Genomic DNA, 62,921 nt, shown 5'->3' with positions numbered 1-62,921 from the left:
CACACTCCCAACCCCCACACCACCTCCACACCCCCACCCCGTGCCCCCAAATGCCACCACTGGAAGAAGGAAGAAAGGAGGCCAAATTAAAGGGGTCTCTCACTGCTTCATCCACGCAGCAGACATTGGTCTCACAGGTGTGGGAGAGGGGCAGTCCCATGCAGAACATCTCCTTTTTGGTGGACATTTACTGCCCCCCTTCATCCACTCATCTGAGCCGCCCAACGCTCCCCGGAGCCTTGTGCCTTGCCCAGCCAGGCTTAGTGGAAACCTGGGAGATCCTGGGCTACCAGGGGTGGTGGTTTCTTACAGCAGAGGCCAGTACAAGTGGGTCCAAATTTTGCAAGACCTGAAGCCATACAATTTTTACAAGGCAAAGCACATCCAAAATCATAAATACAAATCAGGTCCAGGGTCTTGAAAGAGGGCCCGCAAGTAAAGGGCCCTGAAGCTTGGGTCTCCTCACATCCTGATGAAACTGCATCTGGGGTAGGTGCACGAACCCTCTTCTCAAGTTTCAGCTTCCTGAAAAGGGGCCAAGTACATCTGACCCAAAACCCAAGTGGGTGCGAGGGAACCACTCACAGGAGTCAGGAGGAACCACCCGGAGTCTCTTTCTTCTTTATTTTGCTTCCTCCCTCCCACTTAGAAGCTGCACAAATGGATGAGGATAGCTGTTGAGTCCCAGGGGAGGGTTACCGTCCTAGGAGAGGTGGTGATGAGTCCACACTGCCCGGCTGGCCCATGGACCCAGCCTGCTGATGAGCTCCCGGCTGGGCGAGGCCGCTTCGAATGGAGCCATCCGCCCACCCGGGCACTGGACAGCACGTATCCAGTGTCCACTGCATGCGCTACTCTGAACTAGGAGCTATTAGAGGAGAGGGAAAGCAGAAGTAAAAGAAGTAGTCAGCTCTCTCCTCCACGTGGGAGCAAAATCTCTTGGCCCGGACACCGTGGACGCTTGCAACCCTAGGTCCCTCCACATCATGCTGGGCTAATTCAGAGAAAAGGGCGTGGTTAGGCCAAAAGTGATGTTAGGGCCTAGTGTTGGAACGAACTGTGTGATGTGGGCAAGGTGGAAGGTCGTCCCGGGCCTCAGTGTCTTCATCTGTGAAATGGAGCTGCAGAAATCCATGTGTCCGAGGTCCCCGCTCATCCTGTGAAGCGACACGATTTCCATCTGGAGATTGGCTGTACTTATCTGAGCCATCACACTGCTCAGACAGTCCCCAAGGAGGCCTGGAGCTCACTTGCTCAAGCTTTCCAGGTTCCTGCTGCCCTGTGACCCCTCCGGCCCCAAGCAAGACTTCTATCTGATCACATGGCGAACAAACAATTTTCTGATGAAATGAAAGAAACAGCTTCTGGTCTACCATTTTTCAAAAGGTCATATGGAGACATGATGGAGAGCCAGGGATGAAGGAACGCGTGAGAAAAAACGCTCACGAGTCCAGGTCTTTTAAGGAACGGTCTTGGTGGCGTGATGATGGCTATGTAAAAAAAAAAAAAAAAAAAAAAAATGAAAACAAAGGAGCCAACACCCAAAGAGGCCAGTGCCAGGGGAGGGAGGATGTGCCCAAGGCCTTCTCAAGGAGGGATAACTTTCACCAAACCAGAGGAGTGGGGTCCTGGGTAACAAACTTGCCAAGGGAAATCATCCAGGACAGAGTTGGCCTCGGCCGGCCTCTTTCCTCCAAAATGCAGTGAACGCAGGCTGCTCCCAAGTGCCTATGGCAAGTCCCTGACTGCGCCCGTCCTTCACCCTGTCCCTAAATCACAGAGGGGGAAGGAGGGCTCCAGTTCATGCTTGCCCTAAGACTGCTACAGTCAGCCTCTCCCCAGCAAGCCTCCTCCTATCATGAGCTCCTTCCCCCTCCTGCCCTTTGTTTCAGAACGATCCTTCCATTAAAGGACCCCGGGGGGAATCTTCCTTTCCCACAGCCAGGACGGGATAAAACTATCCTGCCCGTTTCTCCTCTCGGAGATTCTTGGATGTCTTGGCTCCATTCTCTGACTCTCTTTCCCCTCCCTCCCACCTATCCGCCTCCAATAAGGCAACTCCTTGCAGAGGAGGTCTCTTCTCCCGGGTGTTTAATAAACAATATAGGTCATGACCCGAGACTCCTCATGAGTGAGTTTTATGCAAATCTGATTTCAGGGGCCAGGATTAGGTTGAACCCTAGGAAATTGTTATGATTCGACCGTGTGGACACCCAGAAAGAATGGCAGTTTCATGAACTTGTAGCCAATCAAGGATCCTGACATTCAAATATTAAAAACGTGCTATCTGTCTTCCTACCTGTTCTCTTCCTAAACAGTAGGGATCAATTTGGAGGCTGAGGTTGGTGGGGGAGGGGCAGTGTTTATTGTTCTCCATAAAATGCCGGGCTTCTCAACTGGGGGCATTTTTGCCCCATCAGAAGGCATTTGGCAACATCCGGAGATTTTTTTTTTTTTTGGTTGCCGCATGGCCTGGGATGCTCCTGGCATCTAGGGAGTGGAGAGCACCAATGCTGCTGAACGTCTCGCCATGCACAGCACAGCCCCCGCAACCAAGAATTCTCCAGCCCCAATGTCAATAGCAACACGCAGGTTGAGAAACCGTGGCACCGAGCATTCCTGGGGACCCAGAGCCTCAGCCTGTGGCTCAGCACCGGCACTGAGAATACCACCCTCTGAGTAGAGAAGAGGGTAGTGAGTTGGCCTCCTCTGCTGGGAGGCAAGTCAGAGCTGCAGCTTCTGGCTCCCCGTGGCCCAGCCCTGATCTCCACCCAGCCACCTCTCAGAAAGTTCTTCCTCCAGTTCCCCCCAGTAGTCCGACGTGCTGGGCATTTTCGGAGTAGCCCCAGAACCCCCACCCCAACCCTGGTGTTGGAAATTGGACTTGGTTCCCTGAGCTCAGAGATGTCCCCAAGAGGGCCAGTCAGGCCACCCATCTTCCCGCCCGCCTCGGCCAGCAGCATGCAATGCTCACCGCAAGGCTAGTGCAGCCAGGCTGCTCAAACCACAGCACAGCCCTCCAGACCAGAAGAAAAAGCTGCCCTGGCCAGCCATGGGGGGATCGCCTCCTTTCCTGGAAGAGACCGCATGTCCCTGTCGGCGATGGGGAAGGGAATTGCAGAGGCTCTTGAGCGCCTGCCGTATCCCTTACCTCCCCTGGCTGCTGCCCTCTGCTAGGCAAGGAGCTAGGGTGGAAAGAGGTTGAGTAAATACAGCTTGTTTTCCCTGCACATGAGCTCTCTTTGCCCTTCATCTGCAACCACCTCAGTGCCGCCCAGCTCCGTCTGCTGGCAAAGAGTCCGCACGAGGCTGAGGCTCGCTCCCATTTATTTATGAACTTGAACCCAAGGTACAGCCGCAAAAGTCACCCGCTCCAAGAAATGGAAGGAATGCCGAGAGTCATCTAAACAAGGCTAAATCGGAATTTCCAAAAATAACACAGTCGGAATAGTTTGCTCCAGAAGATTCCTAATAAAAGAGATCCCTCCTTCGCCTTGGAAAACCTGTCCGGGGTAAGACACGAACCTCAGGGGCAGGGTCACCTTCGTGCTACCCCCGCCTCTCTCCTTCCAGCTGCAACTCAACACTCAGCAATAAAATGGGGGATATTTTTGAAAATAAAAACAGGAGACATATGATCCGCGTCCAATACTTAGCCGGTTCTCTGCTGCTCGGAACTTAAAACCTGCCTGCTGTTCACCAAATGACATGGAGTGCTGGCGGATGCAGCCAAGAGACAGTGCTGAACGTATTTTAATGGGACCATTAGGATTATGTCAAAAGGTGAGAAAAAGGCATGGGCCAGCCAAGAAAATAAGCATGAACCTACAAGAAATACAACGTAGTCCGTCTCTCTTCCCTCTAGTCTCTTTTTGGCTTTCTTCGAGAATCTGAATCGGCAGCAGAGTCCCTAGTCCACACACGACAGACAAGTGCGTGTTTTCTTAAGCCAAGCATTGCAGGTGGAAATATATGAAAGCAGAAAGAGGATAGCCTGCTGATAGGAGTTAAGCCAAACGGGATCAGTGCAAATTTCAGACTAAGGCAGATTACAATGTTATGACCTTACTTTTGACAAACCAACCAACTATCCATACCTTCCATGCTGGCGTTCATAAATCTTTGTTTTATGCTTCAGGATACCAGCAATTAAGCCTTGGGACTACCTCTAAGAGCTCAGAGCAGAACAGAGATCTTCATTGGAACCAAAAACGTTCTGATTACTTTCTCAGACCCTGCTCAACACCACAGGGGAAGGGCAGGACTTACATTTGGTCCTTTAATGTAATAATAGGTACCGATGATTTGGTTATACACTCCAAGAAAGAGACAGTTCCCCACATTCTTTGCCTCTATCGGGGACTTGTGGTCACAGCAGCAAAAGCAGCTGCCCTTCGTGTGGCTTTTTACCGCTTGCAAGACAATTTCACACGTGTTTTCTCAGGAGTTCCTCAAGGGGAGAAGAAAACCTGTAATTTAAGTGAGCTTACTATCCCCATTTTACAGATAAGGAAAGAATGCAAGAAATTATGAGAAGAGCCTGTTTCTGACTTGCTGGGCTGCCACGAGTCATCAGAGCAATGCTGTGCGGCCACCAAGCCACCGTGCAGGCATTATTCTACTCCTTCCAGGGTCCAGAGTCGGGGAGCTGTGGCTAGAACCCGGACATCTGCCTCTGCTGACAACATTCTTCAATTCCAAGCATCTGCGTTTGGCTCAGGTCATGATCCCATGGTCCTAGGATCGAGACCTCAGTCCCCAACTGAGCAGGGAGCCTGTTTCTCCCTCTGCCCCTCCCCCTGCTCATGCTCTCTCCCTCTCTCTCACATGCTTTCTCTCTCTCAAATAAATAAATAAAATCTTTTTTTTTAAGATTTATTTATTTATTTATTTGACAGAGATAGAGACAGCCAGCGAGAGAGGGAACACAAGCAGGGGGAGTGGGAGAGGAAGAAGCAGGCTCCCAGCAGAGGAGCCTGATGTGGGGCTCGATCCCAGAATGGTTAACAACTGAGCCACCCAGGCGCCCCAAATAAATAAAATCGAAAGAAAGAAAGAAAAAAGAAAATACACACCAGAGCATGTGCTATTAGCATGAACGATTAAATTTTGTCTTTCTTTTGGTGTCGCGTTTAGTGTAGAATATACTGGTCCAGAGAAAAATTGCTTCAGGTACTACCACCAGGCATGAATAAGGCATAAAAATCTGGTGAGCCCTAATCTTCATATCTTAGAAGCAGCATGGTGGCTCTGCTTTGGCTTGCATCCCTCTAATCACTGTGCAGGGGCCACACACACACACGCACCTGACCCCAAACAGGCAATTGTCACTTCAGCGTGAACCTATGATGTGAGAGGTTTGTCCGTGTTCCTGAGCACTGACAGCACCGCTTGACCCACCTTTGGGAACTTGCTAATAAATATTTGGTCTGAGACCTGGCTTTCAACCTGGTGATGAGGCTGATGGGGACAAGCTGTCTAAACCTCCACCTGTTGCTAATTACCAGAGGCTGCCAATATTGGCCAAAGAAAGCTGCCAGTTGCTGAAATGCCACACAGAGCGGTTTGCCTCTACTATTAGGGACCTCCCACGTGCCGATGTCGGCCCAGGCTCTGTGCAAGATGCAGGGATGAGTAAAACGGGTCCAAACCTGTAAGGCCTGGCTCACCAGAATAAAGATACGATGGGAGGCCAGCAAATCACGCACAGAGTAGAAAGTGACCAAGGTCCAAGGGAGAGAGAGCATGCTTGTCCCCACAGACATTCCTATCCCTGTTACCCAGCCTAGCACTCCACAGCAACCTACAGGAGGAAAGGGCACTGGCTGCAAAAGCAAGAAAGAGGAACTTTTCCATAAGAAAGGAATCTTCCAGCAGCAGAAACTGATGGTGGAAGAGAAACTCATGAAATCAAGCTGGTAGCCATGAAAAATAATCCCCTCAGGAATAGGTGCTCAGAGACAAGAGGATATAATTGGAAAAGAATAGGACGGGCGCCTGGGTGGTGCAGCCGTTAAGCGTCTGCCTTTGGCTCAGGTCCTGATTGAGCCCCGTGTCGGGTTCCCTGCTTAGCGGGAAGCCTGCTTCTCCCTCTCCTGCTCCCCTTGTTTGTGTTCCCTCTTTCACTGTCTCTCTCTGTCAAATAAATAAATAAAATCTTAAAAAAAAAAAAAGAAAGAAAGAAAGAAAGAAAGGAAAACCTAAGCCACTGTTTCCCATTCACATTTTCTCTCAAATATGATGTCAAATAAAAACGTTGACACTAGCAATGAATTGAAAACCAGTACCACGTGCCATAAACAGAAGAGACCATGATAAAGAAATATCGTGATTGCAATGTGAAGGATTCCAGCAGGATCCTGAAGGTTGGGGGCCTTGGGTTTGCTACCTCTTTGGTTACCAAGACAAATGAGAATGAGAATGAAGAAGAGAAAAAGAAAACTGAGAGAAAGTAAGAATGGGTGGTAGAGACGTATTCAAGACACTTCAGAACCAAATGGAGACTTTTTGAATTAATCGATGGGCATAAACTGGAACTGCAAGGCCATGCTTCCTGCTTAGCAAACTGATACATTATTGGATGCCACGTGTGAGTGCTGCCTGCAGCCATCTCCCCCTCCTTAGGAAACGCCTAGCTTCCCCAGTGCTGTCCCAGGCAGAAAGACCCCAAAATGTCCTCAGAGGAAGGACAGTCCACACCCAACACTCAGAGAAGGAGGGTACACCATCACCCACAATAACCACTGTAAAGTTTCGTTTTCTGATGAAATGCAACGACTATTTAGAAATGATGACATTTATCCCTTAAAGTAAGTATTAAGTCACTTTTTGCCCCAGAAATCTCCCTTTAAGATGATCTCAAACCCTTGTAGCTGTTAATTCTTGGATAGTATATCAACTGACTCAACGTCAATGTGGGCAGGACAGGGGAAGCCCCCATTAAATTCCCATTTTTGAAAATATCTGAAAGCAGGCATTTTCAAGGAGTTGACACTAGCAGGCAGGTAAACAGAACGAATCTATGAGGAAAAAAGTTGGCAGAATGAGGACTAAAACTTACTTTGTGCGCATGGCCAGTGGCAGAACCAATCATAGATCAGGCCTCACCTCCCAGAGGTAACTGTCCACAGAAACTTAGTGCTTGTGACGGCTTCAAAGCCTGACAAGTCCGTGGTGCCCAATACTTGATAAGGAAAAGGTCCAGTCACCTTCTGGTCCGCCCATAGAGTGCTCGGCCAAGGAGCACGAGGGTAGAGGAAACATCTAGAATCACAAAGTAAGGTGCGGCTCAGATAAATTGCTAACACACTGAACAGGCACACAATCTGCACCACACCCCACAACTCAAGACCGGAGACTCAACCCTTCTCTCCAAAACGCCCCCTACCCTCTGCAAAACCCCATCATCCCGTGTACGGAGCTCAGCTGAAGCCCTCACACAACGGACACACACATTACTTAGGAACACTTGTATTTAAACACTACTGCCCAGAGTTCCAGATCCCTGTCTGTTCACATCTTTTTGGCAGGACTACTAAGAGGTAGGGGCTGTGTTTGGGGCTGGCTGGTGTCCTCAAAGACGTCCCAAGCTGTAGGTCTTGGGAAAGAGACAGGTGAAGGGGCCACAGAATAAGCCAGTGTCATAAAAATTATTTTGAGCTGAAGCCATTTGCGTTCCTGAAATCCCTCATCCACCTAAAAGCAGGGCCTCCCAAAAGAACTCCATTGTCATAAATCCCCTCCCTGGGAACAACTGGAATCTTCTCTTTTTGCAGATGAGAAGTCGGCAGCCAGACAGATGTTGTCATGAACTCTCAAATCTCCCATCTATTCCCCTCGGCGTTCATTTATCTTTCCAAAAAGTTGCTTGTTTTATCATGAGTGACCTTCCACCCTTCCCCCTTCCAAGAAGTCATTTGTTCTCACAGAAATGCCTCTCTGCCCTTGTCTATCCTCTCTGCCCAGGTGACCTGTAAGCCCCAAATTCCAACCACTCCTTGAGCCACCTTCGTGAATGCCCATGCTTACCTAGGTCATTAAATCTGGGTTCTTTCCTCTTGCTGATCTGTCTTCTGTCAGGTTTACTTGCAAACCTCCAAACACTAAACAGAAAAGGGTAGAAGGAAGGTTTTAATCCCCCGACACAGGCAGTCACAGCACAGGGAGGTTGGTATCAGGAAGGCCAGACCCTCCCCCAGGCACTGTGCTTGGGAGGTTGTAGCTGGTCACAGCACCTTCTAGTAACTTCAGGCCCACGGAGGCCTCCGGGACACACAACCTCAGCTCAACGCAGGCAGTGGAGGATGGAGGTAACAGAGGCAAATGGCTCCTCTTGAACTCAACAGAGGGAATGTTGGGACACCCCCCCTCCCCCAGAGAGGTGGTACCATCCATTCATCTCAGAGGCACATCCCACCGAGTGGCCCAGTGGGACACTTGTCCAGGGCTACACAGAGAATTTCCGCTCTCAGCCTGTCAGGCCAACACCTTTGCCAGCATGAGTTTAATAGACTTTAACAAAAAACAAAAACAAAAACAAAACAAAACAAAAAAAAAACGGAAGAGGCCACATGCATGCCCTCCCACCCAGCGTAGGAGAAGTGGAAACCCTTTATTCTCCTTATGCCAAAATTTGTTTTGCTGGGAGAAGCTTCTTTTCACCAAGCCTCCAGGCTCTTTACCCGCCAGGGTCAAACAAAGAAGCTTAGAGAACCACAGAACAAATAAACCAAAACAGCCCACAGAGAACAAGGACAGGAAAGGCCCCCAGTGGCAAATGGAGCCAACTTCCACCCAGCCTGGGTGCCCCAGCCCAGCCCGGCACAGCCCTGATGACGCCTGTGAAGACAGCTCTGTCTTCTATTAGCCTCCGTCTCTGCGTCCGCCAGTGTCACGCTAAAGCCATCCAGGGAACTTGTCTCTTTCCCGCCCCCCTCCTTCTTAAAATTATTAACATCCACTTAAAAGGAAGGGGCGGGAGGGGGTGTAGCGCTTGCCCTCTTTTCAAATCGCTCGTGAAGGGAATATAGCTTATCACAACAGGTGCACCAGCCACTTAAAAAAACAGAGTCAGTGTGGAGCTGAAAGGCTAGGAAATTGCTTGTTCTCTTTGTCAGCTGCTCCTACGGCCCTGCAAAGCCTGCTTAGGAGAGAGATATTGTGTCCCTGCTTTAAAAAAAAAAAAAAAAAAAAAGTGGGGGGCAGGCAGGGGAAAGGTTTAAGGTTGCCAAGGGCTAAGAGAAGGAGAGAGCAGTGTTGGGGGCTGGAATGGCAAGATGGGGGAGGGTGTGGTGTTCTGTGGTGGTTTTGGAAAGGCAATGGGGCCTGGTGGCTGGATGAGAAAGCTCTTTCCCAAACTTTCTGGAAAGCTCTGGCAGCATATCCTCGCCCCCACAGCAGGATGGGGGAGAAGAAAAAAAAGGAAAAAAATTACACCCAGGCTGGCTAAAACACACCGGGGGATCCAGAGAACAGCCAAATGTGTAGACAGTGTATACTATATTACCATATATTACGTATATGAAATCAAATGAAAGAGGTCTTGTTCAGAAACTACCTTGTATGGCAGGCAGGACAAAGCTGATTTAGTCACCCCTTAGGAAAGACAATGTCTTCCAAGCTATCCTCTTCAGCTGCATGATTTACTTGTAAATTGGGGAGCCGCCTGTGTGGTATTGGCCCAATGACCTCCAGCTTCCGAGTTTCAGACTCTTGTAGTGTCCTTGTCCTGTGCTCCCCAAACCAAGCCATTGGAGGGGCCCAGGCAGCGAAGGGGCAGCTCTCCCCCACAGCCAAGGCCATGCTGATCTCAGATCTGTAAGATATGGATGAATTGAACTTTCTTCCCCTTGGGAAAGCTGTCCTTATCATCTGAAGGAAGATTATTTGTTTTGCTTAAAAATACAGATAAGACAGTGGTGGAGATCAGGGCCAAAGAATCTGCCGCATTGCCCCGAGTAAGTGAACAGAAGACAGAGCCACAGGCCGCGAAGCCATTGGGTTTTACAGTCGTGCAATGATTCTGCCATTAAAAGAAATTATGCAGATCTGAAGGTAGGACTTCAGAAAGGCAGCCGCGGTAGATCATCGAGTTAAAAGGGACAGCAGCAGCAGAGTGGTGAGCGTGAATCCCATTTTTGTTGCAATATATGGACCTTTTCTTTTTTTAATCATGCCAGAAATCTGAGAACCAAAACCATCTACCCCTACACACAGCTTTAGACACTGAGGTCTAAAACTACCACCCATACACACTCAGCGACCCCTGTCGAACATCCGATACTAACACTAGTCCACTAGTCCATTGTCTCCATACCTTGACTTCATTATTCCAGAACATTCCAGTCAGAAACCTCCTCAGAAGCCCATGAACTTTTCAATGGAAAACAGATTGTGTAAGCCCGAAAATTTTGAACCCCACACCTCAAAATCCTCACCTGCTGTTTTCTACCGACCCCGGACTGCGGCATCGTGATCCTTACCCCATCTTTGATCAAGCACTGTGCTTGAAAGACATGCCTTAAATGAGACTTCCAAATCTCCATCTGTTTCAACCTTGTCATTCCCTCTGGAGACACTGGCAGGGCTCTAAATGGTGTTTCCCTTACCACGGGAAACACAAGCCTGTGTTTGCCTGAAGGAATCCAGAATATAGCCCTGGAAAGAGGGGTTTGGAGCTTCTCTTCCCTCCTCCCTTCCTTCCTTCCTTCTTTCTTTCCTTCCTTCCTTCCTTCCTTCCTTCCTTCCTTCCTTCCTTCTTTTTCTTTCCCCTGTTCTTTTCCCCCTGAATTCCCCTTATCTGCCTCACAAAAATCCCCTCCTCAGGACTTTTGCAAGCAGCAAAAATGGACTCCTATCCCTGGAGACAAGAAGCCTGGCGCTGGGATAAGGAATTACCTAAATAGACATCGCAAAGCTATCCTATCTCCCATCTCTTCTCTTAAGGGCCCTTTATCTTTCCTAAAAGTCATTTGTTGTCACATTAGTACCTTCCTCCTATTCAGATGGTACATAAGCCCCAAATTGTAACTGCCATCTTGAATCACATTCTTCTGCGAAGGCCCACTTCTGTGTGTGTGAATAAAAAATCTGTGTTTTTGCTCGTTGTTCTGTCTTTTGTCAATTTAATTTGCAGGCCCTCAAATAAAGAAACTAAAAGGATCAAGGAAAAGTTTTTTTTCTCCATGACATGACAAATCAAAGAAAAGACATAGGCAGAAAACGCCACCATCCATGATGAAAGTTAATAGGTTACTAGTACATATCGACTTGCTAAAGTCAAAGTTAAGGAAATTCACTGGAAACAGTAAACCTTGATATCCAAACAGGATATATCCCCAGATCTTCATGAATCCCCAGTCATAATTCTCCATGAAACTCCTATCTGCTTAAGAACCATATTCTTTTGACCTCTTCACTCCTCAGTACCATGAGCAGGTGCATGTCTTTCCAGAGAATTTTTAAAAAGTTAATAGACTTTATTTTTTAGGACAGTTTTAGATTTATAGAAAAATTGAACAAATGGTCCAAAGAGTTCCATAAAAGCCCCATGCTCACCCCCTACGTAGTCGCCCTTATTATTAATACCGTGCATTACTATGGTTCATTTGCTACCATTAGTGAACCAAGATTGAGACATTCTTATTAACTAAAGTCCATACTTTTTCCAGATTTCCTTAGTTTTCACCGAATGCCCTTTTCTCTGTTGCAGGATCCCATCCAGCAAACTACATATGTCTAGTTGTCACGTCTCCTTAGGCTCTTCTTGGCTGTGACAATTTCCCAGACTTATCTTGTTTTTGATGAGCTTGATAGTTTTGAAGAGGACTGGCCAGGTACTTTGTAAGACATTCTTTCATTGGAATCTGTCCGTTTTTCTCAAGATTAGACTAGAATTATGAGTTCTGAAGAGGAAGATCACAGAGGTGAGGCGCCATTTTCATCACACCGTATCATGTACGTACTCTCGACGGGACTTACCACTATATGTGTTAACCTCGATCACCTAGCTAAGGTGATGGTTGTCAGGTTTCTCCATTTTATTTTTTTTCTTATAGACTTTATTCATCTGAGAGAGGGAGAGAGAGCACAAGCAGGGAGAAGGGGCAGAGAGAGAGGGAGAAGCCAACTCTGCACAGAGCAGGGAGCCCGACGTGGGGCTTGATCCCAGGACACTGAGATCATGACCTGAGCCAAAGACAGATGCCCAACTGACTGAGCCACCCAGGCATCCCCAGGCTTCTCCACTTTAAAGTTATTCTTTGTTTCCCCTTTTCTGTACTGCGTTCTTTGGAAGGAAGTCACTATGTCCAGCCATGTACAGAAGTAAGGAGGTAAACAACTCTTCCTCGAGGGCAGAATACTTGTAAGAATTATTTGGAATTTTCTGTACAGGAGATCTGTCCCTTCGCCCCCGTTCGTTGATTTATTTAATCCCTTATTTATATCCATATGGACTCATGGATATTTATTTTATACTTTGGATTTTAATCCAGTATGACTTCATTTTGTGACTCAAACTGTTGCTGCTTTGGCCATGGGACCTCTTTCAGCTGGCTCCTGTGTCCCTTTGACACACACTTGCCATTGTTGTGGGGGGTTGGGGCTTGGTTTGGTTTTGCACTTCCTTACATATTGATGCCTCAAGATGCTCCCGATTCATTTTGCATGTTTCCTGCCCTGGCCCGAGGGTCAGCCATTTCCCCAAGCTGCTCAGGGCCATCTTTCACAAAGAAATCCAGTTTCCATCACAAGACATTCGAGGGTAGACAAGACTAGCAGAGAGCAGAGTCTAATGGAGAGGCAGATGAAAGCAGGGTGGCCGACCTTCTGGGCACCCTCCTTAGGACTACTTCTTGCTGCCCCTTCCCCCTCCCACCCCCAGGCTAATGACCAGTATGAGTCAAGTTCATGCCTCCATTTTTTTTTTAAGATTTTTTTTTTTAATTTATTCAACAGAGAGAGAGACAGCCAGTGAGAGAGGGAACACGAGCAGGGGGAGTGGGAGAGGAAGAAGCAGGCCTACAGCAAAAGAACCCAATGTGGGGCTTGATCCCAGAAAGCCGGGATCACGCCCTGAGCCGAAGGCAGACCCTTAACCGTTGTGCCACCCAGGCACCCCCATGCCTCCATTTTTATCTTAAAATATTTTATCATTCTTCTGATTCATGCACTTACACAGAATTATTTCTGAATTTCGTGCCCCAGTAAAATGTTGATATGTGACATGTCATCATCCTTCTAGAATTGTTTGGTCATAGTGAAAACCAGTTCATTGCGGAGAGATACAGAACACATCGTGGGATCCCAGCCATTCCAACCTGCTTCTGTCTTCTATATCCTGCTGTGAGTCAATATTTTTGGCCTTGAGGGCAGCCCGGTGTCACGTGTCACGCCTATAACCAGCTGTTCAGGTTATTTCCCTTTACTCATCTATCCATCCCCAAGTTCAAAGCCACTTTCCCAATTGGTGGGTTTTTAGCTTTTTTAGTAGAGAGCGCTTTTCTCCTATGAGATCACCATACAGAGAATTGTAACACACGGAAGTGGTAAAAAGTGGTATTTTATTAATAGACACGTCTTACAAACTCAAATTAACAATATTTACCTGGAATAAAACCAGTAAGAACAACGGTGCTTAGGTGCCCATAAAATTTTTAAGTGCGGAGCCACGGAAAACAGTGGTCAACTTCCATCAACCTTATCATCCAGTTTACTTCCGCATTTTGTTGTAGCACAAAACGTCAAGAAAATTGAGGTTAACAAACATTTGTTTAAAAACAGACACCATTTGCAACTACTTTGCCACAGTTCATCTCACAGTCTCAAGAGAGTCTCCAATTAAGCAGAAGACGCAGAAGCAGCCATATTATAAAGTCTACGCAAAAATGCATTCATTTCATAGCAAACGGTAACGTCTTGGGAATCGTCAGTTTTCTAAGATTTAGCATCGTGTATGTTGTTTTACAGCAGGTATTTTTAATAGCTTAGACTATTTTTTAAATGAAATGTTATAAACATTTATGGAAACTCTTAAGTGCCGTCCCCGAGTCTAAAGTTTGTGAGGGGCGCCTGGCTGGCTCAGTCGGTGACGTGTGCGGCTCTTGATCTCAGGGTTGTGAGTTTGAGCCCTGCTCTGGGCGTAGAGAGTATTTAAAAAAAAAAAAAAATGTTTGCAAAACACTTGCTAGCCCTTGGGCAGTTGTATTTTCTGGAAGTCCCTCCCCTCCGGAGAAGTGACTTATTTAACTATACTATTATTAATTCTCTTGACCTGGCATGATAGGGCCCATTTCCTCTGAACAGAATTTGGAAACAGGGAGCGCCTGGGTGGCACAGCGATGAAGCGTTTGCCTTCGGCTCAGGGCGTGATCCCGGCGTTATAGGATCGAGCCCCACATCAGGCTCCTATGCTATGAGCCTGCTTCTTCCTCTCCCACTCCCCCTGCTTGTGTTCCCTCTCTCGCTGGCTGTCTCTATCTCTGTTGAATAAATAAATAAAATCTTTAAAAAAAAAAAAAGAATTTGGAAACAGGATTCTTGCTGAAGACTTACTGGCTGATATCCACACTTGGCTTTCTAATTGTGTACATATTAAAGGCCCTTGAATTTTTTTTTTAAAGATTTTATTTATTTATTTGAGAGAGAGAGAGAAAGAGAGAGAGAGCACATGAGCATGGAGGAGGGGCAGTGGGAGAGGGAGAAGCAGACTTCCCGCTGAGCAGGGCGCCTGATGCAGGGCTCGATCTCAGGATCCTGAGATCATGACCTAAGCCAAAGGCAGATGTTCAACCAACGGAGCCACGCAGATGCCCCTGCCCTTGAATTTTTAAAGAAAGCCTAATGGAAGAATTTTAGACCGGGGGGCATGTAGCGGGAGACATTTTTCAGAAGACAGGCTTTTTCCTCTTTTGAGAGTATACAAAGCCAGTCATATTATAATAACACAAATCATCCAGAAACACAGTGCTTACCATGATAGGGGCTGTACCCTAGACAGTTAGTGTTTGCGCGTACGAACTCAATCGAGTCATTATCACCAACCTATGAGATAGGTAGCACTCTCTCTCCATTACACAGATTAGAAATTCAGGCCCAGAAAGCTTTTAAAAAACTTTCCCCAGGTTTCACAGCTTATAACTTGCAAAGCTAGGATGTAAACCTAGCCACTCTGGCTCCAAAATCCGGGATCTTAAACAACATACTGCCCCTGGATACCATAATTTCTGTAGTTGGTGGACCCGCATCGTACTTCTTATTAATTTATTCTAGAAACACGCCTGTTTATAGAGTGCCTGTTTGCAGCCGCATTCGGCCTCAGATGCAGAGAAGTGCATTATTGCTACAAACACTCTCAAAGCCTCTGCCACGCCTCTTCTGCAACCTTTCGCCCCTGTCTGCAGCTCACACACATCGGCTGCTCACACACCATCAGCCACAGGAGCCCACGGGCCGCTCACACCACACTCCTCGGCTCTCCTGCCTCTAGGTGTTTACTGAAGCTGCTACTAACAAGCCCTTCCTCTCCTAAGACTCCGTGAACTCCTTCTTCTAAAAGCCCCAGGCCCCATCCTATCTTCTCCATAAAGCTTCCAGAGCCCCCGAATGAAATCTCTCTCTCCTTTCCTTGTATTTAAGCAGACTCTCTCTGGGCTTCTCTTCTAGCAGCTCGCACGGATGGGAAGATTCTTAAGAAAACCTAAAGTATATCTTTTCATTTTCTATGTCCCCAGAACTAATAATTAATACAGCGTTTATAGACTCTGTTTATTATTATATTCATATATTGTATTCATGCATTTGTAAAATATAACACTCGAATATAATGAGGTCTCTAAAAATGTCTGTTGAAATGCATACACAGCAAATAGTGGATGCCAACTGGATCACTGAGGAAATGCAGCTCCTGTTTTCTGGGAGCTTACGGTCTAATTGTAGAGATGCCAGACAAGAGAGCAACCACAAGTGATGCTGATGGGCAGGTTGTGAAATGGGGTGGAAAGCGCAACGAGTCATCCGAAGAGCCGAAATGTAGTCCGTGGCCACGACACCACCTATGTGAGCTTGGACAAGTAGTTTTTCTCTTCAGTAAAAGGAGGCTCGACGGTATTAACATTCCTTCAGTGAGTCCGTGAGAGGACTGGTGATCGCCAAGAATGCTCTCTGAAGGACTGCATCCTGCCAAGGAGAAGGGACACAGCAGAACTCGTGGAATGAGAGGGCCTCTCTCTGTACCATCAAGAAGCAATCAACCACAATAAATACCAAAATCAATAAAATTCAGAAGAGGACTCTTGGGAAAGCATCAAAGTTACACAGAGTGTGGTCATGACAGATCAAGTCAAGAGAGGAAGTTCTGAATGGAGCCCAGAAGGGGAGCTGGGAAGGAAGGGATGGTTAGGGCTTACCCAACCATGAATCTGGCCACAGCCACACCGTCATTACAATGACACGCTCCAGCACTGCGGGGAGAGAGCCAGGCCTGCCCCTCACTTAGACTGAAATCTCCCAGAGCCATCCAACAATTTTCTCTGTGATTCCCTGAATACTGAGCAACCTTCTAATGACTAGTTTTGCTCTCCAGCTTCTGGTGTAATGAGACAGAGGAAATTTTCCTCCTTTAGCAGCCAGAATGAGACTTCCTCTCGGGGACAGTCCTAGATTTACCAGGAAGAAATCCGTTGATTAACCACCTGGGCTGAGGAATAAAATCCCAAGCAATAAATAATAATGCTGATCTGCTTTCTATGGAGCCTAGGTCCTGACCCCTTAGGGTCCTTTATTTTGTGAGCCTTACGATGAGTTTAGGTCTATAAACTTGACGATGACTTTGGTCACAATCGAATCGCTCCATATGATGAAAACGGAAAGAATTTGCAAATTACAGGAAAACCAGGGTGGAAGGGTGGGGAGAGTGGCCGGAGATGTCAGGCACTTGGTTGGGTAAAGAGACCTCGGGGAGGGGTCCCTGGCTGGCTCAGTTGGTAGAGCGTGCCACACTCGATCTTGGGGCTGTGCGTGTGAGCCCCACATTTGGTATAGAGATTACTTTTAAAAAATTAAAAGTCTTTAAAAAAAAAAGAGAGAGAGAGTCTTCGGTGAGAACAGACTATTTAATGGGCATCTTAAGCTGTTGGCGGGGGAGTGCGTGGTTAGCCTCCTCACCTCCCATTCAAGAATGGCGTTGCTGCTGTTTTGAAGAACCCTGAGAAGGTTCTTCAAAGAACAGAGATGCCATGTGGAGCCCGACCATTCAGAGCAGCGGGGCCCCAGTGGCCTGTTTCACCAGGAGGAGGCAGAGGCAGGAAGCCCTGGGTGGTCTCCGTAAGTGTGGGCTCATCGTAATATCACCCCTGCTTTCTGGGACGTAAGCCACCTTGCTGGGCATTCGATTAGATTGCATCAGCCCCTCAGGGAATGGTCACCTCTGGTGAAATTGTGACACAAAGTTTCTGAACTCACCCAGCTGGGGAACAGGGACAGTCAATGGCTTTACCATCCTCCATGCCATGCAGCATGACTCACTATCACCTGAAAGACTCCAGCGACCTAAAAACTTGTCCACAAGTATGATGACATACTCAGCCCTCCTCAATCGCCACCTCGGTAAACCGAACCACAGGCTGCTGGGAGATTGGGACGGACGTCCATGACACCCAATTCCAAGCTTTTGTGTTCCAGGGCGCCTGGTGGCTCAGTTGGTTAAGCGTCTGACTCTTGATTTTGGCTCAGGTCATTTTCTCAGGGTTGTGGGATCCAGCCCCATCCATGTTGGGCTCCACACTGGGTGTGGAACCTGCTTGGGATTCTCCCTCTGCCTCTCCCCACCTGCTCTCTCCCTCTCTCTCTCTCAAAAAAAAAAGAAAAAAAAAACTTATTTCATCTTATTCAGAGCAAGCAACCACCTGTGGCTTTCTAATGGGCACTAAACGGATTGGCTCAAGCATTGAACCACTGGCATAATGAGCAGCAAAAGGAGAGGGAGCGTTCCAGAAAAAACGGGTGACTTGTCCCCAGAAGTCACCTCAGAATCCAGGGGTCTGCTCTCTTATTCTGCACATAGACGAGAACATCAAAGAAAGGCAGGCAGAGGAAGAGATGTGAGCTGGAAAACTCCCACCTGCACACAGCCACATCCTGTCCTGCCTCAATCACAACTTACTTTAAGAGATTCAACAACATGGCACCCAGGAGGGAGAGAAGGCCTAGAGAAGACCCGAGACCCTGGATGCCGCAGAAGATTTCCACATCTGGCTTTGTGTGTCCCTTTGGTGAAAGGCAAGAGGGCACCGGCTCAGGGTGACGGCAGCAGCCACTGTGAAGAGAGCAGCCAAGTTCAAGGAAATGCGACGGGAAAGAGAACAGGAACACATCCATCAAGCAATCCCCAGTGAGGATCTGAGACTGCTTTCCTGACCAGGCGCACATCCCCTGCCCAAATGCCAGCAACTCATCTTAAATGCAAGTCACAATAATGTGGACCAGGTGTTTCAACTTCCTACCATGATGGCTGGCAAGACCATCAGTGGAGAGTCATAATGGCAACAACATCTGAAGTACAGCTGTGTTGAAACACAGAACAGGCAAGCTTTTCTTTCTTCTCCAAGTAGGTGTCTGTTCTGCATTTCCATGGTGATAGCATCACAGAGACTTGGGACCGCGAGCCTTTTTGGAACAGCTCTCCCAGCCTTGAGAGTAACACTGGTGTTTTCTTTTTGCGGTTGTTGTTTGTTTTAAAGAAAAGGACCCCCTGATGATGGGAGATGTCGCTTCAGCGAGGCAACTGGCATTTTCAGGGTGGGAGCTGTGGATGCCAGGGGTGGTCCCCACACAAACGTAGGAACTAGGAACTTAGGAAGCACCAAAAATCATCTGTCCCTGGTCCATCCTCTTGGGCTGCCCCCTTCCATAAAGAGGGCCCCTTACAAACGTCCTCAGGATCACAGGCAACATTTTTCAAAGTTAAGACCTCGGAATTGAAGACAGATCCATTCCCTTTTTGAGCAGTGTCTCCAATCAGCCGAGGTGAGGTTGTCCTAAGAATTCAGTGGCGATTCACAGCCATGCACGTAATTCAGCTAAGGTACCGCTGGGCCTCCCGGGGACCCGAACTAGGAACTGGAAAGTAGGGCCACACTTTCTCAGCTGATCTCGGTCTCTTTCTAGTTCTCTGTCTTTCCATTTCTGCTCTCCTGTTTTCTTTCTTTTCTTCTCTCTCTTTTTAATTTATGTATTTATTTAAGTAATCTCTACTCCCATCATGGGGCTCCAACTCACACTGGAGGTCAAGAGTCGTGTGCTCTTCCAACTGAGCCAGCCAGGCGCCCCTGCTCTCCTGTTTTCTCTCTCAACAACTCTTCTCCACTTGCTCCTCAGGGTTCTAATCCAGAATGCCGACCCCAGCCTGCATCTCTACAACCTCCCAGATCTTGGGCCCATGGCCAACTGGAAGAGCCCAGCACCAAGTTCCAGGAAATGACCTGACTATGGCTTAGCTCATTTGTTTGGACCAAACTATACAAGTCACAGGTGGCGGGCCAGGTCCTCTGGTCAGGTGTCTTCACTGGATGCAATTCACCAAGGCCTCCTGCACCCACACGGTCCCAGGTAGGGAGGGCCTCCTAGGAGGAGGAAAGCAATTACACTGAGCAAGCCCCTTGTTTTTATTTACTTCCCCACTTCCTTATGTATAAAATCAGGGTGATGATACCTTGTCATCAGTTTCCAGCCCCACTGGAAGGACCACAGAACATAGGGCTGGGTTGGGTTGGGTTTTTGAAGGAGAGCCTTTGTCATTTCAAGGCCCAGGACACAAACCTGAGACCCAGAGCCCAAGCTCACCTGGCAAAGCGCAGGGACACTTTCAGCAAGAGGAGGAATCTCCCATTTCCTGAGCGTGCCCACAAAGCAGAGACCACTTCTGGGTAGAAGGCCAAACTGCTACGGGGAACTGAAAAGCCTCGAGTGTCCCACAGCCCAGAGAGGCACAGAGAAGCCTTTCTCAGTAGGGGTGCTACTGGCACGGGTGGGGGTGGGGGGGCAGACCAACCCGTTGTGGGATGGGACTGCGCCTGTGGTGTTCGCTGTTCCAGCCTCAGCGTCGGGCATTCCCGAGGTGCCCCAGACGCTGTGACTATGACAACAACAGTAATGACCACATATCAGAACCATCCTCCACATACGGCTGAATGCCCTCTTGGGGACGACCACCCCTGGGAGAAAGCTGGGACCAGATGCCACCAGAGCAAGCTCTGGGGACAGCTGTGCTCTGGGGGAAAAAAAGAGAAGGAATAGCTGTAAGTATGCCCGAAAGAATTTAGGTCTCACCTAGCAGAAACCTTTTGGGAGGGACGCCTGGGTGGCTCAGTTGGTTAAGTGTCTGCCTTTGGCTCAGGTCATGATCCCAGGATCCTGGGATCAAGTCCCATGTCAGGCTCCTTGCTCAGCGAGGAGGCTGCTTGTCCTTCTGCCTGCTGTTCCCCTTGTTTGTGCCCTCTCTCTCCCTCTGACAAATAAATAAAATTCTTAAAAAAAAAAAAAAGACAAGAAAGAAAGAAAAAAAAAAGAAAGAAAGAAAGAAAGAAAGAAAGAAAGAAAGAAAGAAAGACACTTTTGGAAGTCATAGTAAAACAGCATAACAAATTGCCAAAGAATGGCTATAGACTCTTTGGAGGTCGGAGGGCGGGTGTGTGTGTGTGTGTGTCCTGAATAAAGAAGATAACCATCTTCTTGAAACAGTGAAGTCCATCCCCACACAGATGTAAGAGAAAAGTTGAATTGACTGCTTGGGCTTTCGGATGGTACCTGGAAAAGCGGTGGTGAGGAGTCTGAGGGACTAGAATTAATGTCCCATATTCTGTTAAAAGACACGTAGTAATATCACTACTGACAGACACAATTACACACTCTAATGAGGCACTGTCACCTGTTAATAGTAGTTATGGTCATTTTCAAATAATTAACAGTAATACAGAGACAATACATCACGACAGCACACAAATACGTCGCTACCATGTGCATGGGCATGTAAGGTCGCTAACATCTTGCTGATAGGGATCTCACACGCAGAGCCAGCTTCACCCACAACGTTCCTCAGCCTTCTGTTGATTTCCTTCCATGGATGCCAAGGCACAATTCCCCCTTCCATGAGAATAACCGGTAGCCTTCTAAATTTCCCCAGAAACCCGATCAGTCAGACTTTCCACAGCCACGAGGAGGAATTAATACAGGAACCAAATAGGTCTTGCTTTGTCGGCTTACCCACTCCATCCTGACCGGCCACTAATCAACTCCTCGTGTTTGAAAATAAAATCGATTTTATCAGGAAAGAGAAGCTACCCAGGGCTCCGTGGCCACTCAGAACAGAAACGCCAGGGCCTGCCTCATTTTTCCAGAGTCTAGTTCTAGTGTGTACTGTTTACTCCTTATTCCCAGTCCCCAGAAATGTGGGGTAGCCTTAAGTGCCTGGGTGCTAGCCAGGTGGGTTTTCTTCCTAATTCCTTCATGGCCAGTTTGTGCTTTGGGGTAAGCATTTCACTTTCCCAAGGATTCCACGAGGCAGGAAAATGGGCATGACAAAAACCTTCCTCACCTACTTTGTGAAGGTGTGAGGGGAAGGTCAGTGGACCTCTGGATGAGAATATGAAACCGTGCCCCTGGGGCCACCCCGAAGGTGAGGCTGCTTCCCGGGTTTGAGGAAGTTTGGGATCTTTGGGGCAATACGGCGATGCTAACCGAAATCCTGCCATACTTACCGAGGACTGACTGCATGCGCTCGGTCAGGGCCGGGGGAACACAGCAGTGATGGCGAATGCGCTGAGGGGCACCAGAACATGCCACCCCACAATATGCCAAAATCTCTCTCTCTTTGGCATACGGATTATTTTGACTTAAAGGTCTTTGAGAACTAACAGCTTGGGGAAAGTTCTAAAACCAGGGCACAGTTTTCCATTTGTAAAGGAGTTCATGTTCATAAAGGAAAGGAAGGAGGATTGGACATCAGTGGTGAAAGAAGGCAAGGAGTTAACTCTTCACAACCTGGCGAAGTTGGTGGCACATGTGACGCTTGATCTCGGGGTTGTGAGTTCAAGCTCCACTTTGGGCCTAGAGCTGACTTTAAAAAATAAATAATATAAATAAATGTTACAACAAATCTTACTAAACAACCTTTGTTTACCCATACTTTTCCTGGGCACCTTCCTGTAACTTGACTCTCCCACGCAAAAGCCCCAAACCACCATCTTTATCTTAGCCCCGGATGGTACAGGAACCCATGTTCTCTTCACCCATTGGGGTTACTCATCTCCGGCTGCCCCCATGTGTACACACGGCATGCACATGTTCATAAACTTCTGTTTTTCTCTTGTGAATCTGTCTTTGGCCCCAGCTGGAGAATTTCTAGAAACTTCTAACCTGAAGGACTCCACCTGATGCGGTTTGGGGTGTTTAGTCTGATCATTCAAGGAATCCCAGAAAATCCTAACACTTGCCACCTCCGGGATATGAGTCCTTCTGAGTCATTCATCTGGATGCACACTGCTGGGACGAGAAAAAGAATGCAGATTTCTCATTTTAGAGATAATAAAACTGAAGCCCAGATTAGTGAAGACTCTCATTCCTCTCCTACGAAAGCTTTCTTCTAAAAATTACCTCCTTTATAAATCCTCAAATGAATACGTGATATTAGAGTGCTGAACGATACCACGAGACAGATGAGCGTTGATTTAAATGCTGCGATCTGACAGATCCGGCCATCAATCATAACCGGACGTCTCAGGAGAGCCATCCTTTAGACATGGACTTGGGGATAGCATGAGCAGAATTTACAGCTGAACCAACTCTGCATTAGAACTGTCCTTCCCCAGCTGGCTAGGGTGCCAGGGCTCCAATTGGAGCCCACAATAGTATTTCCAGTATCACCCCAAGGGTTTGCTGAGCCCACCCCAGCGTTTCTAACAGAGTAGGTCTGAGTGGGAAGCGAGAAATTGTCCTTCTAACAACAGTTCATGCTGACGTTAATGCTGAGGCCACAGGTTATAGGGGAGACAGTGCTGTACTTTGAGAAGTTGGTGCTGAAACAAAGATGGCCCCTACATATTTATTTAATTTATATATATATGTTTATATTTATATATTTAATTTATTTAATTTATACAATTATATATTTATATATTTTTATTTAATTTATACAAATTTTAAGAAAACTGATAATTACTTCCTTTTTTTTTTTAAGCTTTTATTTATTTTGTTTGCCAGAGAGAGAGCAAGCACGAGCAGGGGGAATGGCAGGCAGAGGGAGAAACCGGCTCCCTGCTGAGCAAGGAGTCTCATGTGGGACTCGATCCCAGGACTGTGGGATCATGACCTGAGCTGAAGGCAGATGCTTAACCAACTGAGCCACCCAGGCATCCCTGGTAATGTACTTTCATAAGCCTTCTAAATGGTGCTATGGGCTGAATTGTACCCCAACCCCCAAAATTTATACGTTGAAGTTTTAATCCCCAGTCCCTTAGAATGTGACCCTATTTGGAGATAAGGTTTTTAAAGAGGTGATTAAATTAAAATGAGGTCTTTTGGGTATGACTGGTGTCCTTATAAGAGAAGGAGGTTAAGACACAGATACACACAGAAGAAAGACCACATGAAGACACAGGGAAAAGACATCCGTCTACAAGCCAAGGAGAGCGGGCAGAAGAAACCAACCCTACTAACACCTTGTTCTCAGACTCCTAGTTTCCAGGATTGTGAGAAATAACTTTGTGTTGTGTAAGCCAGTCAGGCTGTGTATTTGGTTATGGCAGCCCCAGCCAACTAATACATGCGGAGAGGTAGGACGGCACGAAGGATTATACTAGGAACCAAGGGCTATGCCTTCTAGCATCAGTGCTGCCTATGGGCAGACAAAATTCTTCCTCTAGAGTCGCCAGACCTCCCACCTCAACTAGTCAGCACTCTTCTGTCAAATGGGAGTAGCAACCTACCCTCTTTCCACCACGTGCGGTTTTTGCGAAGCTCAAAACTGGGAACTTACGAGAAAGTGTTTTTTGAATTACAAAGTTCTCTGCCCTGGCTCTGAACAATGAGAAATCCAAATCATCATCATCATCACCTGTCTGAAGACACTGGAAAGCTGTGGAACTCTCCAGAAGTGCCGGACCCAGACAGAATGGAAGCTCACTGAGGTGAGCTGGACCACTTGCTGGTTTTTTAAGCACTTTTGAGCTGGAGGCTGAGAATCCATGCAGAGTTTGTGACTGTAGAGAGGACTAGGGAACAGGACAATAAATCAGTAGAAAACACCTACACTCAAGTTGAGGGAGCAAAATGGGTGAAAAACACAGAAGAAAGGAAGGATAAGAGACACAGGGGCCTATGTCCCATGAAAAGATTTAGCCATCCAAATTTAAGAGAGATGTAACTGGAGTCCCAGAAAGGAGGAGAATGGAGGCAGAAGCAATTGTTGGAGAATTCTCCAAAATTACCGATAGCCATCCAGGCACAGAATCCAAAAAGCAACAAATAGAAATAGTACTGGGGGCGCCTGACTGGCTTAGTTGGTGGACCGTGTGACTCCTGATCTTGGGGTTGTGAGTTTAAACCCCACATTGGGTATAGAGATAACTTAAAAATAAATCTTGGGACACCTGCGTGTCTGCCTTCAGCTCAGGTCATGATCTCAGGGTCCTGGGATCCAGCCCCGTGTTGGGCTCTCTGCTCAGCGGGGAGTCTGCTTCTCCCTCTCCCTCTGCCCCTCCCCCCCAACTCATTCTCTCTCGCGCGCGCGCGCTCGCTCTGTGTCTCTCTCTCTCAAATAAATAAATAAGATCTTTTAAAAAAAAAACTTCAAAAAAATAAAATTAAATAAATAAAAAGTAGAAATGTTACAAACCCCAACCAGAATAAATACAAAGAAAATAGTGAAAAGCTTTCAAGTATTAAGTAACGTTATGTCCTAATTACACATACAGACTGGTGAAAAAGGAAGTGTTGAGATTGTTTGTTGACTCCAAAGGGCCAAAAAGAGCCAGGAAGAGTGACAGCCCCCAAGGAAAAAGGTAATATGCTAATACTGAGAAACATGCTAACACTGTGTTAATCTTTGTAAATATTAATTCCCTTTTATTGATAAATAGTTGTAAATACTGTTTTGTATTGCTGACATGTTTGGAATAGTACCTAGCACACAGTAAGAGGTATACAAGTCTTCTTTTAAAAATACATAGAATAAATAAATATTGAATGTAGAGGCATTTTTAGGCAACAGGCTTGAACAATAGAAACTTGATGGAGGTGAAAGGGCCCATAGGGACCCCGGAGCTGAATGCAAACAGACTCATTAAGGACCCACCTCTAAATAGCCACAAGCCCTAACCAATGGGCTTCTTACAACCAGCCCCAGGTACCAAAAAAGGGAAAATTCCATACTTCGCTATACCCTCACTCTGCCCTGTGGCCCCTCACCACTGCATCCTGGCAGACAGTCTCTCCTTTGCTGTCCTGCCCACAGCTCCCCTGCAGTGTGTTCAGTAAACGTCTATCTCTCTTGTTCTGCCCTGGGTGAATTCTTTCACTGTCCATGCCACCAGCCACCCGATTGGAGCACCCCATATTTGGTGGCTCCCCATCAGATCAGCGCACCCCACACTGAATATGATGTATGTTTAGGGTACACTGCTTCGAACCTCGATTCCAGAAATACCAAGAGAGGTTATTTTATCAAAACAAGGATTTAAAAACTGTGATGAAAGAATCTGCAATTTTCTAAATCAACAGCTCTTAACCTGCGGTCCCTGGACCCCTCAAGGAGTCCATAGATAGAATTTGAGGATTCGAAAATCGGGGGGGAGGGGGTGGATTTTATTCTTATTTTCACCAGCTTCCAACTGAAATTTAGCATTTCTCTTCTATTCTGAATGTAAGCAATAGACCACAGTTGTAGGAGTAGGAACTATGACTTTGTCACCAATAAAAACCACATATCACATACCACTGTTCTAGATATCACAAAATGCCACTTATACATACTAGTATTTTTAAACTATTTCTTTAATTTTAATTCCACTTAGTTAACATCCAGTGATACTAGTTCAGCTGTATGACACAGTGAGTTCACAACTCCATACATCACCTGGCACTCATCACAAGTGCCCACCTTAACCCCATCACCTGGGGCGCCTGGCTGGTTCAGTCAGAAGAGCGTGCGACTCTTGATCTCGCAGTCATGAGTTCGAGCCCCATGTTGGGTGTAGAGATTACTAAAAAGGATGAATAAATAAACTTAATCCCCATCACCTATTTCACCCATCCCCCCACCACCTCCCCACTACTAGATCCTGGTGCTTGATGCACTAATAGAAAAGCACATATATTACTATACCGTAAGTTTGGTGTTTCAAAGCAATTTTATAAATGTACTTTAATATAATTGGTTTCCTCTGCCATTCCATATATTTTATTTTGTGCACTTAAAGACATGATTGTGAGAAGGGGTGCAAATCTTTCATTCACTTGAAAAGGGTCCATAATATGTATTTTTTTAACGTGAAGAACCCCTGACCTAAAACAGCATTGGTCAGTGTCTCAAATCCTTAAAACCAATTTCTCAAAGTAATTTTACTCTCTTCCATGTGAATAAGGAGACTTTAAAGCAAATACCATAGAAGTCAGAGGGTCAAAAGCTCAAAAATAATTAGGAATGATCGCACTGATCAATTAGCTTCAAGGATCAAGCTAAGATAAATGTAAAATACCCTTTTGTTTTTAGGCTCCTAATTTCTGAATAAATCGTTAAATGGGTCCCTTGATTTAGACTGTTAATGCTATTTCCTTCTCTCATTTCCCCTTTCCTGCTCCTTGGCGGGCCTCGTGTGGAAAGCACCTCTTTCACCCAGCCACGGAGACAAGCTTCCGCAATCAAAACGCATTCTCAACTAGGAAAAGCACAGCATCGGGAATGTAGTCAGTAATATTTTAATAACTTTGCAGGGTGACAGAAGGTAGCTGAGCATTTCATACAGCATACATTGTCAATGTATGTTGCACCCCATAGGCCATACTATGTTGCACCCCTAGCCCATATACTGTTATATACGTCAACTATACTTCAATTAAAAACGGAAACAGAGGGGGCGCCTGGGTGGCACAGCGGTTAAGCGTCTGCCTTCGGCTCAGGGCGTGATCCCGGCGTTATGGGATCGAGCCCCACGTCAGGCTCCTCTGCTATGAGCCTGCTTCTTCCTCTCCCACTCCCCCTGCTTGTGTTCCCTTTCTCGCTGGCTGTCTCTATCTCTGTCAAATAAATAAATAACATCTTTAAAAAAAAAAAAAACGGAAACAGATAAACAGTTCTCAACCTACCTTATCTGGGGACTATCCCGTTGAAGACATTATCTAACCAGTAAGACCCAGGGCTGGACGTACACTGGGCTCTTCCCACCACCTCTCCAGTTCAGGATAATCGCTCGACCAATTCAAAATAAAGAGCTCATCCACTTTATAACTGAGGTCTCTCTGCTTTGTCCACCTTGAACTGGTTTTAGCTTGAGCTCTAAAATATACATGCGTGTGTAATTTCCGGTCAGAAAAAAATTCAACTGATCAAAATAATGTATAAGAAATAGAAAGAAAGCAATAGCTTTTCACCACTGTCCCTTTAGGTCAGTTTCCGAATAAGAACGTTGTCTTAAAATTACATTTTTCCTCCTAAACAAAGATAGGCTTTTTTGCATTCGATAAGACACTAATTCCTAATTCTCAAGTGTGTAGACATTGGCAGCTATATTTAAAGTATCTATAGGAAAAGATTGAACTGTGACATAAATAAGAAAATATAATAGAAAAGTAGTATTCATTTGAGTTGAAGATTCTATTGTGTGTGTTATTGTTTGGGGAAGGGGAAGGAACTGACCTTTATGAGCACTTAACACAAGGCCAAGCAGACAGCCCAGAGCACACTGAATTATAGGGAATGCCAGCCAAAAAGCATTCTCCAAGACATATCCACCCATTCTTCCCTGGTGGTGCTCTCAAAATTGTCCCCTCTTCATTCCCTCACCATCCCCTTGGTGTGCACCCCATCACCTCACCCCTGAACCTTAGCAGCAGGCCCCTCCATGGCCTTTCTGCTATATCCCTCCCCATAGCCATCCTATCCCAGGAGGATAGTACTGTATGCACCCAGAGCCTCTCAGAGGTGGGAAGAAGCCTGGGCTACTTCCATTTTGTTTCAGGTTTCCAATACATTATTAAAAAGAGGAAGAAGGGGGAGCCTGGGTGGCTCAGTTGGTTAAGCGTCTGACTCTTGATTTCAGCTCAGGTCATGATCTCAGAGTCTCCATGTTCAGCAGGGGATCTGCTTGAGATTCTCTTTCCCTCTCCCCCTGCCCCTGCCCCCTAAAATAAATAAATAAATTCTAAAAAAAATATACAAATAAAAAGAGGAAGGACAAAAAGGAGACAAGAAAGAAAAGGAGAACAAGGGTGTGTAGAAAAGAGTTAGCAAAGCAAATTTGACTGCTATCTTTAGAAAGGCCCGCTTGCAAGGTTGGCAAGGCCTTGGTGGACACTTGGGAAGTTGGTTTTCAGGAGATTCCCACATTCCCTGATACAAGTGGCTCATTATGTCTGAATGATGTGGCTTATGGTTTCCTTCTGGGAGTCTAGAATTTTGGAACATACCATTCAAAAGGGGCCTATGTGACGAACTCCCAATAAAAACCCTGGACACTGAATTTCTATGAGCGTCCCTAATAGACACCCTTTCCCAGGTGTTGTCACAGCTTCTTGCTGGGGGACCTAAGCACATCCTATGTGACTCCACTGGGAGAGGACCCTCAGAAGCTCATGCCTGGCTTCCCCCAGACTCCACTCCACGCGCCTTCGCCTTTGGCCGGGCTTACTTTGCATCCCTTCACTGTAAGAAATCATAGACACAAGTATGACTATACGTTGAGTAGTGAGTCCTCCTAGAAAACCGTCAATACTGGGGTGATCTTGATTGTCCCTCAACACAGAGAAGAAGAAAAACTAACACTGAAATGGGAAAGCCAAATGGTGGTCATTTTTAAATGTTTGTTTATGGCTTTTAAATATCATCTTGCAAATCAATTAATAGAGAGATAGCAAATACAAAGTAACTATTCTTCCCATGATTATTATAACATTTATAAAACAGACAGATTAGTCCACGGGATGCTGGAAGCATCATGGCCCCGTCAGGAGCCTAAAGGGCAGCTGGTGCTGGGTTTTCAAACCTTTCTGAGCTGTGGAACCCTTGGTGAAAATGAAATCTCTCATCAAAGTCAGCAGAGAAAATTTCCTCTGCTTCAAGGCTCAGTCAGCTTCCTCCTCTGAGAACCCCCAGGGAGCTGCTCAGAACCCCAGAACTTAAAGGAGGAGAGATTGAAAAACAGCTGAGTTAACACTTTCACTTAGAGACAAGAGAGCCCGGGCTTAGACCAAAATGAAGATTTGCAGATGAAGTGAACCTTGACTGAAGCATTTTTGATGCCAACAAATGAGTAAAAGGCCTCTCTATAACCTCTTCTTTTTAACTGCTCTTATTTTTTCTAGACTTGCCTGTGACTGTATGCTCCCTCCCTTCACTCTCTCTCTCACAGGACCTCAAAGAATGTGCTACCACGCACCCCGAAATAGTCATGGGTAAACTTCGGGGCCAGCCAAGCGTCTGCCACTCCCACCCTCGGGGACAATGTTTGGTGAACCACTAGAGTGTCCAAGCCACAAGAAGTTAGAACTAGCAGAGGGGAAGAGCAAGTGGGAAGAAGGCCACAGAGCAACCAGCCCTAAGGGTTGACCATGTGAGGGACACAGAACCCACTTGTGTCAGAACTAACAAACCAAGGCCCTACTTCCTTCTTAGACCAAAAACCGTCCTAGCACGAGCCTCACTGCGCTTCACTGAAAGAAAGTGAGCCCTCTACCAATTTCCCCTCCCCACGTGTCTTTGGGAATCCCCAGGGACTGCCCACATGTTCCACAAATCTGTCCTGCTTACCACTTGGCACCTCAACTGCCATCTGGCCGGAGCAGCGCCCTAGGCCACGACTCCACCTTTCTTGTTACCTGAAACCCGACTCCCCGGGCAGCTGCTGTTGTCTGCCCCTCACCTCCAGCAGGGGCACAAACCCCTCCCTTAATTCCCCTTGGTGTCTGTTAATAACAGACTGGAACATTGGAGATTTTATGGAAGCCAGGGCCTAACCAAAGGTAATGCAACTCTGAGAACGCAGAGGTAAAGCCTCTGTAGGGCTGCTCCTGACGTCCACAGGCCCTGGGCCCAGGGCTTTGATGTGACTTCCTTGTCTCAGGCCCTGTGTTCAGGAGTCAGTTTTCCCCTGCACTCGGCATAAGCCCAACCCCCACCCTCCCCAAGATCGAGGAGAGGGAGGATTTTCCAAGGGGGAAAAAAATCCTCAGAAATGCAGAAATTTATTTCCACCTAAAAGAAGACAAACTTTATTTATTTTTTTAATTTTTTTAAAGATTTTATTTATTTGAGAGAGAGAAAGAGAGCATAAGCAGAAGGGGTGTGGGGGAAGACGGGCAGAGGGAGAGAGAGAAGCAGACTCCCCGCTGACCAGGGAGCCCAATGGGGGCTCAATCTCAGGACCCTGAGATCATGACCTGAGCCAAAGGCAGATGCTTAACTGACTGAGCCACCCAGGTGCCCCTAACTTTTTTTTTTTTTAAGATAAATTTTAAATCATTAGTCTGTCTTGTCCTAAGGTCTCCATGTCTAAAGAGGATAGCTACTTTACCACTGTTTCACCAAAGGCCTTTAAAATCATTTTCAAAAAAGAACGGCCCGTCCTCAAGATGAAGTAAACACCCCCACACACCAGAAAAATAGGAACAAAAGTAAAACAGTGACATCAAAAACGGTCACTTGAATTTTTGAAAATGGCTTCTTCTCCTTTGAAGCATTGGTGTTTCGCAAAAACACCTTGGCCAATTAGCACATGAAAACAGGCTCAACGTCACTACTCATAAGGGAAACACAAATTCAAAACCACACTGAGATACCACCTCACCACTCACACCCACTAGGATGACTCGGATCAAAACAGAAAGTAACAAGTGTTGGCAAGGATGTGGAGAAATCAGAGCCCTGTGCACTGTGGGTAGGGAGTGTACAATGGTGCAACTGCTGTGGAAAATGGTATGGAAGTTCCTCAAAAAATTAAACTTAGAATTACCATATGATCTAGCAATGCCACTTCTGGGTAGACACCCAGAGGAATTGAAAGCAGGATCTTAAAAAATATCTGTACTCCCATGTTCACTGCAGCATTATTCACATTAGCCAAGAGGTGGAGCCAACTCAAATATGCATCCGCGGACGAATGGATGAACAAAATGTCGTCCAGCCATACAATGGAATGTCATTCAGCCTTAAAAGGAAGGAAATTCTGACATAAGCCACAACATGGAGGAAACTTGAAAACACTAGGCTGTGTAAATAAATCACCAAAGGACAAATATTTTATGATTCCACTTATATGAGATACCCAGCACAAATTTATAAAGACAAAAAGTAGAATGGGGGTTCCAGGGGCTGGGGAGAGGGAGGATGGGGAATTAGTGCTTAACGGGTTGAGTTTCAGTTTGGGAAGAGGAGAACGTTCTGGGGACAGATGGTGGTGATGGTCACACAACACCATGAATTTAATGCCACTGTACACATAGAAATCATTGAGATGGTAAATTTTATGTGATTTGTATTTTAGCTCAATTTAAAATTTTTTAAAGTAAATACACAAGGGGGAGAATGGGGAGGACGAGTCTCTGACAGAATACCTCGTAACAGAGACATCTATCCTTCTCATAGAACATGAAGCTTGAGGGGACCTTTTAAGTCACTGTTCTAGGAAGATCTTCCAACGAATGGCAAAGAGAGGCAAGTTTGGGTTATCTCAGTTAAGGATGCATGGAGAAGGGAAAGGTATGCAAAACCACAGATCAGAGCTGTCCAATAGAACTTTCTGCAATGATGGAGATGTTCTCTACACTCTGCAGTGGGGGGCCACTGGCCACCTGTGGCCACCGTGCACTTAACATGGCAAGTGTGACTGAAGAGCTGAATTTTGCATTTTATTTTAATTATTTTAAGTTTAAGTAGCCACACATGCCTGGTGGTTATAGTACTGGGCTGCACATATGGTCTAGATGGCCACAGACACCAGGCCCTGTATGGAACACACAGCAGGTCTAGTGAACTCCTTCTAAGTACCTAGCAACTCACTGGACTGTTCTGTTGGAAAGAATTTTTTTCACAAGTGACTGAAATCTGTCAAAAAGGAAGATCTTGGACAAATGGCTAATAACTAAAGGACTAAAGCAATGTTTCCCATCCTTTCGTCATTCTCTACCCTGAGAGGTGACGTGACTGGCAGCTCCAAGCCGGCCCTGGCTTGCAGATGCATTTAGGGTTGACCCACACAGTTCCCAACATTTAAAAATTGGGATAGTTCACATAAAAATTCAGATCTTAGGGGACACCTGGGTGGCTCAGTTGGTTGGGCATCTGCCTTCAGCTCAGGTCATGATCCCAGGGTCCTGGGATTGCACCCCACATTGGGCTCCCTGCTTACGAGAGAGCCTGCTTCTCCCTATCCCTCTGCTGCTCCCACTGCTTGCGCACTCTCCGTCTGTCAAATAAATTTTTTAAAAATCTTAAAAAAAAAAAATCAGATCTTAGGTCCCTTTGAGAAACAGGAAGTCCTGGCAACGTTGGGCCTGCATCCTTGCCTCCATGAACAATGGAGCACACGATCTCCATGTGCTATGGTCCCCAAGAGTCCTGTTCACTCATTCACAAGATGAGCTTGGCTCGCATAAGAATTTGCTTTGGACACTTCCATTGGAGAGGAAGGATTGAGGAATACCGAACAGATCCGTTACAGGTCTCCCTCCCACCTCCAGCCCCTCAGAGGGCCCAGAAAGTCCCATTCCTCTTTTATATTCCTAACACCTAGTGTGAAGTCTTGAACATAACAGGTGCTCAATCTGTATGCATTAAACCGAACTGAGATTTAAAAACAAAAAGAGAATCCTGAGTTGCACCATGTCCCTCAGCGGTTATCTAACCTATGGAGGATCGATGATTTGCCCAAATGGCATGATTGAGACAAAAATCATATTCCCAGAACACTGCTTTCCTCCACACTCTGGTTTTCTCTGTGGTCTCAAAGGGCGTTGTTGGAACAGGGTCATACGTGCCGGGTGGTGCTGCAGCCTGGACCCCCCCCCCGAGTCAACATGCTAGCAAGTTCCAACACCAGGGCCTTCCCTGCAGGGCGCTCAGCCTTCTCCAGAGCACACAGCCAATGCCCGTGCAAGGGAAGCCATAAAAGGTTGTGGAAGCTATTTTTAAACTTCCAAAGACCATACCGTACACTGATAATGGGAGCGTCTAAGTGCCCCGGTGTTATGGCCCCAGTCAGCACGCCACCTAAATGCCGAAGATAATAATCTTGCCTTTCATTGGAGCCCCTTGAAAAGGAGCCCTGTTCAATGCAGCGTTGCATTAAATGGAACTGCTTTTAAATAGGCGAGGGCTCTATTTCTTTATGAAGAAAATCTCTGTGAGTCACCATCTCCCTGCAGTGACACATTCGTGTATTCCACTGGATGCTTCACTGGGTTTTTTGTGTGTAAGCTGAAGCTGAAAATATTTTACTAACTATAAATATCTCTGGGCGGCCGTGGGTTATTTTCTGCCTATTTTCTCCTTCTTATCCATTTCCTTTCTCTTGTCCTCCCATGTAAGGAGCTATCTCTTCTTTTTTATACCTTATCTAGTTTTCAGTCTTTATTGGAGATCTTGCGTAACCACTGGGCCCTAGGATTCGGGATTCCCGGCCACAAACCTCAAATAATAACCACCCTTGACGGAGCATCTCCTGGGGGCCAGGCACTAGATTAGGGACATGCTTTCACAGGCATGAAAATATTCCATTTTTAATCAGGATGTGTCAATAGAATAGCAGCGGCGACCAAATGATCAGACAATTATCAGTCAAATAACAAAGCAAGGCCAAGAGATCGACAGGAAGAAGTCAGACATTGTTGGAATACTTACAAGAGTTGCATGGTCCTACGAGAAACGTGTGAAAAAGAACACCGGTTTACTCTCAGTTCAAAGGTCCTCTGGAATGAGATAGAAAAGACCTTCTCGTTACCTTAAAAGGTGAAGAAATATAAAATACAAGCGATTGCTCACCATGGTGGGTCCCTGCCATGGGCTGTAAATGGGCCTCCATAGGTGCCCTCAGGGTGAGAACGAGAACGGATTCAGTGTTCCACGACTGAGAGCCATTTCCCAATATTGCTTGAAGGGAGCAACTGTTTTCTTAGTGGGTCAACCCTGTGCAATCCCGGGAAGATTTAGAATTGAGTAGAGAAACTAATAGTTTTGTGTTTTGTGTTAGGGAGTAAGCTACATATATTTGGTGTTGGTCTTACTTTGTTTGGGCTGCTATGACAGACTACCACAGACTATTCCTTACTGTTCTGGAAGCTGGGGAAGTCCACGATCAAGGCATTGACAGATATGGCATCTGCTGAGAACCTGCTTCCTCGTTCATGGAAGGCTGACTTCTGGCTGGGTCCTCACATGGTGGAAGGGGCGAGGGAGCTCTCTGGGGTCTCTTTTATAACAACACCAATCCCATTTGGGAAGGCTCCACTCTCAGGACCTCATCACCTCCCAAAGACGCCATCTCCACATATACCATCACGTTGGGGGCTAGGGGTCAATGTAAGAATTGGGGGGTAGGGGAACACAAACATTCAGTGCATAGCACTACTCTAAAATTTTGCAAAGTTTAAAATAATATGGCCATGGGGCGCCCCGGTGGCTCAGTCGTTTAGGCATCTGCCTTTGGCTCAGGTCACGATCCCAGGGTCCTGGGATCCAGTCCTGCATCGGGCTCCCTGCTCAGTGGGAAGTCTGCTTCTCCCTCTCCCTCTGCTCCGACCCCCTGCTCCTGTTCTCTGTCTCCCTCTCAAATAAATAAAAACTTTAAAAAAGAAATAAATAAAATAAAATAATATGACCAATTAGAATAATAGTTCAGCTTCAAAATCGTAATTTAGAATGCATGCCTGAGTCATTGATTTAAGTTTATGATCTTAAGTTGAAATCATACTGTTTCTACAATACCGGAACATTTCAGCTCCACCGTATTTACACATTTATTAGATTTATAAAAATTACTTAAATGTTTCAATTAGATAATTTAAGTACTTAAAGAAATGTAATAGGTTAAGTTTATATATGTAGTTTAAAATCCACAAAGAGGTTCAATTGACTGAGCTTATAATATGTGGAACAAGCATCATTCAAAGGCCCTTTTTAAATGATTGTCAAAACATACGAGAATAATAACTAGAATAGTAAGATTCTTTTTGTTGGGATTTTTTTTTTAAGTAGGCTCCATACCCAGCATGAAGCCCAGTGTGGGGCCTGAACTCACGACCCTGAGATCATGACCTGAGCCGAGATCAAGAGTCAGACGCTTAACCAACTGAGCCACCAGGCACCCCTAGTAAGATTCTTAACTTAAGCTTAAAAACTTGAGAAGCATCTAGAGTTCTAAATTGTAATTGCAATAAATAAAATGTCAGTTCATAAAGCTGAAATAAACTACAGAATTGTCTTTCGTATACAAAATAACAGCATGAATGCAGAAGACCAAGATTTGGGGTCCTATCCAAGTGTCTAAGATGGATCTTACGCCAATAGCCTGAGAGACCCTTGTCACCGTACAGACAGCCTCATGGCATTACTGTCCATGCCAAAATCCCTCACTCCTACCTCCTGAGGGCTCTCAGGGCCAAGGATCTAAGAGTGAGCTTTCCACCCAAAAGCCTGTCCGAGGCTCAGGCAGCAGCATTGCAAGTTCCCAATATATCCCCAGTGCCCACGAACCAAAAGTTTTCTCAAAGGCTGGGGAATCCTTACGAGACGAGAGAGACTACGCACATGACCAGACTGACTTGCTTGCCTGTGTCAGGAAGGAAAATCTTTTGCTCTACCCTCTTAGGTTCCTAAGCTGGAGGCTTGCAAATGAACTCACAGAAGGCAGCTTCACAGAAGGAAAGGAATACAAATTCTATTAATATTTTATGTGCACAGGAGTTCACAGAAAAGAAATGAGACTCAAAGTCAAGTGATGAGACTCCCGGGCTTGTATAACATTTTAACAAAGGAAAGGGGGTTTGGGGCTTCAAGAGATAAAAAATTAGGGGAAAGTGACTAGAAAGGATACACACAGGAGAACCGAAGACCAGGGTTATTGTAGCAAGGTTTACTTAGGCGGATTTATTCCAATGCCAGCTCTTCCTCTCCAGTGGTTAAGTTGCTCTCCTCTTCCTGGTATGCAAGAGGAGAATACCTTCACTAAGGGAAATCTAAGCCAGTTTTAGGCGGAAAAGGGGACAGAAGAGAACTCTTCTTGCATCCACTGACTCTCAGTTGCTTTCAGCTCAAAATAATCCTTATGCCGAAGTGGCCAATTTAGGGTGGTACACACCGATCCCCTTCACCTGGTACGCTATAAGAGTTTAATAAGTGTGCATTTCCTGAATGCGTGCAAGAGCTACAAACTCCTTTGCAAATGCTGAACAAATGTGAAATACAATACGGAAATCCGACTCCCACCCCGGTTATTGACACGTGGACGATTGGGCAGCCCATGGTGCCTTCGTGGGGATCTTTGTAAGGGTTAATGACTGCTTCTTTGCATCTCAGTGCAGCAGCTGCAGATGACATCAGATTTTCTGCCACAGTGACTTACATCAAAACAATGAATCCATCAAGGGGAAGGCCAAGGCACCATTTGGGGCTCACGGGGAAGGACTGGGCAGAGCGCTCTCAACAAATGAGACTGGGAGAGATCGTCCCTGCTCTAGGAGAATACCACGGATCGTGAACGTCTCGGGCATCTTCACAAAAGAACAACAGCCCGTCTCACCGGGTAAAGAACAAACAGCAGACAGCAGGAGGCAGGGGATGAGTCCGTCGCAGCCCAGTGTTGGGACAGGACAGAATGCCGGGCATGCGCCGAATGAGTCTGAACAACAAATGCGCATGCACTTCCCAGGGTCTTGGGTCTCTCAGGCGCTGTCGTCAGGTGAAAGAACACGCATCACACGTGGTTGCAATCAGCACGTTCCTAATAAAACACACATTTTGATTAATGCGGGTGCCTGGGTGGCTCAGTCGGTTGAGCGGCTGCTTTCGGATCAGGTCAAGACCTCAGGGTTTTGGGATCGAGTCCTGCATCGGGCTCCCTGCTCAGTGGGGAGTCTGCTTCTCCCTCTTACTCTCCCTCTGTGCTCTCTCTCAAATACATAAATAAAATCTTTAAAAAAAAAAGAAAAAAAAAGAAAAACACATTCTGAAACATTCAACAGTCCTTTTCCCAGAGCCTCGGTAAGAACCACGCAGGACCTTCAGACCTGCAGTGGGAACCTCCCGCCATGTGAGTCTCTCCAATCAGACAGCTGACGAGGGGCGTGTACGTGCTCGTCTACACCGTCTGCATATGTGTGCTCGGGCCCTGCAGTGTGTGGCAACAGTTCCACGGATGGCCTCGGCAGCCCACCCCCACCAGCAGCCCCCCCGCCCCAAGAACGGTACACTGGAAATGCAATCTATAGCGCTCTTTTCCAGAAAGCCTCGGGACAGGTCATCTCTTAGCCGTTCTGGGCTCATCATATTCAATGAATTCCCTGCAGCCAAGGACTTCACTCCCTGTGGTAACTCTGAAGAGACCAAGAAAGTGATGCAACTCCATCTCTTTCTCTCTCAACCACCTGCAAGGCTTTTTATCTGCTGCCTTCAGCAGCCAGTCCCCAGACTCCAGAAACTTCCAAGGGACCTGCAGTGGCAGGTCCCAAGGGCAGGATGGGAAGGTTGGAGAGAGGGAGCCAGGGGATAGAGGAAAAAACTCACATTTCTCTTGCAAAGAGTGAAGCAGATGCCCAGGTGGTACATGTGACTTCCAATTACTTGCCTTAAACCAACCCTGAAACGTGAAGTTCCCGTATTTCCTCAAAGACAAACAGGCAGCAGATCCAGGCTGTAATTAACAAGGCACTTTATACTCTCTATTTAGAGTTTTTACCAGAAACTCTGCCTTCATCCCGGCATTTCTTCTTTGTTGTGGAACAAGGTGGCTCCCATCTTTTTTTTTTTTTTTTGTAAGATTTATTTGTTTATTTGAGAGAAAGGAGAGGAGTGGGCAGAGGGAGGGAAGAGAGGGAAAATCTCAAGCAGACTCCCCACTAGTTGGGGAACTGGACTCAGGGCTCCATCCCAGGACCCTGAGATCATGACCTGAGCTGAAAGGAAGATGGGAGCCCCAGGCAGGCTCCCATCTTTAAGGTTTGGCAGCCCTTCCCATAAAACGCTGTGCCAGGCCTGAACAGAATAAGGACCAGGTTTGCAGTGAAACCTGTTTCAGAATCACCCGGGCGGCTTATTAAAAATGCAAATTCAAAAAAATGCAAATTCCTGTACCACACCCCGACGTACAGGAGGCTCTGCATTTTTTAACTAGTGCATAATAAAATTTGATGAGTCCTGTGCATCATAAAATTTGAAAACCACTGATATAAAAAGTATACAACACTAGGGCAAGGATCAGAGTCGTCACAGCGAGGAATCAAGATGTCTATTGTTTTCACCCTTTGGAGGACAGCCTCTGAGGCCCCTGGGGAAGACAGGCCAGGGCACTGTTCCTTCAGCCGGGGTGTAAATGCAAACTCGCATCTAGTTGATTCTGCGCAGGGAGTCCAAGGTGGATCAGAGAGTAGGCATTTCTAATAAGCTCCCAGGTGCCACCCAACGCTGGAGTAGAGAAGGAGGGTTAGTTTACAATCCCAATAGCCAGGGTTAGATAAGGTGCACCAGGAAGTTGCTCAAACTGAAAAGAGTCAAGTATTTTGAAACACCAAACTCCTTTTTAAAATGCAAATAGTCACCCAGAAGGCTGAAGCTACGGGGTGACTTATTTTAATCAGATTGCTTTCTTCTCAGCTGAACTCAGCCCCACGCAGAAGGTTGTAACTAGAGGGAAGGACATAGGAGTAAACAGGCCTGAATGGGATCTGCCCTGAGGGCCTCAGAGAGAAAGAGGGCAGCAAAGGGTTTTTGCTCCAGGGAGGAGAGAGGCCAACAGGTAGAGAGGTTGCTAGAGAGAAGGGAGTCAAAGACAGATTTAACCTCATTGCCATATAGATTTTAATAGGGAGCCTGTTGTGTGGCAAGCATTGGGCCAGGGCCTGGGATGCTCACCTGAACAAGACATAGTCCTGTCCCTGCAGGGTTGGAGGCCCAGCAAGTTGGCCTCCAGCACAGAGGGAGGAAGCCATCCTTTGGCACAGTCAAGCTCTTGGGGTGGTGCCATTGGTTGCTGATAGCAGCCGCAGTCATGGCAAGCAAGATCTTAGTCAATACTGGAATGTCTGAAAACAATTAGGGAGCTACTAAAATGTACAAGAGCCAGCCTGGATCGCTGTCCATTTGACTCCCGTTGACAAGGGCTTTGAAAATTACAATCACCACCTGCCAACTAACACCATGGGGTCTGCAGGGAGCATTTTAGTCATTAGAGTTCGTCAAATATCCAGTCCTTCTTGAAAAATTCCACACGTAGAATTCTCCAGAAAATAGAGGTGACTATAAGAGAGTTTAAAACCATTAATGGGAGCCATTTAAATTACAATCTTACATGAAGGAAAAGTCATATAAGGGAGGAAAAAACTTTTCCTCTACCAGCTTAGGTTCAGTGTCTGGGGCCTGCAAATTAAATTGACAAAGACAGATTAACAGAAGAAAAGGTATACATTTTTTGTTGATGTTAATGTTTTCATACATACAGGGGGCTTCACCGAAAAGAAGTGAAAACCCTATTTTAACAAGGATGATAAATTGTGGAGAACTGATTAGACAAAGGAAAGGGGGTTTGGGCTTCTAGAAGTAATAAATTGTGGGAAGGTGACTAGGATATATGGGGGAAACTAATGGAAGATAAGAGTTATTTTAGTAAAGTCTGTTTATGTAGATTCCCATCCACCTTGACACCCCTTCTGTAGTGATAAGAGGCGCTCTCCCCTTCCTGGTACAAGGACGGCACCCTTCTCACAGGAAATTTATGTCCTGCTTTTAGGCAGATGGGGGAGGGCAGAGCTCTTCCTGTGTCTGCTGTTTCTCAACTGCCAGCAGCTCAAAATCAGCCTTATGCCAAAGTGGCCTATTTGGAGTGGCATACTCACCACCTTCAGCCAGCAAAGTCTTGGCTGTACCCATAACTCAAGTTCAAAACCCTCACGTCATTATGGAGGTGATGAGCGTGACTCAGCTTCCCTCCTTCACTCCCGGACAGAACCGATTTGTCCAGCCGTCCTCCTTCAAGCTCTGGCTTCCTCTCCCAACGCATCTGTGCCTCCCACACCCTCTCCCAGTTCAGCCAGTGCCTTCCCTGGACTGTGACCTCTTACATATAACATCACCACACAAAGTTGTTCTTCACTTTGTAAGTTATAAGGTGATGTCTCCACTCCTGAACCCCTCTTTCCCCCTCTGCCGCCACGACTCAGTTTAACTTGTTTGATTATAAAAGCTTCGTTCTCCCTAGTACTTGGGACTTTGGGAAGGTTCAAGTCCAACCTCATCCACTGACCTCGTGGAAGTCATTTAAACTTGTTAAATCAATCTCAACTTAGAAATGGGAGTAAGGGGGCGCCTGGGTGGCTCAGTTGTTAAGCATCTGCCTTCGGCTCAGGGTGAGATCCCGGCGTTCTGGGATCGAGCCCCACATCAGGCTCCTCCACTGGGAGCCTGCTTCTTCCTCTCCCACTCCCCCTGCTTGTGTTCCCTCTCTCGCTGGCTGTCTCCCTCTCTCTGTCAAAAAAATAAATAAAATCTTAAAAAAAAAAAAGAAATGGGAGTAAGGATTATCTACCTCATGGAACTGATACAAGGAATAGATGAGATATTGCAGTGTTGCTGATGCTTTGTCAATTTTGTACAGATGGAATCTGTTTAAGGTTTTAGATGTCTTTGTTTTCTGCCAACTAATTTCTTAAGGCCCTACTACGGTCTCAGTGCTATTTGAGGCCCCCTTCATTCCTTCCACATGGATTTCGAACATTTACTAAGTTCAAGACGGTGTGCTAGACAAGGAGTCAGCAAAGTATGCCGGCTATTTTTGTACAGCTGAGAGCTAAGAATGGCTTTTACGTTTTGGAGTGGGTTGAACAGTGTCCTTCTCAAATTCATGCTTACCGGGGACTTCTGAATGTGATCTTTTTGGGAAATAGGGTCTCTGCAGATACAATTGAGGATCTTGAGATAAATTAATCCTTCAAAGGGAACATGGCCCTGCCAATACTTTGATTTCAGACTTGTAGACTCCAGAACCTGAGAGAATAATATTTGCTGTTTTGGTGGCTTAACCAATCATGGTGATTTGTTAAGGCAGCCCTAGGAAACAAACACACATTTTTGAATGATTGAGGGGGGGAAAAAATCAAAAGAAAAATTATGTTTCATGATACGTGAAAGTTATATGCAATTAACACTGCATTATCCATAAATAAAGGATGATTGAAACAGAGACACACTTGTTTATTTATGTGTTCTTTTGTGCTACAACAACAGCAAGAGTGAGGAGTTGTGATGACCGAATGGTCAGCAAAATCTGAAACACATACTAGCCGGCCCTTCACTGAAAAGTTTGCTGACCCCTGCTCTAGATGCTTGACAATAAGATAAATATAACCCCTGTCCTCATGCAGATTATACGATGGCAAGGAAAGTAGATATTAAGCAATTGATTACTAAATTGACTAATTACAACAGTGATCTTTATAGTCATTCATGATGTTGTAAGTGGAGAATAAAGCAAAAGTCAAGCGGGATCTGTAGAATCCAATCACATGACATCTTCACACCTGTAAGAGAAACCAATCCATGTAAAGCAAGTTCAAAAAGGTGAGGAAAGAATCCGATGGAATGGCCTTAAAGAAACTTTGGTGTCCATTCCGATTACCTATGGAGGCTTCACAACCCTGCCAAACTTAGTAGAATAAAACAAAAACCATGTTTATCATACTTAAGGGTTTTGAAAAGTCAGGAATTCAGGTAGTAAATCAAAATGATGATGTGTCTCTGCTCCACAATTTCTGGAGCCTCTGTTAGAAAGACTCCAATGGTGAGGGGCTGGAATTTTCTAGAAGCTTCTTTATACAAATGTTTGGTCTCTTGGCTGGAATGATTCAAGGCCCAGCTAGGACCAGCTTCCATGTACCTTGGCCCCTCCATGGCTTCTCCATGTATGTTGGGCTTCCATGTAACATGGTAGCCTCAGAGTAATCAGACCTCTTTACATGGTGGACCAGATCTCCAAGAGCAAGTATTCCAGTGAACAAAGTGGAACCTGCATGTCTTCTATGATTTAGCTTTGGAAGTCAGCGCTTCTGTGGTATTCTTCTGGTTGAAGTGGTCCCAGAGCCTGCTCAGCTCCAAGTGGAGGGTACATAGATCTTGACTCTTGGCGGAAGGTATGTCAAAGGATATGCAGCCATGTTTTAAAACAAACAGGGTCAGATGGGAAGACATTAAGATGCCTTAGGAGAGCCAGAGAAATGCAATAGCCCACCAAGCACTGAAGAAATTATCCTCAATAATTTGGGATTATCCCCCTCAAAGCTGGGATGAGCATTGCAGATTAAAATCAGACAGAAAAATTGGGCAATACATACTTCCAGCAATGAGAATCTACCTGTGAAAACCACACCTGAGTTATGGAATCCAGGTTATAATAATGATAAAAATGGTTCACTGAGCCCCATAAATGTCACGGGCAAGAATCAAACTTTCTGGCTTAGCCACACTTCTCTCTGGTCGCAAAGCAACATCAGTGTACTGAGACAGCACTCCCAACTTGCTTGGGAAAAACCATTTTTTTCTGGGTGGGAAAGTATCTTTTAACATCGAGAATGTTTAGAATCAATGAAGCAAACCAAACCCATGCATGGTATTAATACTTTTATGTTAAACCTATATGGGTACACATGAAGCTTTTGTGGTATTTGGAAAGAATCTGGCAAATAAAGTATTTGGCAGGTGGGCCTAGCACTTCTGATTTAAGATGGCTAACTGAGGAATTGATTTCGACTTAGGGTTTCTGGTTGGTTGCTCACCCCTCCTCAAGACTTTGCTCAAATTCTTCCTTCTCAGGGAGCCCTGACCATTCAATTTAATTCGGTTCCTCCCTCTCCACCCCAAAGCTGATCCCACTAACCCTACTTTCTTCTTCCCAAAACACTTACCCCCTTCTAACATACAACTTAATGTATATATTCATTATTTACTGCCTTTTTTCCTCTAACTAGAATGTAAACCTCAGGGGAGGAGGAAATTTGCTTTGTTCACAGATGAGATTCAATCACCCAGCCCAAGGAAACTATAGTAAGTGGGTAACAAATCCTTGTTGTGGAATGCGTTAAATTAAATATTCCTGTTTGTAAATAACTGTGGAGCATTTAAGACAACTTAAGATTCCCCCTATTTATAAGTTTAATTCACATTACAAAAACTATTTAAATGCTTGGGAAGGTTTTGTTTGTTACTCAGGTCATTGATGTGCTTAAAAAGAAAATTAAACATATTAAATTTGTAAATACAACTAAAAGTGGCTAAGACATATAATTAACTAATTTACAAAAAAACCTCTGTGGGTATAAAATTCTGCTAGAGTTATAACTAGACAAGTAAGATTTGAGAGTGATTTTATTTTTATTTTACGTAGGCTCCAAGCCCAACCTGGGGCTTGAACTCACCACCCTGAGATCAAGAGTCACATGCTCCAGTGACTGAGCCAGCCAGGCACCCCAAGATTTGTAAGTTAAAGGTAAATGTCTTCCTTAAAGTTTTCCTAAGTTTTTAAAAAATATTTATTTATTTAGGTAATCTCTACACCCAAAGTGGGGCTCGAACTCATGACTCCGAGATTGAGAGTCACATGCTTCACTGACTGAGCCAGCCAGGAAACCCCCTAAGTTTTTTTAAAATTATTATTAACTCTAATAAATCCAACGTTATTTTTTTAAACCCCAAAGCAGTTGTAAAAGATGGTCATTAGTCATCATATATAAAATCCACCATAAGGAACACATACACACCCCATTCATAATGTCTAATATGAGAAAGGAGAAGTCCAGAGTGACCCACCCTAGCTGAGGGTGTCATAAAAATGACCAAAACAGATACAGTCCAGCAGAATTCAGGTTATGAATTGCGTGAGGGTGAGCGGCACTCCTATAACCTCACTACTAAATTATAGGGAAGGCCAGTCACAGATCAAGTTCTGCTACCCATACTGACATTTCATAAACTTTTATTAGCAAGTAAGCACAACGCATTTTCTGGAAATCTTTCTGTATGCCCAAAGGGTCCCTGCTCTCTGTTCTTTCAGATTGAATAAGCAGTTCATTACCTGTCACCTTGTGGCTGGTATCAGGCAGCAATCAGAAGTCCTCCAGACCCATGGCTGGGCACAGATCTGTGGAGGAATCAAGCCTTGGGAGCCATTCCCACGGATACAGGCTAGAGGTGTCGCCACACTCGCCCTCGTACACTCTGTTCCTGCAAGTCAGGGAGCCTCTGAGATAGTCCAACCAGAACACTGAGTACCCACAATTTCATCAGGACGCACTTCCTAGCATTCATCAAGCTAACCCACAAGCCGTGATTTCAGCCATAGAAACCCAGGTCCAACATTCACTATGCTAATTAGAAAAGCAATTGACATGGGCATTCGCCATATCAGAAGCAGCCTCAGAAACGAGGACTGGAGACCCGGGCTGGAGGTCCCTGCCCCAACCCCAAACAGCCTCCCTCCTTACCAACTCCACCCAAGTGCCTCTCCACCCTCCTGCCTTACCCCCTCAAAGGCACTGTGTTCCAACAGATCTGTGGATTGTGACACCGCCAACATGAACAGACCTCGCTTCAAAGAGCTGGGAGAACTTGAGAGGAAGAAGCTTTAGATAAATCCATTAGCTTGTCAAAAACTTCCTCTCAAACTGCATCACTGCCATATATTCTTGCATAACGAAGTATCTTCTCTTTGTCTTGCAACCGGTGGCTCGGAAGCTACTCAGAAATTAGCATGGGCTTTCCAACTGTTACACATGACAGCCGAGGAATATTTTATAATACTAAGCAAGTCATATTACCCTTAAATATACAAATATATGTTTGTAGGAGTCTAAAGACCCTGATCCTGGCTCGGTGATAACTGATTCTCAACAACGGCCACTGGATGGACAGAGAACATGAGAAGAGCAAATTGTTTTACTTTTCTGTAACAACACTGCACAAGATGTGGCTCGATTTTCGACAAAAGAAATTTCCAATGTTGTAATTTTTATTTTAATTTTCATAATAATTTCAATAATTACTTTGATGTTCAAAACCTTTCGGCACTTTTATAATAATTTGTATTTTTGCCTTTTGCTTTTAAATAATTTTGAATTTTAGGGAGAAAACATACGATGAAAGTTGGAGAAATAATTTTAATTTTTGAATTTTCAGCATTATGAATGCTAATGTGATGAAAATACATTCGAAATGTTAAAATAGTATCACCATCCACAAAACACAAATTATGTGAAGATCCTGAATATAACAGAATAAGTGATTTTGCTGAAACAAAGATGAGAAAAAATTAAATGTTGGAGAATCGCTACGTAATGTTTATGAACTACATGTGTCTTTGTGTCATCACTGATCCAAACACCTCTAGCCCATCAGTAGAACACTGACGTGAGCAAGCATAATCACCTTCAGTTGGCTTTGATACATTGCCAACTTTTAGTGTCATAAAAACCACAGCTTTATACACTTGATTGTTAATGACAATATATTTGACAAGGTCAAAGATTAAAAAAATGTCACTTAGCAGATTATTCGTTATGGCCTATAACTTTTAAATATTTAGGTACATGGTCCTGGGCCCTCCGTGTGCACGCTTGCCCTGGGCCCTGCAAATGTTAAAAGTACCTAAATGTGAGGCCCTGAGGAGAAAATTGGTTGACCTTGAGCATTGGTGGTTGGCCTTGACTGAGGGGGCTTTCCTGCGTAGAAATCTAGCGGTGCCAGAGACCTCACTGCAACAGAAAACCTTCTATGCGGAAAGTTTAGAAGGAAAAGGCAGACACCCTATGTGGAAAAACTGGACTCCTATGATCTGCTGGTGGGAATGTAAAATGGCGCAGCCGCTATGGGAAGCAGTAAGGAAGTTCCCCAAAAATTAAACACAGAATTACCATATGATTCAGCAATCCCACTTCCGGGGATACCCAGAAGAACTGAAGGCAGGAGGGGCGCCTGGGTGGCTCAGTCAGTTAAGTGTCCGACTCTTGATTTCAGCTCAGGTTATGATCTCAGGGTGGTGGACTCGAGCCCCTTGTTGGGCTCCATGCTCACCGGGGAGTCTGCTGGAGATTCTCTCTCCCTCTGCCGCTCCCCCCACTCATGTGATCTCCCTCTCTCTCACTCTTGCTCTCAAATAAATAAATCTTTTTTAAAAAAAACATGGTTGAGAATTGAAAGCCGGATCTTGAGCAGATATTTGCACACCCATGTTCATAGCACCACGATTCACATTAGCCAAAAGGTGGAAGCAACCCACGTGCCTATCCAGATATGAACGGATAAACAAAATGTGGTCTAGGCATACAGTGGAATATTATTTAGCCTTAAAAAGAGGAAATTCTGACCCAGGCTACAACACGAACGAACCTTGAGCACTTTAAGCTAACTGAAATAGGCCGGTCACAAAAAGACAAATACTATATGATCCCACTTATATGAGATCCTGAGAGCAGTCAAATTCTCAGAGAAAATAGAATCACGCTGCCGGGGGTTAAGGGGAGGAAGGATGGCAGAGTTATTGTTTGATGGGCACACGGTTTCAGTTTTGCAAAACAAGCAGGACTCTGTTGATAGGTTATACCATGTGCTCGTGCTTCACACGACCAACAGGGCACTTACTGTCAAAATGGTAGACTGGGGACTATGTCTCTTCTACCACCCTTTCTTATAAAGTAAAAGACTGACCTCCTCACACAGGGAAGCAGGGAAACTTCTCCGAACAAGGAACTTCTAAACTGAGAGGTGGAAAGATGAGTGAGCAAGACCACGAGGGACTAAAAGGCCAGGAGGGCCGGCGTGGAGGGGTGACGGGCAAGGCGCACGGGTGCCAGAGGTGGGCCCGGTGAGCACGCTAAGAGCGTGTGTGATCCTGAGAGCAGCAAGAGGACGAGGAGTGTAAGGTGTGGTGTCCATGGAACAGTCAGCAAGCCACTCCACAGACAGTGTCATATAGCATGCTAATGGATGCGGTCGGGAACCTAAGTCTGGAAAAGTCGTGGAGGGGGCAATGGATCTATGTGGGGACCACAGCAGGACACCAGGGAGGCAGAACATGATGGGTCACCAAACGACCGGGGCGTGGTGGGCCCAGACTTTGGCCCTGTCAGCCCTGGACTCAACCTCCCTCTGCAGATACGAGCTGCACGGTCCCCCCACAATCCCCCACCCACCCACGTGCCTGCTCTGACCTACTGCTCCTGGGGCCCAGACCTCAGCCTCCACCACTCACCACCCACAGCCTGGATTTTGTGGCTCCTGCCCTCCAGCCTGCTTCAGGAGAGGGCTTTGTTACCTGCCTCTGGCCTCCAGGACTCCAACGGGGGGGGAGCCTGCCTTGTGCCCGGACACACTGGACAACCGCTACCAGCACCTTGGACCTGGCAAGCCATGTAACCTCTGCAAGACTCAGAGTCCCTGCATGCAGGGTGGGGGGGACAGGACAGGCCTATCCTACCTCCGAGGCTGCTTTGAGAAACATGTTGGGGGACTCGTATGGAAACCCCTTATACGTCATAAAGCCCGATAATGAAAAAGAGACCACGAAGCATATATTGCTGGACCTGGACGGACCTATGGATTCATCTCGGAATTGTTGCAAGTGCCAAGGGAGCGTGTACAATAACCGGTCCAACACAGCACGAGGGAGGGGTGGGTGTGTTCATGCTGCCGGCGACAATGCCGGTGTTGGTGGAGATCACAGCTCATCTAACGCCCACCACAGACAACGGCTTTGCTACCCCACCCAATCCATGCCCAAAGCCTCCCACTCGCCTACGGATTCGGCTCCGTCTTGTAGGACATCAAGGGCGTTAGTTAGGCTGCTCTTTGAAAAATGGATTGTTGGGAGACAAACCATAAGAGACTCTTAACTACAGGAACCAAACTGAGGGCTGCTGGGGGGGAGGGGCATGGGAGGATGGGGTACCTGGGTGACGGGCATGAAGGAGGGCATGTGATGTGTCCTGAGCACTGGGTGTTATAGGCAACTGATGCAATCCCTGAACTCTACCTCTGAAACTAGTAATAAACTGTATGTTAATTAAGTGATTTTAAATAAAAAGAAAAAAAAGTAGAGGCACCCGGGTGGCTCAGTCGGTTAAGCATCTGCCTTCAGCTCAGGTCATGATCCCAGGGTCCTGAGATCAAACCCCATATCAGGATCCCTGCTCCGTGGGGAGTCTGTCCTTCCCTCTCCTTCTGCGTGCTGCTCCCCCTGCTTATGCTCTCTCTTTCTCATGAATAAATAAAATCTTTTAAAATAATAATAAAACAATAAAAATAAAAATTAATGAAAACAAAAAAAAATGGATTGTTTTCTCCCATTTATCACCAAATGAAATCGAATACACTCCCTCTGTAGCTTTACAGCAATCCTGGCTCCGCGGGTCTTGGCGCCGGCTTCCTAATTCGCACAGGGCTCCCGAGGGGTCCACTGCCACCTGCACAGTCGAGCTCCCCCACCCCAGCCCGCTCGGCAGCAAGAGCACACTTGCCATGTGAGAACACAAGCCCTCTCCTGACTGTGACAGCAGCGTGGGTGCGTGGGGAGGTTTATCTGACAAAGAGGAAGGTGGTTAGAAGTAAGACAACGCACTTGTCAACTTTCCCGAGCCTCTCAGAGCCTGAGGAACAAATCATTCAACTTTCATATCCATTTCAATGACGCCAACTCAAATAACACATTTCCCCCACATTCCTTCTGTGATGAGAATGGGAAAGTAAAATGTCTTTGAAGTAAATCCTTTTGATTTCTAAACAAATCCTGTTGGCATCTGGGGCTGCCAAGCCAGCCTCTCCTCAGATTCAATCCTGGCTTCTCTGTGTTGCTAATTGTCATCATAATTGTCATTTGTGACCGATCACTACATGCGAGCCACTATGTTAAGAGTTTGCGTTTGCATCTCATTTGGTCTTCCTACTAACCCAGTAAGGTATGTGTCAGGATCTCCACCGGTGCTCCGAGAAGTTCTACATTACCGAAGTTCATACAAATAATGGTGGCAGAGCTAGGATTTACCCGAAATTAAGAGGTTGGCAGAGTTGGTTCCTTGGGGAAGGCTGAGGAGAATCTGTTCCATGCCTCTCCCAGCTTCCGGAGGCTGCTGGCAATCCTAACCTGGTCTTCAACCTCTCGTGGCATCCTCCTTTCTATGTGTGTCTCTTTCTCTTTCCATAAGGACAACAGTGATTGGATTGAGGGCTCACCCTAATCCAGTATAGCCTCATTTTTTTTTTATTGTGGGAAAATACATTTAACAAAACTTCCATTTTGACCATTCTTAAGTATACAATCCAATGGCCTTAATTACACGCACAATGTTGTGCAATCATCACCATGATTTCCAAAGTCCTTAAGTCACCCCAGACAGAAACCTTATGCACGCGTTAAGCAATGACTCCTCTTTCTCCTCTCCCCCAGCCCCAGATAGCTTCTATGCTACTGTCTCTATGAATTTGCCTGTGCTAGGTACCTCATATAACTGGAATCACCCAATACTTGTCCCTTCGTATCTGGTTTATTTCAAGTCGTATAATGTTTCCAAGGTTCATCTATGTTGTAGCATGAGTCAGAACTGCAGGGTTTTTGATTGCAGAATGGTATTCCATTGTCTGGACATAGACATTTTGTTTATCCATTCATCTGTTGATGGACACTTGGGTGGTTTCCACCTTTGGGCTATTGTGAATAATTGTGTTATAAACATTGTGGTACAAGTAGCAGTCCGGGTCTCTTCGATTATTTTGGGCGTATACCTAAGAGTAGAATTGCTGGGTCATATGGCGATTCTATGTTTAACTTCTTGAAGAACCGCCATACTGTTTTCCATAGCAGCTACACCATTGTACTTTCCTATCAGCAATACACACCAAGGTTCCAGTTTCGCCACATCCTGGTCAACACTTACTATTTTCCAGTTATTATTATTATTATTGTTATTGTTATTAGTATTATATTATATTATTGAATATGGCCCCATTTTAACTCAACTAATTACATCTGCAAAGATCCTATTTCCAAAGAAAGTCACATTCTGAGGTTCCAAAGAGACATGAATTTTGGAGGGATGCTATTTAGTCCAGTACATCATCTGACTCCAGAGCCCACACCCATGACTCCTAACAATACCACCTCAATACTGTAGTTAGTCCTCACAACCCTCCAATGAGCTAGCTAGGTATTCTCATCCCCATTTTACAGATGAGCTGATCAGAGCTCTGAATGATGAGATAATTTGCCCCAGATCATAAGTACAGGGCAGCTGGCTTTAAAAGGGTTTCTCTTGTGGCACCTGGGAGCATCCAACTCTCAATTTCGGCTCAGGTCCTGATCTCAGGGTTGTGGGACTGAGCTCTGTGTCGGGCTCCACGCTCAGCTCGGAGTCCGCTTACGATTCTCTTTCCCTCTCCTTCTGCCCCTTCCCCCTCCACATGTGCACATGAGAACACCACACTCTCTCTCTCTCCCCCTCTCTAAAATAAATAAATACATCCTTTTAAAAAGGGGGGTTTCTCTTTCTTATTGCCTCATTCTACTGACCCCCTCATACTTTGCCTGAGAACAGCAGCAATCCCTCGTTGCTCAGACACTACCTCCTCACCAACGCCCTCACAAAACCCTCCCTGGTGTATGCTAGAAACCCCCACTAGGTGCTTTCCTAATAACCCGTATACATTTGGTGTCATTGCATTTAGCACATACCAGTGTGATTTTATTTTATTGGTGTCTCTATTCCTCTAAGTTAGGAGCAATTAGCCTTAGTATTATTATTTGACAAGACAAAGGAGAGGGATTTTGAGTCATTTCAAAACAGGAATAGCGTTTCCCAGGTTTTATTTCAATTTCTATTCAAAGGTACCACTGCCTGGCATCTGACCAAAGAAAAATCTAGGAAATTTACCTAAGCTTCAGTCCATTTTCCTGTGCATTCCAGCCTTCTATCTATGGTTTAGAGCTTGCGTCCTGATCTTTAGCCTTTCACATGTGTATTCTTCAATCGATGGCTTTGTAATGCTATTCCTCTGATTCTGTGCCTTTACAATACACCCCAGGTAATGTTTAACCCTCTAGATTATGAGATCTGTAATAAACTTAAATGAAATTTTTTTTTTAAAGAAATTATCTTCTCAGCAACACCCACCTTCTTACGCATGCTGCTGAGAACGCAGTGGTGCAAAGTTCTAATCTCAGAGATCCAACAACATGAATGAGCCCCCCTCTCGGTTGTACAGCATACTCAAAGCGGCCTCCAAACGTACTTATTAGTGGTACAATAAATAAGAGTTCCCTTCTCTCCCTCCTTTATTACCTAGTATACAGCTTCAGTGCCTATTAAATTCTGTAATCTACTTCACCTTTATATGATTGTAAGAATTAGCCAAATGTCCCCGCAAAGTTGAGGAACTCCCCAAGCCCTAAACCAGTCCATGAATAATGAAGGTATTAGAGGCACGCATGTATACAGAGCAACTCAAATATGCTAATAACAACAGAAACGTCATCCCACAAAGCAGAATGGGAACCACTAGACAAAAGCCATAATTCTGTTGCTAATGTTGCTGTAAAGGTGCTTTATAAACTAAAGCAAAGCCATCGTGATCGTATCACTTTAAATGCTTCATTAATTCTCCTTCACCTAAAGAAATCAAGCCCAAAATTCTTAGGGTGGCTCTGCTCTCAGCTGCCCCTTCCCATTATATAGCCCAGGCCTAGGGTCTCCTAAACACCACCCGAAATTCTGTGCCTATAAATGCCCTACTTTGCCAGACTCGTGACCTCCTCTTTATCCTTCAAGACCTAGTTCAGAATTACCATCCCCCTAGGAACTTAAACTACCTTGTCCTCCCTTTCTGGAGAGTTACTCTGTGCTTTATCCATATTTCTATTGTGATTTTCATCTCATTCTAAACTCCTTACTTGAGAACTTGAAGGCAGGAAGTCCGTTTTATTCATCTCATTGCCCCATCCTGGACCCATAGTAGCTGCTTGACAAATGTTTATCAGTTTATGAATTGTTCGTTTGAATGCCTCGCCCGTGTTCTTGAGTTCATTTTGCCTACGTGAAAGTTATCTTTAAACATAGCTCTGGGAACTTACAAATTTGTAAGCCAAAATTTTCACATTCTCAACTCTTTTTAAATCTCATAGAAATGCTGGATATTTTAGAGGAAGTAACCTCATATTTAATCCCCTTTTCAGAGAAGATGTGGCTGTGTCCCTGGCTTTTGCAAAAAGACTTGCGTTTATCTCTCCCGCTTATCTTGCCACCCAGCCATTCACCTGTCATCCCCGACCGCCCACCTTTGTCCTTGGTGTTTGCTCTTGAGTAGCTTAAAGGAAACTGTTCTTCAGAAAGGAAGAATAAAGACCAGAACAACAATTCAAAGACCTTGATGTTCTGGGTGATGTTCAACTCTCCCAACCGTAGCTGGATAACCTCCAGAAGATAGAAACATCGGTGGAAAAATAAACATGGCACCTTAGTAAGGCACCATGGCAACAAAGGTAAGGTTAAGACACAATTCTAGATTCAAGGAGTGGCCCGAGCCTTTCATTGAGGCATTTTAGGTATTTATGCTGATGGGTTGGCCTGGAGGATGAGACTGGCTTAGATTCCTTCTGTCTCCCTCCGCACCAGCAGCAGATTGTCATAGGAACCAAGATGTAGTCCTCACTAAAGACTTGCTATTAGAAGGGAAGTAGTAAGTCTCTAAACTATGTTTTGGGGGTGGGAGAGATGAAACAAGAATGAGCAAGAGGAGCAAATGGTACAAGAGGCAAAACTTAAGAAAACAGAGATAATTAAAATGTTTTTGGTAGCAGTGGTATATGCGTAAACCTACATACCAGCTTCTGGACCGCTCCTGGCAAATAACTTGATTGTGACATGAACATTAAATTTTGTCTTAAGTAGAGATGAATATCTTGGGGGGAGGTGAGGGGGAGCAGGGCAGGGGAAAAGGATAGAGGGAATCCTTATGCAGATTTGTGCATGGTTCTGAGAAACGTGAGAAAGCAGAGCCACAGACCTGGAAGAAAGGAAAGGGAGAATGGGTGGTAGAAGTGACAGAGATGTGGGGAGCGATGGGTGGATGATTTCTGCCTTCCAAGTGACAAAGTGAGTTTCTTATAAAGTGGATTCCTTCTGTGTGAGAAGGGGAAAATCAGATCCGGCTATATTGCCTAAGTGCCTGGGTGAGTCTCTAAACTATGGCCAAATTGACTCAAAGTGACATCAGGCAGAGGATCTGAACTAACTGGAATCACTCCCCTCAGAATCAATATGGCGGCTCAAAATTCTAAGATTTGAGGGCCAGTACGTGAACATCTGCCCCCAAACTTCCCAAAATGAAGGAAAAGAAGTTCTAGCAGACACTTTGGGAATCCTTTCCCAAAGACCCCAAAGTCCTTTGATCTCACCTGATGACCCCCAAGCAGTGAGAAGTAACATGCTACAGTGAACTTAGCACAGAACCAGGATGTGAAAGAGAACAGGCTCACACCTCCCAGAGCAGGTCTGTGCGACCTTGGGCAAATCTCCAAGTTTCAGCCAGCTCCCCACTTGGCAAAAAAAAAAAAAAGAGAGAGAGAGAAAGAGAAAATAAATAAATAAATAGAGGAAAAGAGTAGGACCTAGCAGAGGGAGGCTGAATTAATGACCGTTGAGCACCTTGGAAATGCAAAGTGCTATTTAAATGCAAAATAAACTGCAGGATAACAAGTTCACTTTGGCTTCAGGGAGAAGGACTGTCAACTACAGGAGCCATTAAAAGTCACAGGCTGTAAAAAAAAAAAAAAAAAAGAGGCAGTAAAGTGGGCTTTGTCAGCTTTGCTTGGCAGAATCTTATAACCTTGCCTGAAATTCACTGTTTATTCCAGTTCGAGAGTGATCAGACAAGCACAGTTCATCCATGACCAGAAAAGCCCAGGCAACCCCATAGGAGAAGTCAGAGTTGACCTACCCTCATGCCCACCACAGCCCCCCTTCCTTGGGCATTCCCGCACCCCTGTGAGGCTCCAGAAGCTCCTTGTGTGTGACTTCATTCCAACCCAACAGCCCAGTGAAGGGAGTTTCCTTATCATCCTCTCGGAGGAAAAGTCTAAGACTTGGTCCAGTTCAGTGGCTCACCCAACATCACACGGCTAGTTCGGGGAGGATGAAGGTCACGAAGGAGGTCTGGCCCTGTTCAAGTGTCTTGCCATGACAATGAAAACCTGGTGTCCCTACCCCCAGTTCCTATCCCCACTACTCCACTCTGGTCACCTCAAAACAGCAATATGACATATGGCCGTTGGGTTATGGGAGCCCCCAGAGCAAACTCCTGCCAAGAAAGCCAAAGAGAAAGTCGGCTTCTTTCATTTCCCTATTTCCTTCTGGGAGTACTGTGTTCGCTTGAAAGACTCTTGACTAGAAGGCAGAGAAGCGTGGGGGGATGGGAGAGGAATTAAATATTTCGTGCTCTAGGATGTCATCCTTAACTTCGAATTCTGTGGCTAGTGGATGGAAAATGAAAATATGTATATATATATACATATATATATATATTCCTGAAGTCAATCTGAAAAGTTAGCAGGACCTGGGTGAGCTCCTCCAATCCACTGGATAGAAAGGAACATGTCCCCAGGTAATTTGCAAACTAGTCATAAAATTCAGAATGGGTCGGATGGGTCCTTCAGGCTGCCCCCTGGGGACTTCTAAGGGCTTTTTACCTCTATAATCCAAAACCTAGATAGAACTTTGAAAATTCTATCCTTGCCCAGGCCTGCAGTCCATGTGTCTTCAGGAGGGTGTGCCCCTGCATGAGCTGGTGCGGGATATCCCCTTCCTCCTCCAAGAGGGGAGTAGGGTTAGAAGTCTGGAGGAGGAATATGCAGGAGCCAGAGTTATATTGAAACATCAGTGTCAATTATTATTGTAGAGACGGAGGAAGCTTCTGTGGGAGTTACTTGGAAAAGAGAGCCATTTATTGGTTACCCGGGAAAGGAATAATATAAAAGGATTAGGTGACCTAAAAACAGCTGGGCCAGGTGAGGGCAGATGGCAGAGGGCTTCGCAAGCCTTGGGGAGGGTAGTAAAAAGCTAAATGAGGACACACAAAGCCAGAAGGTGGGAGGAGGTAGTTTGGTGCCACATGGCCCGGGAGAGAAGCAAAAGAGCGAGCTCAATCCCAAATGGCAGGTCTGAAATGCAGCGGCAGCTTCAGTGACAAAGGAAAAAAAAACAGAAGGAAGAAGCAATCTTACACCACATGAAAAATAGGGTAAAATCTCTGTAATGGGCTGAGAGAGAATTGGGGAACAGAGCTGATAATGGAAAGAGAAATATTAGATAAAAGCGCTCTCATTTATGAACACGGACCCTGCACTAGATGCCATCCTGGGGGCTTTACCTGTCCTGTCATTAAGCCTGCAGGACAGCCTTGCTAGGCATGTACCCTTACAGCCATTCCTTAGCTAAGTAAGCTGAGATGTGGAGAAGAGGCTGACTTCCCAAGAACACAACATAGCCTGAATTAGGAGCGAAGCACGGGAACACAGAGGAAAGAATGCAAAGAGAAAAGGAAAGGGTGCAAAAGCCATGACCCAACCCTGGTGGAGACAGAAGGGGGCAGGGAGATCCAGACGCCAGGGCACAAAGACAAGAGGAGTTCTTGTCAGGAATGGCTTCCGAAACAGAGCCAAGCAGCCCGAGCACTCTGATCCCGTCCGGATGATGGTCTCAAGTGTGGAAAGCTGTCACAAAATGAGCTCAACCTGAAATGAAGCTTCATTGTTCTATAGAACCATTGGCATGTTCCAGCCAGAAGTGAGAGAAGTTGGTTGTCAAAAGACTGACCGGGGTAAAGATGACTCCAGAGAAGCCAGGAAACAAGATAAGGGCCAAGGAGAAAAGGCAGAAGCTAGTTGGTTTTTGTTTTTTGAATTGAATAAAATTTCCACTTACTCTTTTTTTCTAAATTACTCTTTGGAGGTTAGTCATGAAGAGGGGACCCAAGCCAGCCCAAGATGTGAACCCCGGAGTAACGATGCTGAGGGACTCTTACAGGGAGGGGCCATCATGCCTTCACCCAGAGCCAACTACTGCATGTTGTTAAAGGTCATGGAGTCTAGAAGTCTATAGATTCCGTGCATTTGAGATTCAGTACCTCCATGTATTAGTTGTGTGGTCCAGAGCAACTCACCTCATTTCTACAAGCATCAGCTCGATTATCTATAAAGTCAGAGCCCATTAGTTATCCATTGCTGTGTAATGAATTATCTGAGTTGCTTAAACCAACACGAGGTATTTGTTATCTCTCAGAGTTTCTCTGGGTCAGAAATTAGAGAGCTGGGCAGTTCTAGCTTGGGGTTGTCCATGGGGTTGCAGACAGGTGCTGGCTAGAGCTGCAGTCATCTGAAGGCTTGACTGGGGCGGGAGGCCTGAGGAACCACATCTAGGATGGCTGACCCTGGCTGATGGTGGGGAGAGCTACTTCATGGGCCTGTTTGCATGTCCTCACAACATGGCAGCTGGCTTCCCCTGGAGCTAGGGGTCCAAGAGAGAGCCACACAGAAGCTATAATCTTTTAATGACTCAGCCTCAGAAGTTACATAGCATAATGTCCGCCACGTCCTATTTGTTAGAAGAGAGTCAGTAAGCCTGACCAACGTTGAAGTGAGGAGTAATCAGTACTATCTTTTGAAGGAAAGAGTGACAAAGAATTTGCAGACATATTTTAAAGCTACGACAGAGGAACCCCTTCTTTCATGATATACGTGTTATTGTGTGCACACTGTATGACAAACATCATGGTGAGACTGGAGGTGCCGCAAAGGATAATAATTATTCTTATCCCCAAGGACCACGCAGGTCATTTGGGGAATACACATGAGATAAGAACAAAATCACCTCACACCAATTAGGATGACTACTATTCTCTCTCTCTTTCAAATAAGTAAATACATAAATAAATCTTTATTTAAAAAGAGGGGAGGGCACCTGGGTGGCTCAGTTAATTAAGCATCTCACTCTTGATTTCGGCTCAGGTCATAATCTCAGGGTCATGGGATCAAGTCCGAACAATGGGCTCCATGCTTAGCAGGGAGTCTGCCGGAGATGCTCCCTCTCCCTCTCCTTCTGCCCCTCCCCTTGCTCACTCTCTCTCAAATAATTTTTTTTTTTTTAAAGAAGGATGGTGACTATCAAAAAAACCAGAAAATAACAGTGACGTTAAGGGTATGAAGAAATTGGAACCTTTGTGCACTGTTTTGGGGAATGTAAAATGGTGCAGCTGCTATAGAAAACAGTATGGAGATTCCTCAAAAAAATTAAACAGAGCATTACCACATGACCCAGCAGTGTCACTGCCAGATATGTATCCAAAAGAATTGAAAGCAGGCTCTTAGGGCACCTGGGTGACTCAGTCGGCGAAGCATCTGCCTTCAGCTCAGGTCCTGGGATAAAGCCCTGCATCAGGCTCCCTGCTCAGCGGGGAGTCTGTTTCTTCCTCTCCCTCTGCCCCTCTCCACCGCTTGTGCTCTCTCTCAAATAACTAAATAAATCCTGAAAGAAAGAAAGAAGAAGAAAGCAAGCAGCCTCTTGAGGAGATATTTGCACACTCATCCACGTTCATAGCAGCACTGCTCAAAATAACTGAGAGGTAAAGAAACCCAAATGTCTACCAACAGGTAAACAAATAAACAAGAAATGGTATATACAATGGAATGTTATTCAGCTTTAAATAGGACAGAAATTCTGATACATGCTACAGCATGGATGAACCTTGAGGACATTATGCTGAGTGAAACAAGCTAGTCACCAAAGTTCAAATACTGGGGTGCCTGGCTGGCTCAGTCGGTAGAGCATGTGACTCTTGATCTTGGGGTTGTGAGTTTGAGCCCCATGTTAGGTGTAGAGGTTACTTAAAAATAAAATCTTTTTTTTTTAATGGGCAAATACTGTATAATTTTGCTTGTATGAGGTATCTAAAACAGTCAAACTCATAGTGACGGAGAGAAGAATGGCAGTTGGCTGGGGAGAGATGGGGAAAGGGAGCTATTGTTCAATTGGTAAGAGTTCCGATCTGCAAGATGGAAAGCATTCTGGACAATAATGGAATGTGCTTGACACTGTTGAACTGTACTCTTTAAAATGGTTAAGATGATATGGGTGTTTGGGTGGCTTAGTAGGTTAAGCATCTGACTCTTGAACTCAGGGTTGTGAGTTCAATCTACATGTCGGGCTCTGTGTTGGGCTTCATGCTGGGGGTGGAGCTTACTTAAAAAAAAAGAAAAAGAAAAAACGAAATAGTTAAGGTGATGAATTTTATGTTATGTGCTTTTTTTCTTTTAACACAACTGAAACAAAAACAGAAATAGAAAAAAAGAACTGAGTATAAAACAGTGAACTGCTGGCTGCTATGGGACCACTTAGGCCACCCTACAGTAGGAAGACTTTTTTCCTAGAATAGGTGCCTTTCTCACAGAACGCTGGAGAACATTTGGGAGTGTGTAAGCGGAAGTGCGGTTTTTCAATAGGGTCGAGCAATGTTCTCCAAACAGGATTGTGACTCATCAATGAGTCATGAAATCAACTTAGTGGGTCCTGACCAGCATTTTTACTTAAATGGAATAGAATAGAATAGATCAGAGTGAATTGCCCACAATAAGGATCTTTCCGCAGAGCTTTTTGTTCAATTTACGTGTGTATCTATGTATATACATGAACTAAGTACCAGGTTATGACGTAAAATATATTTCTTACCGTGGGTGGACTCAAAAACATTGGAAACATGCCTGGATTCGAGTTTAAGATGCAAAGAGGGGTATTAATGAGGGCACGTATTGCATGGAGCACTGGGTGTTACACGCAAACAATGAATCATGGAACACTACATCAAACACTAATGATGTACTGTAGGGTGACGAACATAACGTAATAAAAAAAAAATAAAAAGATGCAAAGAGGGAATGATGAGAGATAAGGTTGCGAAGGTACATCAGTCAGGACGGAAGAGACTATACTGCAGTGACAAATGACCCCCAAATCTCAGTGGCTTATAACAAGTGTTGATTTCTTCCTAATGTGACCTGGCCATTGAGAACCAGAGGGAGCTCTGTTTATTTTGTATACACTCCACTCCAGGAGCTAGTAGATGGTAGAATCAACCTCTCTATGGAACATTATTGGTCTCATGAGGGAGGGAAAATGGACCATGCCCCGGCTATTAAACTTCTGCCTGGAAGGGCCATGGCTGCTCACATTTCATTGGCCAAAGCATGTCGTATGGCCAAGCTTGCGGCCATGGGGGAGGGGAAGTATAATCTTTCCCCTGGGAAGGGGCCATAAACCATGGGGAACAACAACACAGTCTGCCCCAAGAGGTGGGAGGTGGGGGAGAACCCAATTAAGACGCACCTTGTAAATGACATGAAGATGTTTGGGATTTACCCTGAAACAATGATGATTCATTGAAAAGCTTTAGGAAAGGTGATTAGATTGGTCCTTTAGTGAGGTCCCTTTGTCAGCAGTATGGTGAGTGGACGGGAAGGAGGTGCAGGTCAGGACAGGGAACCAGAGAGGCTGGGTTACTTGGCCTAACCTACTATCTTGCTCAAGAGGCAAAAGGCCAGGGGCGCCTGGGTGGCACAGCGGTTAAGCGTCTGCCTTCGGCTCAGGGCGTGATCCCGGCGTTCTAGGATCGAGCCCCACATCAGGCTCCTCTGCTATGAGCCTGCTTCTTCCTCTCCCACTTCCCCTGCTTGTGTTCCCTCTATGGCTGGCTGTCTTTACCTCTGTCAAATAAATAAATAAAATCTTTAAAAAAAAAAAAAAAAAAAAAAAAAGGCCAGCTCTTTCTTTCCTTCCCAGGAGGATAAACCTCAGAACCCCATCTCAGAATTTATAGGCCAAAACACATGGCATAAGAAAGAAAATGTAAGGCCTCCATTCATTATTAGCAAAAATAGCATCCCTTTTGCAAAATGAGCTACTCAATCACCATATGAAGATACAATCACATCTGTGCATTTGTGGAAAAACATATACACATACAAATATACATAATATATATATTTATACATAATGTTTTTATATGATACACAATATGTTTTATATTTTTATATATTATGTATTTACACACACATATTACACACACACACATATGCGTGTATGTAAATTTTGGAGTTTGACTGGAAGGTGATGCTGATGCTTTATTCTTGGTTTTGTTTTGCTTTTTTTTCCCCTTTCAAATGGAAAGAAACTCAAGTTGGTTTAAATTCTGATGGAAATGACATGCTAGAAAGGCAAACATTGGCGATAGGGCAAAGAGCAGACAATTGACGGAGCAAAGCCTGAGTGAACCGGCAGGGGAGGGTCTCTGGAGAGAAGCGGAGTAGCTGGCCTCAGGTGGGAGTGGGGGCTCCTGCTGCATTGGGTGGGAGGCAAGAGGCAGGGTGGGGTGCTACAGAGGAGCACTTAAATTGGGTGGCAGAGGTGGGGGGGCCGCTACATGCTCTGAGAAGTGGGAAGCAGGGCATCTCCTGAGAATAAGCGGTGCATAACTTGGGAGAAACGCTCTATGGAATCTAGAATGGGTTCTGGTCGGCCCTGAGGGCCCCATCGGAGACCCAGTCCATGGAGGCACTCAGCAGTGGGCAGGGCGTCACCTGAGCCCAGATGGCCTAGCGTCTTCTCCCGCCATCTTTGTTCTGCCCATCTCCAGCCAAGCAGCCAATCTAAAGAGTTATTCATCTATACAATGATGAGTGGGAGAGGAGGGAAGAGAATGGCTGTCGGAGACAAAAGAGGAAGGTTAACTTTAATTTCAACCAGGTAACAAAGGAGGGAGGGACCAAAATGGTAAGCAAAGAAACACAGTGTCCCACTGCAAAGAGCTACAGGGAGGAAGCCCAGAAGGGCTGACACAGATCGGGGAGCAGGAGGGTCCTTGGCCGTTTAGAGGGAAGTTCAGACCGAGAGCTTGGGGATCAGTGACAAACACGGGACTAGACCCCATTCAGCAGACACTGAGTACCTGCTATGCGTGAGACGCTGTCACAGGTGCTGGAGACACAGCCACGATGTCCTTCTGACACTTACATTCCAGTGGGAGGGCAGGCACTACACAAATATAAAGGCACTAGGGGGGATGGTGGTGGTGGGAGGTGCCACAGAGAAAAAGCAAGCAGACAAGGGGGGATGGGCACGTGCGAGTAGGAAGGGGGCCCTTTTAATAAAGGATGATCTGGGAAGACCTCCCTGACGAGAGGACCCAGATTTCCAGATGTCATTCTATGAGAACTCTTATTTTTAAATTTTTATATAATCACAGCCCTTTTCCTCAGGCCTTTTTTTTTTTTTTTTTAGCATTTGGAGCAAAGTGTACAGAACAGCAGTTCGAGTGTGGATTTTGACGGCGGTCGGCCTGCTTGCGAGACACAGCTCCGCCTCCTCCTTCCTGTGTGGCCCGGGCAAGGCATGCACTGTCTCTAGCCCTCCGCTTTCTCCGTCTGCAAAGAGGGTATAATCATAAATTCCTTACAAGGTTGTTGTGAAGATAAAGTGAGACCGTGTGCGCAAAGGGCCTGACTTTCGGGACACCGGCAGGAAGAGGAGTGGCCAAATGAGGATGCTTAAGTGCTAGGTCTTATTAGGAGCTGTTCTGTTTCTTTACCTTTCGGTGATGGGTACTCCCAGGACTGCCCCTCCCCATCCCCCCCACTCCCACCCCACCCCACCAGGAGTACTGGCTGCCGGAGGCTCACTGGGGTCGCGCTCATTGACCTGCCTCTCCTCACCCACACTTTGCCTTTGCTTCTCCTTGTAATCCTGGTGATATGCGAAGCCTCATTGAATCTCTAATGCAATTTTTTCCAGATTTTCACATCTTTGATATCACCACGCGTCCTGGGGTTGATGGCATCTAACAATTTAGACTCTTTCCCTTCGTAGTGGTATATATTAGAAAAAAAAAAAAGAAGATTCATCCCATACATCAGCGACACTTCAATAGGACAAGGATGATGCTTCAGAGTAAACCACAGCCAACTGGCACCCCTCCAGTTCCAATAGTGACGTAGACATCAGTCGTTCTAATGATCAGAACCAAACATCAGTCGTTCTAATGATCAGAACCAAAAGAACATGTTGGAATGAAGAAAAGGCAATGGATGCAGATTCTATGCTCTCCCCGGAGGTTTTTTGCTAGAGGTTACACACAATATGCACAATAATGAAAGGGTCACATGATGCCAGGGACTTGGAGAAAGTTCCATTGGTAGGATATACCACCATGCCAGAGACCTGGGCTTTCCATTCTACCCACTCCTGATTTTTAATTTTATTGATTTTTTTTATTATATTATGTTAATCACCATACAGTACATCCCCGGATTCTGATGTAACGTTCGATGCTTCATTAGTTGCGTATAACACCCAGTGCACCATGCAATACATGCCCTCCTTACTACCCA

The 62,921-nt window shown here is 45.7% G+C and overlaps 1 long non-coding RNA gene across 2 annotated transcripts; it reads right to left on the bottom strand.

The window, feature by feature from the left end:
* Window positions 1-26,198: 26,198 nt before the first annotated feature.
* Window positions 26,199-45,116, bottom strand: LOC109489368. 2 transcript variants are annotated; one of them, XR_004625267.1, is made up of 7 exons: window positions 44,976-45,116; window positions 44,529-44,677; window positions 41,315-41,512; window positions 36,996-37,196; window positions 34,100-34,167; window positions 27,355-27,544; window positions 26,199-26,252 (listed from the first exon to the last, which is right to left on the bottom strand). It is a non-coding gene; the product is annotated as an uncharacterized LOC109489368 (long non-coding RNA). The 2 variants fall into 2 exon arrangements; XR_004625268.1 differs by lacking the exons at window positions 26,199-26,252; window positions 27,355-27,544; window positions 34,100-34,167; window positions 36,996-37,196; window positions 41,315-41,512 and adding an exon at window positions 41,556-41,982.
* Between the last annotated feature and the right edge of the window lie 17,805 nt (window positions 45,117-62,921).

Source organism: Ailuropoda melanoleuca, chromosome 5 (genome assembly GCF_002007445.2).
Source record: "Ailuropoda melanoleuca isolate Jingjing chromosome 5, ASM200744v2, whole genome shotgun sequence".
Lineage (NCBI taxonomy): Eukaryota > Metazoa > Chordata > Mammalia > Carnivora > Ursidae > Ailuropoda > Ailuropoda melanoleuca.
Note: the sequence above shows the minus strand (reverse complement) of the source record. Positions and strands in the feature narration are given on the sequence as shown.